The following is a 72,089-nucleotide window of genomic DNA, read 5'->3' as shown; positions in this document are numbered from 1 at the left end:
TGAGAAGATCTGGCAGGGGACAAAGAGCTGCACAGCTGAATGTGGCCATGACTGTCGGTCACCTGGGTACCAGTGTTACAACAGAAGGTATGCATGGTATGCTTCTTGGTGCAAATATTGAAACAGCATCAACTGCCAATAGAACTGCAACAAAGTGGTTAAAATTATTGCCAATATATGAAGAAAATAAGGCCGAACATTCAAGGACTCAATGTAAAATGTGGCCTACTTGATACCCTCCCCCATAAGAGTGTAAGTATATGCTCGGTACATTAATGTCACCTTTAAAGCCATTGGATAAATCAAATTCCAAGCTGCCATCCAAGTGACTTGTACCTTCCGTGAAAATGTAACTCAGAGGAAAAATGTTGAAAGTATTCTGTCGGAATACACAATCCAAACAAGAGGCCCATGGGCCACATGCTCATGAGCACCAAGGGCATAGGAAAAAAACTAAGGGTAGGAATCAAAGTTTGAAAGTACCATGGGAGTTGAACATTGTTAATCTGAAAGATCTCAAGGGAAGTATCATAACAGTTTCATGCTGTTAGATACCCAAGGCAGCTAGAACTGATTTGTTAGAACAACACGCATTTCAAAAATTTTCATTGCATAATCCAAGATATGGGCCTGCTGTTAAATTAGCTGAACCCCTGAGCCTGGGAAAAAACACAGACCGAGAGCTACAGTGCATCCATTGAAAAAACTGTTGATTTATTGCAAGGAGCAGTTAAGTTTAAAGTTCTGGATTTTTCACTATATTCTTATCAACAATTTGACCAAACCAAACAAACAACCTCCACCACAAAAAAAAAAAAATTTCCCAAACTCGAAAATACTATTTTGGGCTCATCATAGGTTTCAAACTTCTTTCATACCATTTCTTACTCAAACTTTTCAAAGAACAATATTTCTATAGCATTTGAATCAAAACACCCCTACTCTCTTAAAATGTGTACAAGATATTTGGTCCCAAGAAACAAACAAACAACACTAATATTTATTTACCATCACTAGACACTAGATTGATTTTTCTTCCTCATTAAAATAAGTATTTGTTATTCTCTTTTGGGTGTGAATGTTTCTTTTCGGACATAATAATTAATTTTTATAAAACACTCTTGCTTATCTATTTTATCAAATGTATCTTTTAATTAACTTAATCATCAAGTTTTGTTATTCATGTATTTTAAATTTCATTTCAAGTAATTTCTATATAGAACCCCTAAGTGGAAAACTTAACATTTTGTTTGTTTTGCGTTCGAAATTTTTCACATATTTTACCACTTGTCGATGGAGCTAGCTACATGTAAGTCTACAAATTTTTACCTATACACGGCACTCAAAACCATTGAGTAGTGAGGGATCGTTTTGTGCAAGCACATACTGCGACATGGGATTTCAGTTTATTGGTATTTAGAGTTTATCCCAAATGCATCCCACAGGATTTTCAAACCTGCATGTAATTTACACCTTATTTGAATCTCTAGAGCAAACTCTTTTAACAACTGCGCCACGCGGGTGAAACTTAAAGTTTGTGATTTTGATTTGATTCAAATGTAATTAAAAATCTTATAGTTTATTTACTACAAGAAAAAAAACAGATTGCAATCATGAGAAACGATTTTCTCACATATCGATCATTGGGATTATTATACCATTGTGTCCCATACGCATGTATTCATTAATTTTAATTTTTTAATTATATAATAAAATCAAATGATACATTTAATAAGGTAATACTGCAATGCAATATAACATACACGATTTTTCAAAAATTCACAATTTTGTGTTGTACACGTGACCAACTGAATGCTGATAAACTCATGAAATAAAGGATGTAAATTTAATGTCATTTGAAATTGTGAGATTAGAATATCAACAAACTTTAATGCTATTATTGTTTTCCCTTTACCCAAACGTAAAAAAATGACATTTTGGTGACAAACATTTTTCCAGTCTAACAGAAAATTTTACTTGTCAGAGCAAATAAATGTCCATCTCTAGTGATATTTTCCAAGTATTTTTTAAAAAAAAGTAATGTTGTTCTGTCTCTTTATTGCTGAAACAAATTGAAAGAAGTTCTGTTCGGTTAAACCTTAGCGTTCCTTTGACCTTACATCTTTGTTTACATCTCTATATTTAGACAATCGCGTCATTGTCAAACCAGTTTGACCAGTTGTTGTCCGTAAACAAAACAACATACTAGATAAACGTAACTGCAATAAAATATAAACAAAGGTAATGCAAGATAACCAGCACGAACACGGGACCATGAAATTCCACACCGATACCCCTGACAATAAATGCAGTGGCAGGTGTAACGAATGCGACGAGTATACCACAGTATTTTTATGTATCGTAAATAATGCTATCGAAAATGGCGTATGCCTATTTACGAGTCGTGTTTTTAATGTTCCTTAGGAATGGACCTGCTCCAAAAAATTTTATCTGGTCACTTATTTGGAAAATGTATGTCAGATCCAGCATCTGGAGCAAGTCTGGAAGTGTCCATCCCTAGATGCATCATCCATGCTAGTTTGTATCAACATGTGAAGTTTGATAACACCATCTTGAATGGTATGTTTAAAACCGAGCTAAACTCTAAGAAGTGGGGTCAAGGTCAAAGGAAAGATCAAGAAAAAAAATGTTGAATCAGATGCAGTTGCATAGCTCTCATCAATATCTATCAGCATATAAGTTTGATGAAAATATTTTGGATAGATTCTTTGAAACTTAGCTTTAAACAGAGCTAAATGTAAAGTATGACGGAAGGACGGAAGGACAGAAGGACGGAAGACGGATATGACAAACACTATATGCCCCAGCCATATTCATGGCGGGGCATAAATATGCATTTTATTATTAAACAGAATATTATTTTCAGGTTTTAAATAGGCTATTAATACCAATGTATTTAACCTTTGTTTAGTTTGATTATTAATTATTATAGAGAGAATACATTTAATTAATTTTGCCATGCTTTTGTGTAAAGGTTAATAGGCATATTAAACACTGTTATGCCTCATTAAATCATCTTTCCCAAGGGCATACACTAGATAGATTTTAACCATTTTTCGAATATAAATAAAGGATAATTTCCTTAACAGAAAGTACAAAGTATGCAGAAATAATTACTAGCTTGAATTTTTAATTTAAACTATTTATGAGGTAGGCCCTTATGATACTGACATTTGTTATTGACTTGCATTCAGTACACAAACTTTGCCTTTTTCATGTGACTGTTCATTGATAGGACGTACTAAACTTCATACAGTACAGAGTGGACTACATACTATGCGATTTCCATAAGTATTTAAGTTCTGTGCTAATAAAACAGCTTAATAAAAATAAATTCAGTTTTGAAAAGGCCCCGTGTTTTGCACATCTATTTCACGTTGATTTCTCTCCTTAACAGTGATACGATATGGAGATATCACATAATATTGTCTATGTATAGTTCCTATATAATCTATACAAGCACAAACAGTTCAAAACACTATGTATTCACTGGGTTTGACGCTGTATTCACTGGAGGGTCAGTGCGTGTGCAGCGGCATTGTGACATCACAATAAACATCACAGACAATGTTGTAAACAATGGTTGCAACAGCCTCATGCAGCCAGCTTATATATGAATCGTCGGAGGCCCTAAATTTGTTACGGTCCTAGAGTTGTGCACCTTTATTACTGCATATGTTAAGAATTTCAAAGAAAATATTTGATTTTTTTTTTTTACGTCTTATCTCAAGTGTATTGGTGTTACGGCACATGTTATTATTTATGTAAAGTTAACAATGCCATGGCACGCATTATTTATATAAAGTTAACAAAAGTCACATATGTCCGATTTGGAATTTTTGGGTCTGTATTATGTAATTTCCACTAAGGTCATGACCCTAGGACCTGTGTTTCAAAATGGCGTCAAGATCAGTACTTTGAACGAGATGTAAACAATCGATAAAGGCATGATTTTTTAAACAGGTCGAGACCACTACCTTATATGGAAGGCAATTATTTACACGTGACAATGTTTTTGTCACGCCCGTTCTCAATCAAATGAAAGAGTCCCAAAGCATGACAGTCTACTACGTGTTTACGATTCAATGGCGACATGTGGTTTCGTCTGTTTACTGCACAAAAGTTAACTTGTCACCGGAAAAACTGTAGAGCTTCTTTATCACTTTATTTGACAGAAATTGGAAGATTATATTCTAAAGACATTGCTCCATGCTCACATTTAATATTGGAGTAACTGTTGTTTTAGATGATTAATAGTTGCTTCGAATACTGTACAAACACTTTGACGTTAGCATGTACCTAAATCACTTTCTGATTATATTGAGGGGTTAAATATTAATTGCACACCTTCTCCTGTTGTATAAAACCAAGGACATATAAACTATCTGCTAAAACTATGTACATGTACATGTATATCACGTGAAAAAAAACAATGTTTTATTGACACGATGGCATTCACCTACGTCTCTTTGCTCGGAACAATAATGCCACCTTCAGTGCTATTGGGAAAACCCCATTCCAAGCTGCCACCCCAGTGACGTATACCAAAAGTGAACCCAGAGGAAGAATGTGGTAGCAGTTTTCTGTGGTAATAAACTATGTAAGAAAGGTGCACACCTATTAAGCAAAGGAAAGGAAGTTACCTGCCCAGGACATGAAGACTGCACTGCAACCATTCCTCCGGAGACCACCATTGGAGACGAGAGAGATGGGCCGCTAATTGTGTTGGTGAGTTACAAAGTGATGACCGGCCACTAGTCATATCCCATTTCATCAGTGATGGAGACAGTGCTGCTGCGTCTTGTGCATCTGAAAAACAAGGACATGTGATTGAAAACCTTAAAGACTTGCTTCACTTCTTTGACTCTCAAGAAAACAGACTGCTAAGGCTCCATTCAGCTGTCATATGTTTTCGGGAAAAACCAAGGCCATAAGAGAATCCATGCAGAGAAGATTTGCCTTGGACCTGAATCTTCGATGCAGGACAGAGTACGAGAATTGCTACAAACACTACTCCGGCAACTTAATTACCTTTGATGAAGCGTGCTATGTTTACTGCAGTTGGCTCCCTCATAAACTGCTACCAGGGACAGTGCGGGAAGTCCTGTCAACTCTTTTCCTTTTCCTGTCATGGACTGAAAAGCAATAAGTGGAAATCTTCAGTGTTGCCCAGTGACTTTGAATTAAATATGACAGAAAAAGACAAATGTTTGTTAAAAGACTGTATAAATTTGACTTTAGGACAAATTAATCTTGATAGAATCGAATATCATACTTGCACACAAAAATCTGAATCTGTAAATAGGGCATATTTAAAATCAAATCCAAAATGTATTACAAGTAGTAGAAATTTTGAAAGTAGAATACATAAAGTTGTGCACTCACTGAATAGGGGTCATGGAAACTCAACACTGGAACTTTGTGAATCTGTAGGGGCACCTGTTGTAAAAGGAAGTAGAGAGGTCCATCATCTAAAATAACAACAAAATAGACAAAATTATTTTAAAATGAAACAAAAACTGTTAAAATATAAATCTCAAAGAAAATACTACGTACACAGATCTAAAAGATATCACTGTACGATAAAAAAAATCTAAAGAAACTTACAGTAAATCATTGACAGATCCAAAATTAAAAAGGAAGTTGTAAGACTGTAAAGGGGGGGGATTGATGATATGTCGGGGTAATTACCCCAGTTTACCCTACATGCATTTCAAATGTTTAAAATTTGTATTTAAAATATATTTTGTGAACTATATTACATGTAATAATTGTTTTTCTGGTTCATTGTGCATTGATTATTTTCAACTGTGTAATAATAATTGGGGAAAATGTGAACATGTGAATAATGTATTACTGTAATGTGTAAAATGTGACATTTTCTTATATGAGGGAGTCTGTTCATGTAAAAATGTTATATCCTTTATTATTTAGCTCATCAAAATTATTTGAATGAAAAATCTTGTTTTTCTTACCTGTTTGATGAACACAGCAAAGGTTACAGAGGTGATTGGTAGAAATACGGGTAACACGGGTGTCAAAACTGTCTGTTGATGACCAGACTGCATGCCGTATTGTTTATCCGCCATTATTGATCTTTTCAAGGGGAGACAACTCCTGAAATCAGAGAAATTTGACTGAAAATGAGAGTTACCTGTCCCTCTTCAGGTTTAAAAACGTTTATCCATACGCACATCTATGACCTCTTGACATAGCCTCAACGAAGAATTTTGACATTTTCAGTTTTTTATTGATTGTTGTAGAGTTTTTCTTTCTCTTTCATTTGATGTATAACATGGCATATATTTTTGTATATAAATGTATAAAATATAGCATAACAAAGTCGGAATATTTACTTTGACGTACAGTGTACGCGTGCGTAACTGCATGAATTGTCATAACGTAAAATCGTAAAATACCGTGAAGCTATCTAATACATGTAATTTGATGATATTTATATTTTCAAACTTTTGATTTGATTCCCTTAAAAACATCAATAATTAAGATTTTTCATTGCTATAAAAATAAATATAACATTCTAAACTATTTTTGAAAAACGAAAAGGGGTGGGGGGGGGGGGCACCGAAATGATTGACGAGGGAAAAAGAACAAAACTCAAATCAAAAATCTTCTCCTCCTCTAAAAGATATTCCAATTTATGGCTTTTATAATCCAAAAAAATGGCAGAAATCTACATCACTGCAACAGTAAAAGGAAATAAGCAACATGTACATGAAAAAAAACCCTATTATGGTAGTAAAAACAATATTCAACAAGTTTGGCTTTCCAGAAAGCCTGAAATGTCATCTCTTTGGTATCAATAATGTCAAAGAAATAAAACAGAAAGGGAGATTTTTTAATGCAATGAATACTAGTATATGGATTATTACACCTGAAGTTCCCAAATGACTTATTCAGCAAACTCCACAGTAAAGTACGCAGTTTCTTTTGGCCGCAGTATATATATGGAAAGCATGGACGTCTGCGAGAGCATCCAAGGCGATTTTGGGTGAAATTTCATTCTAGCGGTCTTTGTGGTTCTTGGTGTTTACAATTTACTTAAATTCAAATACTTTCCTTGAACTATATTTTCTTAACACTATACGGTATCATCAGCAAAAATTATCATTCATTTAAAAGCAGCTAATCATTAAAGTTTGACAGGAATTAATTTAATAAATCCAATTTCAGACTAAAAAATTAACATAAAATTAGCATTGACCACTCTTCATTCATTTTTTGCAGAATCTAATTGTAGGCTTGTTCTTTTGTGCGAGAACCAGTTTTCCATTCCCGTCAACAAATCTATATATAGAACTCACGTCATTGTCAATTCTCCTTGTGTGGCTTACCCATTTAATAAGGCATAGTATTGAGGATGAATATATGTACGACACACCGAAACTATAGATATTAATAAGCATCGTACTTCTTTTCTAAATTTTCCTTGGCTTTCAAATAGGTCTAAACCGAAAGTAGATTACACACTCCTAAGCTAGTTCTTCTAAAAGAAAACCAGTTTACAGGCTACTTGGAACTCTGTAAAACATCAGACTCCCGAAAGATTAATGGAGGCTTACACTAGGACTTCACTTCCGGCATACAATCTTAATGTGTCATCTCCCGAGGGAGATGACAAATATGACATATGCTTGAAAAATGATAAATTTATGTATGTACCGGTATTTTTTTCTTTGATTCGCGGGATAGAAAGAATTGTTAATCGCTTAATCAACATGCCATAATCATCTTGCATATGCATGTACATGTACGTGTGCGCGCATGCAAAACGTTAAACAATATATCGTTGATAGTTGATATCATTGTAACTTTTATATTCTTAAATGAGATCCTGGGATATTTAGCATATTTATAAAAGGTCTTAGAGGAATAAGGCACGATAAAGGACATGGGGAGCGTTTGGGGAACATCTGTAACGGTCCCCGTTACAATTATCACTAGTTAAGGTCTTCCGTTTCCAACGGAAGACCTTATTGTTTTCGTTCGGTTTCTTTTTCCCTATTATTAGGGTCTTCCGTCTTCAGCGGAAGACCCTTCTATTATTCTTATGTTTCTTTTTCAATTTTCTTATTAGGGTCTTCCGTCTTCAGCGGAAGACCCTTCTATTATTCTTATGTTTCTTTTTCAATTTTCTTCTTCTTATTAGGGTCTTCCGTCTTCAGCGGAAGACCTTTCTATTATTCTTATGTTTCTTTTTCAATTTTTCTTATTATTAGGGTCTTCCGTCTTCAGCGGAAGACCCTTCTATTATTCTTATGTTTCTTTTTTACCTTTATTATTATTATTCTTTTTTCTTCTTACAAAATTTGCGCAGAAGATTTCTCGAAGATGGCTCGTTCGATTTGCTTCAAATTTTCACAGTCGATTGCGTTTTGCATATCTGAAGTTAATTCCGGCAATTTTTTTTTTGGAAATTCACTTCCGGTCGGAAGTTATCGCCCTTTGATTGAAATTTAGAGGACCTTCTTGTCTGTGATGGAACTCAAAAACGGCTCAAGCTAGAAAGCTGAAATTTTCAGTGATGATAGAGGACATGTTGCCATGTTGCACCTGGGTCAGGATATTTTCCGGAAGTGCCTAGTATGGAAGCTCGGTAGGGGTCAAAAATTAGGACACGAATCATGACTGATTTTTTGAGACATTTTGCATTGTATCTTTTAAAGTATAATTATTTTGTTAAAACATACTGAGCAATATTTGTGCAGAACTACAAGATCTTTCATATGATATCAAGAAAAAAGTGCTGACTCATCACATTAAGGGCTGAAAAGGGCCAAAACGTTTTATCCAATAACTTTTTAGCAGTCAATATTTTGTTATGCATTATTGTAGCAAAAATGTTTATCTCAACAATCTACAACTATATATTATGATTTTTATGTCGTATGGTACATAATTAGGGGCCACAAAGGGCCAGAATGCTAAATCTTCGATGCTAATATTGAACAAAAATTGTTCAAAATAATGTTCTAAACAATATGCAACATTTCATTTTTTGCTAAACGTCCCCATTAAGGAGTTGAAGGGTTGGCCCCTAAAAATTTCTTTTTCTAATATCTCAAAAACGAAAAAGAATTTCTGAACAATTGTTGAACAAAAAATGTTCAAAATCTTAAGATCTTTAAGATGAGATCCCGAAAAAGGGGCTGGGCACTCGAATTAGGGGCCAAGAGGGGCCAAAAGTCTTCAATCGATAACTCTTTATCGGTTAATATTTTGGAATACATTACTGAAGCAAAGATGTTTATCTCAACCATCTACAACTATATATTATGATTTCCATGTCGTATGGTACATAATTAGGGGCCACAAGGGGCCAGAATGCTAAATCTTTGATGCTTTATATCTCGAAAGGGAGAAATATTTTGATAAGCAATATTGAACAAAAGTTGTTCAAAATAATGTTCTAAACAATATGCAACCTTTCATTTTTTGCTAAACGTCCCCATTAAGGAGTTGAAGGGTTGGCCCCTAAAAATTTCTTTTTCTAATATCTCAAAAACGAAAAAGAATTTCTGAACAATTGTTGAACACAAAATGTTCAAAATCTTAAGATCTTTAAGATGAGATCCCGAAAAAGGGGCTGGGCACTCGAATTAGGGGCCAAGAGGGGCCAAAAGTCTTCAATCGATAACCCTTTATCGGTTAATATTTTGTAATACATTACTGAAGCAAAGATGTTCATCTCAACCATCTACAACTATGTATTATGATTTCCATGTCGTATGGTACATAATTAGGGGCCACAAGGGGCCAGAATGCTAAATCTTTGATGCTTTATACCTCGAAAGGAAAAAATATTTTGATAAGCAATATTGAACAAAAGTTGTTCAAAATAATGTTCTAAACAATATGCAACCTTTCATTTTTTGCTAAACGTCCCCATTAAGGAGTTGAAGGGTTGGCCCCTAAAAATTTCTTTTTCTAATATCTCAAAAACGAAAAAGAATTTCTGAACAATTGTTAAACACAAAATGTTCAAAATCTTAAGATCTTAAAGATGAGATCCCGAAAAAGGGGCTGGGCACTCGAATTAGGGGCCAAGAGGGGCCAAAAGTCTTCAATCGATAACTCTTTATCGGTTAATATTTTGTAATACATTACTGAAGCAAAGATGTTCATCTCAACCATCTACAACTATGTTTTATGATTTCCATGTCGTATAGTACATAATTAGGGGCCACAAGGGGCCAGAATGCTAAATCTTTGATGCTTTATATCTCGAAAGGGAGAAATATTTTGATAAGCAATATTGAACAAAAATTGTTCAAAATAATGTTCTAAACAATATGCAACATTTCATTTTTTGCTAAACGTCCCCATTAAGGAGTTGAAGGGTTGGCCCCTAAAAGTTTCTATTTCTAATATCTCAAAAACGAAAAAGAATTTCTGAACAATTGTTGAACACAAAATGTTCAAAAATCTTAAGATCTTTCAGATGAGATTCCGAAAAAGGGGCTGGGCACTCGAATTAGGGGCCAAGAGGGGCCAAAAGTCTTTAATCGATAACTCTTTATCGGTTAATATTTTGTAATACATTACTGAAGCAAAGATGTTCATCTCAACCATCTACAACTATATATTATGATTTCCATGTCGTATGGTACATAATTAGGGGCCACAAGGGGCCAGAATGCTAAATCTTTGATGCTTTATATCTCGAAAGGGAGAAATATTTTGATAAGCAATATTGAACAAAAGTTGTTCAAAATAATGTTCTAAACAATATGCAACCTTTCATTTTTTGCTAAACGTCCCCATTAAGGAGTTGAAGGGTTGGCCCCTAAAAGTTTCTATTTCTAATATCTCAAAAACGAAAAAGAATTTCTGAACAATTGTTAAACACAAAATGTTCAAAATCTTAAGATCTTTATATGATATGAAAAAAGAGGGCCGATTCCTAAAATTAGGGGCCGTTAGGGGCAAAAGGCCGATTTTTTTAAAGACTTTAATGTTCAATGTCTTTTTAGTTGTGGTAAATCATTTTTTTTTAGAATGAAAATCGCAATCAAAATCTTATCTCATCTCATCAAGAATTGGACGGAAGACCCACTCGTTGCTCGCAACGAGATCTCATCTAGTTTTTATTCTTTTTTCTTCTTACAAAATTTGTGCAGACAATTTCTCGAAGATGGCTCGTTCGATTTGCTTCAAATTTTCACAGTCGATGCGTTTTCATCTGAAGTTAATTCCGGCAAATTTTTTTTTTCGAAATTCACTTCCGGTCGGGAGTTATCGCCCTTTGATCGAAATTTGGAGGACCTCCTTGTCTGTGATGGAACTCAAAAACGGCTCAAGCTAGAAAGCTGAAATTTTTAGTGATGATAGAGGACATGTTGCCACGTTGCAACATGGTCAGGATATTTTCCGGAAGTGCCTAGTATGGAAGCTCGGTAGGGGTCAAAATTTAGGACACGTTTGATGAGTGATTTTTGGAGACATTTTGTATCATATCTTTTAAAATATAAATATTTTGTTAAAACATACTGAACAACATTTGTGCAAAATATCAAGATCTTTCATATGATATCAGGAAAAATGTGCTGACTCATCAAATTAAGGGCTGAAAGGGGCCAACAGTTTTTATTCAATAACTTTTTAAAAGTCAATATTTTGTAATACATCACTGAAGCAAAGATGTTCATCTCAACCATCTACAACTATGTATTATGATTTCCATGTCGTATGGTACATAATTAGGGGCCACAAGGGGCCAGAATGCTAAATCTTTGATGCTTTATATCTCGAAAGGGAGAACTATTTTGATAAGCAATATTGAACAAAAGTTGTTCAAAATAATGTTCTAAACAATATGCAACCTTTCATTTTTTGCTAAACGTCCCCATTAAGGAGTTGAAGGGTTGGCCCCTAAAAATTTCTTTTTCTAATATCTCAAAAACGAAAAAGAATTTCTGAACAATTGTTGAACACGAAATGTTCAAAATCTTAAGATCTTTAAGATGAGATCCCGAAAAAGGGGCTGGGCACTCGAATTAGGGGCCAAGAGGGACCAAAAGTCTCCAATCGATAACTCTTTATCGGTTAATATTTTGTAATACATTACTGAAGCAAAGATGATTATCTCAACCATCTACAACTATATATTATGATTTCCATGTCGTATGGTACATAATTAGGGGCCACAAGGGGCCAGAATGCTAAATCTTTGATGCTTTATATCTTGAAAGGGAGAAATATTTTGATAAGCAATATTGAACAAAAGTTGTTCAAAATAATGTTCTAAACAATATGCAACCTTTCATTTTTTGCTAAACGTCCCCATTAAGGAGTTGAAGGGTTGGCCCCTAAAAATTTCTTTTTCTAATATCTCAAAAACGAAAAAGAATTTCTGAACAATTGTTGAACACAAAATGTTCAAAATCTTAAGATCTTTAAGATGAGATCCCGAAAAAGGGGCTGGGCACTCGAATTAGGGGCCAAGAGGGGCCAAAAGTCTTCAATCGATAACCCTTTATCGGTTAATATTTTGTAATACATTACTGAAGCAAAGATGTTCATCTCAACCATCTACAACTATGTATTATGATTTCCATGTCGTATGGTACATAATTAGGGGCCACAAGGGGCCAGAATGCTAAATCTTTGATGCTTTATACCTCGAAAGGGAGAAATATTTTGATAAGCAATATTGAACAAAAGTTGTTCAAAATAATGTTCTAAACAATATGCAACCTTTCATTTTTTGCTAAACGTCCCCATTAAGGAGTTGAAGGGTTGGCCCCTAAAAATTTCTTTTTCTAATATCTCAAAAACGAAAAAGAATTTCTGAACAATTGTTGAACAAAAAATGTTCAAAATCTTAAGATCTTTAAGATGAGATCCCGAAAAAGGGGCTGGGCACTCGAATTAGGGGCCAAGAGGGACCAAAAGTCTTCAATCGATAACTCTTTATCGGTTAATATTTTGTAATACATTACTGAAGCAAAGATGTTTATCTCAACCATCTACAACTATATATTATGATTTCCATGTCGTATGGTACATAATTAGGGGCCACAAGGGGCCAGAATGCTAAATCTTTGATGCTTTACATCTCGAAAGGGAGAAATATTTTGATAAGCAATATTGAACAAAAGTTGTTCAAAATAATGTTCTAAACAATATGCAACCTTTCATTTTTTGCTAAACGTCCCCATTAAGGAGTTGAAGGGTTGGCCCCTAAAAATTTCTTTTTCTAATATCTCAAAAACGAAAAAGAATTTCTGAACAATTGTTGAACACAAAATGTTCAAAATCTTAAGATCTTTAAGATGAGATCCCGAAAAAGGGGCTGGGCACTCGAATTAGGGGCCAAGAGGGGCCAAAAGTCTTCAATCGATAACTCTTTATCGGTTAATATTTTGTAATACATTACTGAAGCAAAGATGATTATCTCAACCATCTACAACTATATATTATGATTTCCATGTCGTATGGTACATAATTAGGGGCCAAAAGGGGCCAGAATGATAAATCTTTGATGCTTTATATCTTGAAAGGGAGAAATATTTTGATAAGCAATATTGAACAAAAGTTGTTCAAAATAATGTTCTAAACAATATGCAACCTTTCATTTTTTGCTAAACGTCCCCATTAAGGAGTTGAAGGGTTGGCCCCTAAAAGTTTCTATTTCTAATATCTCAAAAACGAAAAAGAATTTCTGAACAATTGTTGAACACAAAATGTTCAAAATCTTAAGGTCTTTAAGTTGAGATCCCGAAAAAGGGGCTGGGCACTCGAATTAGGGGCCAAGATGGGCCAAAATTCTTCAATCGATAACTCTTTATCGGTTAATATTTTGGAATACATTACTGAAGCAAAGATGTTCATCTCAACCATCTACAACTATATATTATGATTTCCATGTCGTATGGTACATAATTAGGGGCCACAAGGGGCCAGAATGCTAAATCTTTGATGCTTTATATCTCGAAAGGGAGAAATATTTTGATAAGCAATATTGAACAAAAGATGTTCAAAATAATGTTCTAAACAATATGCAACCTTTCATTTTTTGCTAAACGTCCCCATTAAGGAGTTGAAGGGTTGGCCCCTAAAAATTTCTTTTTCTAATATCTCAAAAACGAAAAAGAATTTCTGAACAATTGTTGAACACAAAATGTTCAAAATCTTAAGATCTTTAAGATGAGATCCCGAAAAAGGGGCTGGGCACTCGAATTAGGGGCCAAGAGGGGCCAAAAATCTTCAATCGATAACTCTTTATCGGTTAATATTTTGTAATACATTACTGAAGCAAAGATGTTCATCTCAACCATCTACAACTATGTATTATGATTTCCATGTCGTATGGTACATAATTAGGGGCCACAAGGGGCCAGAATGCTAAATCTTTGATGCTTTATATCTCGAAAGGGAGAAATATTTTGATAAGCAATATTGAACAAAAGTTGTTCAAAATAATGTTCTAAACAATATGCAACCTTTCATTTTTTGCTAAACGTCCCCATTAAGGAGTTGAAAGGTTGGCCCCTAAAAGTTTCTATTTCTAATATCTCAAAAACGAAAAAGAATTTCTGAACAATTGTTGGAAAACAAAATGTTCAAAATCTTAAGATCTTTATATGATATGAAAAAAGAGGGCCGATTCCTAAAATTAGGGGCCGTTAGGGGCAAAAGGCCGATTTTTTAAAGACTTTAATGTTCAATGTCTTTTTACAGATTGTGGTAAATCATTTTTTTTAGAATGAAAATCGCAATCAAAATCTTATCTCATCTCATCAAGAATTGGACGGAAGACCCACTCGTTGCTCGCAACGAGATCTCATCTAGTTCTTCTTACAATTTTTGTGCAGAAGATTTCTCGGAGATGGCTCGTTCGATTGACTTGAAATTTTCAGGAAAGATTTGTCTTCATCCAAACCTGATCCATTTTTTTCATTTTTTTGAAATTCACTTCCGGTCGGAAGTTATCGCCCTTTGATCGAAATTTTGATGACCTCCTTGTCTGTGATGGAACTCAAAAACGGCTCAAGCTAGAAAGCTGAAATTTTCAGGGATGATAGAGGACATGTTGCCATGTTGCAACATGGTCAGGATATTTTTCAGAAGTGCCTAGTATGGAAGCTCGGTAGGGGTCAAAATTTAGGACACGAATCACGACTGATTTTTGGAGACATTTTGCATCATATCTTTTAAAGTATAATTATTTTGTTTAGACATACTGAGCAATATTTGTGCAAAATGACAAGATCTTTAATATAATATCAAGAAAAAAGTGCTGACTCATCACATTAGGGGCCAAGAGGGGCCAAAAGTCTTTATTCGATAACTCTGTAACAGTCAATATTTTGTCATACATTACTGAAGCAAAGTTGTTTATCTCTACAATCTATAACTGTATATTATAATTTTAATGTTGTATATTACATAATTAGGGGCCACAAGGGGCCAGAATGCTAAATCTTTGACGCTTTATATCTCGAAAGTGAGAAATATTTTGACAAGTAATATTGAACAAAAGATGTTCAAAATCATGTTCTAAACAATATGCAACCTTCAATTTTTCGCTAAACGTCCCCATTAGGGAGTTAAAGGGTTGGCCCCTAAATAGTTCTTTTGTGAATAACTCGAAAACGAAAAAGAATCTCTGAATAGTTGTTGAACAAAAAGTGTTCAAAATCCTAAGAGCTCCAAGATGAAATCTAGAAAAAGGGGCTTGGCGATCAAATTAGGGGCCAAAAGGGGCTTAAAGTCTTTTTTCGATAACTCTTTTACAGTCAATATTTTGTCATACATTACTGAAGCAAAAATGTTTAACTCGACAATCTACAACTGTATATTATGATTTTAATGTGGTATATTACATAATTAGGGGCCACAAGGGGCCAGAATGCTAAATCTTTTATGCTTTATATCTCGAAAGGGAGAAATATTTTGATAAGCAATATTGAACAAAAGATGTTCAAAATAATGTTATGAACAATATGCAACCTTTATTTTTCGATAAACGTCCCCATTAGGGAGTTCAAGGGTTGGCCCCTAAATATTTCTTTTGCAAATAACTGGAAAACGAAAATGAATCTCTGAATAGTTGTTGAACAAAAAGAGTTCAAAATCCTAAGAGCTCCAAAATGAAATCTAGAAAAAGGGGCTTGGCGATCAAATTAGGGGCCAAAAGGGGCTTAAAGTCTATTTTCGATAACTCTGTAACAGTCAATATTTTGTCATACATTACTGAAGCAAAGTTGTTTATCTCCACAATCTATAACTGTATATTATGATTTTAATGTCGTATATTACATAATTAGGGGCCACAAGGGGCCAGAATGCTAAATCTTTGACGCTTTATATCTCGAAAGTGAGAAATATTTTGACAAGTAATATTGAACAAAAGATGTTCGAAATCATGTTTTGAACAATATGCAACATTTCATTTTTCGCTAAACGCCAAATTAGGGAGTTGAAGGGCTGGTCCCTAAATATTTCTTTTGCGAATTACTCGAAAACGAAAAAGAATCATTGAATAGTTGTTGGACAAAAAGTGTTCATAATTCTGAGAGCTTTAAGATGATATGAAGAAAAAAGGGCTGATCCTTAATTTAAGGGGCCGTGAGGGGCCAAAAGTCGATTTTAGAAGTCTTTATTGTTCAATGTCTTTTTACAGATTATGAAAAAAAATCATTATTTTAGTATGAAAATCTCAATCAAAATCTAATCTCATCTCATCAAGAATCGAACGGAAGACCCACTCGTTGCTCGCAACGAGATCGTATCTAGTTATTATTATTATTCTTTTTTTCATTTTTATGGCGATATCTCAGCTGTGACTGTACAGATTTCAAAGATTTTTACAGGAAAGATGCACCAGGTTAATATCTCCAGACGTGTTTTTCATTTTTTCAAAATTTTCTTCCGTTCGCGATTTTTGGGGAAATTTGTATTTTTTAAATGGATTTTTGTACATTACTTTTCTCGAAAACGGCAGATGATATGACATTGAAACTTATGGACATGAAAGAACATCACATGCAGATGTGCCGAACGTCCTTCATTTTTTGTCGTTCCTACTTCCGGTCGCAAACGGAAGTGAATTCAAAAAGTCCAATTTTTCAACTTTTTTGTTTTTCAATATTTTTCTTTCGGATTCACAGGGTTTATAGAGCATCTTTAAAGATATCTATATATGTTTTCATTTTCTTCATGCGTGTGTTTTTTGCAAAGATATGACCGAACCAAACTTTGTCTTACTGTCGGCGGTTCGAATCCCACTCGGGGCGTTCCCCAATTTTTTTCTTTGTTTTTGTCTTTTTTCAGTTGCGAATTACTTTTCACTCTTTTTTAACATGTTTGGAACATTTTGCCTATTTTTAAAAGCTATATTTGGAGATATTTTGTGAAATACCTGGAACAATCACGATCTGTGTTGAGAAACTACAGTAAATAAACGTAAACGAAAAAATACATTCTAAAATCTATTTCATGGGATGACGCAGCATAGAACTCTCAAGAAAAGTCGGTCGGAAGACCTACTTGTTGCCCTAGCAACAAGAACGCATCTAGTTATTATTATTATTCTTTTTTTCATAGTTATGGCGATATCTCAGCTGTGTCTGTACGGATTTCAAATATTTTTACAGGAAAGATGCATCAGGTTAATATCTCCAGACGTGTTTTTCATTTTTTCAAAATTGTCTTCCGTTCGCGATTTTTGGGGAAATTTGTATTTTTTAAATTGATTTTTGTACACTACTTTTCTCGAAAACGGCTAAAGATATGACATTGAAACTTATGGACATGAAAGAGCATCACATGTAGATGTGCCGAACGTCCTTCATTTTTTGTCGTTCCTACTTCCGGTCGCACACGGAAGTGAATTCAAAAAGTCCAATTTTTCAACTTTTTTGTTTTTCAATATTTTTCCTTCAGATTTTCAGGGTTTATAAAGCGTCTTGAAAGATATCTATATATATTTTCATTTTTTTCATGCGTGCGTTTATTGCAAAGATATGACCGAACCAAACTTTGTCCCACTGTCGGGGGTTCGAATCCCGCTTGGAGCGTTTCAGAAATTTTTTCTTTGTTTTTGTCCTTTTTCGGTGAAAAATTACTTTTCTTTTTTTTTTAACATGTTTGAAATATTTTGCCGATTTTTAAAAGCTTTATAATGAGATATTCTGTAGCAAACATTCAATACTCAGACCTGTGTAATAGACTGTGGTATAAGAACATTTAGCGAAAAAAAAAACATTAGAAGATCGATGCAATCTACATGTACTCAATGGTAGTATCCCCCTTTTTTAATACATGTATTACTGTTGTGCAATCCATGTTACTGAAAAGAAGTCAGACTCACCTCTTTCAATAATTTCTAGCGTGGAGAGAGACGTCGTAAAGTTTTGTTATGAATTATTTCTTACATACCGTATATACTCGCCTATAAGTCGGTCCGCCTATAAGTCGGTTGTATTTAATAAGCTTATATATCAGAGGGACTGACCTCATGTAATATCATTCATCTTATAGCTCGCCTATAAGTCGGACATAGAGTTTTGGACCAAAAATTAACTCCCAAAAATCCGACTTATACGCGAGTATATACGTAAAATAGAGGTACAATACAAAGGAAATATGCTATACGTTCATGCAAGCGTGCACACATAAGCAAATAAACTTTCACACATTTTTAAAATATAATATATATGTGAAATCAATACACTGATATTTGTATGAGAGAGAGAGAGAGAGAGAGAGAGAGAGAGAGAGAGAGAGAGAGAGAGAGAGAGGAATTTGTTCAGAACGTATGCCTTATAATATTTATTTTTGTCTGTTTACTTGCAATATGTTTACTTATCCCATGACCGACAAATTTTTCTTTGATCTTCACAAGGGTGTATTTCTCATATCAACAAAAGTGTTGTGATATATTAAATATCACATATGTGATATAAAGCTAGTGATATCCAACCGTTATACCCTAGATGTAGGAAGAGCTATGCAAATGAGACAAAAATTCGTTTCTAGATTTTAATGAACTAACAGAAACAAGAAAAAAAAAACACACAATACAGATAGTTAACACAGTTTAAATCAAAATGCACAAATCTTTACAAAAAAAAAGACACTGACACGGTCTGGCGGAGCAATTCTCGAAGCGGATAGCTTCATCTCCCATGGGAATTCGCACAATCAATGGTAGTTTCCTTCCGGGCATCCTCTGAAAAGTTCATTTCATAAACACCTTGCTCTCATGCACAGTAGAATATCGGAACAGATTTGATATAAAGTCCTCGATCGGGGGTAGGGAAATCCGTATGCGCCCCTGGCTTCAATTACAGTGTACAAAACATGATATAGTGTTCGAAAGTTCTTGGTATATAAAAGTGAGTATTTCGGGAATTATTTTAAACTCACCAAGTTGTTGTTTCCCTGAGATTTCCAGTCGTTGAACACTTGAACCATGTTGACTGCCCATGAAGTGATGAAGTGTTACGGCGTGTGGTTTTACTTTCATGATTTTTTAAGCGCACTTATTTCACTGGCCGACACATGTTTTCTGAATCTGTATAGCTAGTATTTTCAGTCCATTCTGTAAAATTTTCCCATTTCAATTCCGGAAATGATCCCAAACATCAACACTGTAAATCGAAATTCATTAAAGTCCTGGCCACATGGGCCATTTTTAAATCCGATCGCCTGAGTTCATACAATCTGAACTGCTTGACTCGATTGAAAATGATCCTCGTCGTAGGCTTGCTGCAAAAACGGCGATTCTTTACGCTATAGACCCCTTCTACTACTTTCTCCAAATCCATAGAATACAAATGAATTGATTATCTCAAGAAAATGATCACGTGGTACAGTACTAAGGAAATTTACCAAATTTGTAAATCCGTTACTTGGATACCAAAAACCCTTCGCGTTAAGACTATCACGTGGTTCTGATTCAAAGTCTTTATTAGTTGATGCAAAGAAAATACCTAATATGGGAAGAGGTCAAATGAAGGGTCATGGGATAAATCAGTTACATGATTGACAGCTCGATGATGCATACAAAATATCGTTTCGTTATTGCAAACTCGGAGGCTAACGCCTCCTCGCGTGCAATAACTCAACGATATTTTGTATGCATCATCTCGTGTCATCATGTAACTATTACTTGCAATAGATAGTATGATAATAGAAACTAACAGTTAACTTTCAAAGCTTTTGTAAGAAGAAAATTAATCAAATATAAATTTTATTTTTCCCCTTGAAAATGAGCAAGTCAATTAAAATAATGTATTGCAGTGGCAGAATTTAATACTTTTTTTCTTTTACTCAAAATTAAATGAACTTCACAAGTTAATTGTTGAAGTTACATTTTTTTCTTCGTGTAATATTTAGCGCATACCTGTGCATCACCGTCACTGTATTGATAATTTTCATCGAGAGTAAGTGATACCTGCCATCTACCTATCATACATGAAATACTGAACAATACCTTGCAGCATTTGATAAACAATAAACTATTGTAAAGATGAAGAAAGTTTTATATTCCAAATAATTTTTTACGAAAAAAAATAGACCCGTGTTTCTGTACATTTTCCTAATTTTCTCCGTCAGCCATCATGTTATAATTTTCTGAATTATATAATTTAACATAACATCTAGTTATGATTCGGTCCATGTCTTTTTCGACAAGATGCTATTGTTAAATTATGAATTCCCGAATATTGTATCCGAAATATTTTGCGTACGAGTTGCAATTGAACGGAGTTACCAGCGGCACGTCATTACCCACACGGACCCAAATGGAAATACAAGTCGATTCAAATGGAAATCAAATAGAATATTTAAAAATATTTATTATCGTATTTTATTACTTATCAAAGTGATAAAAATAAATAAAGTTACAGTTACAAATGGATTGAGTTTTGAATTAATTATTAATTTCTAATATTGTATTTTGAGACATGATATAGAATTCTATACATCGGCAGAATTGTTTGGGGGTGGGATGGGGTGGGCTATCGCCCTCCCCCTTCTCCACTCCGTTCCTATGGCCATGGACACTATACTTCAGTTTTGTATTCAAATATGTGCAAAGATTATTAAATATAAATGTTTTTGGTGATATTTTAACTGTGATATTCGGTTTAAGAGCTCTACAGAGCTCATGTTTCTTGTTATGCAATGTATAAAATGCCGACTTTTAATAAAATTTACTTACTTAGAAAAAATAGTATTTTGAAAATACAATTTAAAAAATAATAACTTTGAAAAATTCTCTTTCTGTAAAGCTAAATTCTCTGGCATGTTAATGAGGTGTTCCTTTTATTTTAAAAAAAAAAGTTATACATGTACTTCATTTTGTTGTTTTTAATCGCGATTCTACGAAAAAATCGGTATCCTTTTTGGGTTTTCACGGTTTTCACATTTATAACAGAGTACTAGATTTACCGCTTTTTGGCAGGTGATAGAACTGGTTCAGTAATAAATAGTTAAATACACAAATTTGTTAAAGTTTTTACTTACTAATGAATTCATTTAAACATAGAAAATGTGTCTGAAAAGTTTGAATAGTTTCTGAGCACACTGAAAAGAGAAATCACACACACACACACACACACACACCTATACACACACACACACACACACACACACACACCTACGTGTGAAGGGTGTCAAACGGGGACAGGGGTTAAAGACTGTCAAAGTGGGGACTTCTTTATTTTTAACATTTCATTGGCTTTTGACCGAAAACATTAATCACTCTGTAATCCTGATGACAAATATAATAAGAACATATCAATATCTTTAATTTTAAGCGAAGCACATTTCACGGCACAAACGGGGACCTATTTTACACTCATTAATATTCACACACCAGTTCTTGTTATATTGTATCTAAACGGGGACATTTTCCAAAATGAACAAAACACCCTCTTTTGTGCCCTTTATTTACTTATTACCACCGGTTTTCATCACTGATTAAGACCCCCGTCTTCATTGGCACTTGAATGCTTAATATTTCAAATCAAATACGGAAATAATGAATAGTTATTGCATTGTGAAAATATATATTTAAATTTTCTTATATGGTTTTAAAATTAAGCTATCTGCGTTAAATTTATCAATTTGACATCACTGACCTTGTTGCTGAAGTGGCATTGGCATGATTGATGGCATTTCAGTATGGTGATTGCAATTAAGTTCACACCTGACGTTGATGTTTATGCATTTGCTTTCTTTTTTTTATTATTTATCAAATCTTTTGTTCAGTATTGAACAAGTACAATGATTGTCATTTGACATACTTGCAACTATAAAAATATAACACAATGTCTGAAGAGGGCAATGATAGTACCACTCCGCAAAATGACCCAATTAAAGAAGAAGAATCTAATTAAGCCTTATGATTATGGTCATGTTATTGAATATAATCGATAAACACTTTAAAATCATTTACATACATGTATACTCGTCATTATTACAGAAGCGGGGTTCGACGACTTCTTTAAAACATTTACATTTATACATTGCATCTTTGAGGCACTTTTATAAAAACATTACACATTAATTGACTAAGTTCGGACCCAAGAACCTAAAGAACCAAAAGGCCGTTAGGTTCGAGGGTCAACAAAACGCATTTTGCTCGAGAACATAGTCAATAAATGTTGTGATATACCTTTCATTTTTTAATTTTTTTGGACATACATGCATTTTGTACTGTCTTCCGTAATGTAACCTCAGATTCGTCACTGTTAAACACCAACGAATGAAAATGTGATTAAGCTCCGCCCATTCTGTGATGTAAGCGGTTCAACATCTCATAGACCGGTCCAACATCTCAGCGTCCAATATAGATTTTTTTTATGCTAGCTCAGTTAAGCATTTAAAATCTTTTTATCGTACAGACATGAACAATTATTTTAAGAAATGACAATAAATAAAAAAAAATCTTTCAAAGCAAAGACAGTTTAGAAAGGAATTAATTTATTTTATCTTTTAATTTCAAAACCTTCCAACAGTTAGCTATTTTTTGTTTCACACCGAAAACCGATGATCCGGAAGTATTACGTGTTTTTTGATTGCAACAAATCTTTATGACTATTATACATCTTATTAAATTCAAATCATTTTATTTAAGAAATATACAAATGAACTTAATTAACGTAAATTTAAAAAAAAAATCGGGAGTAAAATATGTTTTGCACAATCCTTGCTTAAATTATAAAAGAAAATTTACAAGACATTTCAGTAGCGACTGCTGCAAATAGGGTACTTTTAACAAACCTTTGGCTTGAGATATGAATACAAGCGAACACCCTCGTCTTCATTGTTTTAATATTTATCTGAAAAAAGTAGGCACTTGTGTTATAGATATGGATTTCCCCTAGAGTAGAATCCCTCCGCCTCCCCCAGGCGAAATCACACCAGAGCCAAATTACGCCTTCTCGCTTTCTTATGCAGAGTTATTATATATAGAGTCTATATAAACCACAGCTGCATTATTATAAAATAAACGACAAATAGATTTTTAAATGAAAAATGGGTGTAATTCAACCTGTGTACCGGTAGTTATAATTATATTTCAAATCATTGAGTTCCAACCCAAAAGTTTAGCTTTCAAAAGAAATGCAAATCTCCTCAGATTAGAAGGATTAGAAGTATTAATGGCTCAGGGCGTCTCCATTTGAGTGAAAAATCCCCGAGAGGGGCGTTAAACAACATACAATCAATCAATCGATCTAATGGCTCAGCGGTAGGTGTACATGTTAATGGACTAATCCCCAAAAGATTGACTGATCCCCGTGCGTTTAGTCCGGAAGCTAATCCCCCTTCATTCGTAATCCTGTATTTTTCTTTAATTATATAAATATAATAAAACAGTCAAAAAGTATATAATTGGTGAGCTAGCAACATTATAATTCCCCATGACCAGGACTATTTCCCGAGACGCAGCCACTTTTATCCGTTGACTAATGAAATCACGCCCTCATATATTTTGATTTTTCCAGAGCAAAACATGGATACTGCCATTATATTCAAATGAAAGGCGGGGGTATTATTTACGGAGCTCATTGCTACAGTACCCCTAATTGTAATATGTTTTCATAGAATATTAAGAATATTATAATGCATAAAGCATGAAGTTAAATGCTTCTTTGGAATTCTCACCCTTCAAAATCTTTGGCAACCTTGGCTGCACCTTAGTTGACAATGGTTTTCTTTGAGTGAAGCCCCGTGGGGATCTGGGTTAGAATAGGTCCTCAGTACCTCAGTAGCTTGTCGTGAAAGGTGACTAAACGGGGCGGTCCTTCTGATGAGACCGTTTAAACCGTGGCCTCGTGTCACAGCAGGTGTGGCACGATAAAGATCCCTTCCTGCTCAAAGGCCGTATATGCCTAAAATTGCAGCCATTCACATCTCCATATCAGTGAAATATTCTAAAGAGGGATGCTAAACAGTATCAATCAATCATCTTTGAGTGAAAATGATCCTTTAGCCGCGGGTTTGAAACCGTATAAACCGAAGTTCCGTGTCAAAGTAGGTGCTGGCACGAAAAAGATCCCTCACTGCTCAATGACCCTAGTTGCCGAGTGTAGGGCAAAGTTTGAAGCTCTCCACCGGAAAGCGGTGGTGTACGTCTACCTATGAGTGAAACGTTCTCCAGAGGAATCAATCAATCAATTTCATGCAGTATATAATAACAGATTCGTTATCATGTTAAGGACAGATGATACAAACAAAAACTGATCGAATAAATGGAATTCTTTTTTTTTGGATCTTTTTTGGTTGTAAATGATTAAAAAAATAGATTTTAAAAAACATATACTAAGAAATTTTAATTTACTAAGATGTTCCGATTTCCATCTTTCTGTAACTATCTTTAATTTTCTTCACACTTTTTTGTCACCTTAAATCCCATTAATTATCTTTCTAGTATATGATAATTGGCAAAAAATTTATTTAGCGTAGGGGCTAAGTAATGAAAAATTCTTAAGCTGCTCTGCTGCCAATAGTCTCTATTAATAGGAGACATATTTTGTGTATAATGATACACAATACAATAGGGGACATTTGTGTATAAAAAACTACAACACAATAGGGGACATATTTTGTGTATAATAATACACAATACAATAGGGGACATTTGTGTATAAAAAACTACAACACAATAGGGGACATATTTTGTGTATAAAAATTCACAATACAATAGGGGACATTGCGTATAAAAATCTACAACACAATAGGGGACATATTTTGTGTATAAAAATTCGCATTACAATAGGGGACATCACAATACAAAAGTGGACATTCCTGTATATAACATGCAAATACAAAATAAAATGTGAATGACGCATGTATATACTTCTACCTTCAAAATACAAGAAGTTTACGAGTTATTCTAAAACCTCAATGGAGGAGAATTGAGTAAAAATACGATATATATTTTAAGTTAACAATTTATAAAATTTATGATGCTGAAAAGATCTTCTCTGAAAACAATTGCTTTTGATTCTATTTTGTTCTGTTTGGATGAAAGCTTGAAACTGAGTTTGCATTTTGTTTAGGAATTAAATACGTTTAATGTGGAACTCCCATCCACACCTCATCAAATCTCCAAGCGCATAAATCAATTTTAAAGTGAAGTAATAATTACATCGAAAGTAGTGTGCTTATTCTTAAAAATATATGCATGAAACAATTTGAAAAGAAACAATATATTAAGCTGCATATTTACTTCCTTTAAATGACCATCCAACATGTTCCAAATTAACATAATACAGAATCCGTATATACCCCCCCCCCCCCCCCTCGGTCGAAATTACTAGATCTGCCTATGTAAGAGAACAAATTCACTTTCATGGTATATGTTGAAAATTTAAGATCTTGAAAGAAGATGATTATAAAAAAATATCTATAAAGAGTTAATATATGTTATAAAATTTATTTGAATGATTGGAAACTTTATTCGTAGCATGCGACGTCAAAATACGTTCTTACTGAATAACGACGATACCGATTTGAAACTTTGACCTAAAGGGCAACATACTTTGAACTTTATTGAGATCTTCCCTGGAGTTGAATTCTACTAGATGATGGATCTGTGTGCAATAATTAAACGTTTATATAATTATGGATTTGCATACCTCGTCTAAAACAAATTTTGAAAAAAAAATCTGTAAATTTTGTTTTGTAATTTTTGTAAACTTATCTTTGAATAATGCAAAAATTTTCGTAATTTGTTATCTTTCTAAAACCCTGGTAATGCATGCTGATTTTTTGTCTATAAATATCTTGAAAAATTATCAGCAGGTAAGATACCTTGCGTATGTCCTTAAGGACCCTTTTTTCATAAAAGCAGTCAAATTATTAAATATTTTTTCTTCATTATTCTTTACGCCTTCTTCCTTTCTCTCTCTCTCGACTATGATCAAACGTAAACATTGTACTACACGTATATGTCCATGCATAAGAACTTCCACGTACCGACATACCGGGAGTGGACTGCTACTTGTTCTGTGTATTATAAAAAATATGATTTTTTAAAAAAATAATTAGTAGGATATAATGGTTGTACGAATATTTAAATGGTTACTGGTTAATTATAGATAAAGGATCATTTTAATTAATCAGATTTATTGTAAATACTCTATATAAGCTAACTTTATGAATCGCACAGGTTTAATTAATATATAGGTTTTTTTCAATATCTCGTCTTCACGTACTTCGAATTCTAAGGGATATGATCAGATCTCTGTGGCATATAGACAGCATAAATTAAGGAATCCCTGTCTAGTTAGTATAGTATACCAGGGCATTAACAATAGTGGGGAACATGGGATAATTTTCATAATGGGCGAATCCCAATATGCATAAATTAAGCCTCCTTAGCTCCTGACCTATTGACCTGCCTAACTTACATTCCGGTATAATTACCAAGGAATTTACTCAAAGAGTTATCACAGAGAGAAAAATTAGAAATGGAAATATTACAGCATAACCACCCTTCCTTTTCTTCAACACCACATTAAACATTTCGTTCATTTTATTTATTGATATTTTTAGATTCCTTCCAGTATCTCTCCCCTTCAGAAATTTCAGACTGCCGAAGCTCAATTTTTAAATTTTATTGTTGTTAATAGCCCTCCTGTGATCATCAAAAATTTCAACTATTTATACTTTCAATTTGGATTGCAAGATAATATGGTCCAACACACTTTTTGCAGATGTCACCTTCATTTGTCCGAGAGTTTTTAAAGACATATCTTTTTTGCAGTTGAGGTAAAAAGAATTGTAAGAAAAAATTCAGAACTAAGCACTGCATTTTGTCCAGGCAATAAATATACTGTTTTCACAATGGATGGGACTGTAGCTCTCCAGTCTGTCAAAATATTATTTAGAGAACTACCCTTCTGTAGTTAGCATTTGCCACACTACTATTACACGGTACATTGTAGGAATCTCATGCATGTATATGGATATATATACCATCCATAGCTATGCAAATAAAAGCTTAGAAATAAAATGGTAAAACACTGTAAGCTTTAACTTTCTAACCCCAACCCCGCTCTTATCCCCCCTCCCCCACAAAAAAATGCATGACAACTTTCAATTCTGGTGAAATCTATATTTACAGGAAATTCTTTTAATAACTATGTGAAATATACTTAAGCATATTTATCTAAATGAGTATTATTTGTCACTAAATCAAGAATTATTTTAAAGCTCAAGAAAATCAAGCCTACTGCAAAATTCAAACATAATACATGTATAAACAATATCTTTTCGAATTATTGGCTTCAGTCCTCCACTTTTTTGCAAAGATATACATTATGTGGGCATTGAAAATAGGGTTTACGGTTTTATTGGGGATTAGCCTCATTTCAATATTATGTTTAAATTGCTTTTGACGCCTATGAATTTTGCTGAATGTATCGCGACTGCTTATCATCAAATTGCAATACTGCGTGGTTTGTAACGTGCAAACTGCCCCAAGTTATGTTAGAATGATCGAATTATTCGAATAACATAAGTTTAGATAACCTTCATTCCTTAAAAAATTATAGGCTCGATTAAGAAACTTAATTTAAGTCCATCGTACATCTATAATCCTGATGTTCCATATACACGAATGTTAGTCAGACTGGCTGAAGATCATAACCTAGTAACGTAACATAATAAATGTAACTTTAACATTTAAAAAAAAGTACGGACTTAATAATAAGAAAGGGAATATCTAAAGGTAATGTTTGTTTCAGAAAAGGTCACGTGACATGTTTTTCACTATACTACCGGGGACACGTGTGTAACCCCCAAGTACGAACCTTCGCTCATATGAAAAGTTCACACTAACACACATCTTTTAATCCTAACTAACCGGGGACATTTTTTCAACATGTTAAAAAATGGATTTTTTCGGCTTTTTGGGGTAATTAGACATCCCTGATTTCGAATTTGGCGCTATTTTTAATCGGAGACAACCGGGGACGTCCCCGGTTGGAAGGTCGTCCCCGGTTGGAAGGTGTGTAAACAAACAAATGTCCCCGTTTGATACCCTTCACGACAAGTGCAACGTAGAACTCCCAGAAGCGGTATTCCAGATCACAGCTTTTACAGGCCATAGATCCACCAGAAAAGTGTTAAGAAAGAAAAGCAAAGGTTCATCGTGCCTCAACAGTCATTTCAGTGATTTTTCAGTGTAAGTAATGTTTTGAGATAAAGTATGTGTCGTGTTGTTTGTATGTTGCGCCATCTTCAGATCTTGAAAAAAACTTAGAGCTTTAACAGGTTGGGACCAATCTCCCAAATGGGATATAATAGTCCGTTTTGGATATATGGGATTATATAATAAATTTACAGTGCAAAAATTGAAAATTTTTTATTTTGGCAATAAATATCATAAATCCGCATCAGGACACTTGAAAAGGAAAAACTTTTGGTTGACAAGTTTTCCTGTATGCCCATTGTTTAGGGGATTGATCCCTCGGAAGTTCCGTAACTTCTTGGGGATCAATCTAACAAACTTTTTGGAATATTATATGATTTATATCCCAAACGGACTATTATATCCCATTTGGGCGATTGGTCCCAACCTGCTTAACGTTACGCTTATAATATCAGAGACCTGTATACTAGCTTATCCCTGCTTTGTGTCTGGAAAGTTTACTATTTACATCAATAGTTTTCGTTCGGAAACACATCCCTGGTGAGTAGAATTGAAGTAGCGATTCGGGATTTCTTCTTGACCATGATCACTGATGATTATGCTTTCAGTTTCATTCCTCATGTTGTGTTAATGCAGTTTCCACACATCTCTTGATTAATTAAGCTATATTGCATGAATTTTAGCTATCTTGGCAAACTGTAATCTCTTGATTTATTCCAAACTTAAAAAATTATGAAAAATAAGACTCATAAGAAGGTCCAGTCTAAAGACTATTATTTCTATACCAATAGCGACGACGGAAATATTTAATCCTACCCAAAGTAGCTATTTTTTCCTACTTTGTGCTTTATTTGCATTTTGTGGCTAAACGCAGGAACGGCGCACCACGGTGAGCACTTAAGAGTGAAAAAATACCTGTCATTTAATTTTTTTCATATTTTGTATATATCTTATTTAGTATGTACCACATACATGACATACTTTAAAGCAGACATATCAATAGGTTTCTAGAATTATTTCTGAGATATTGAGTGACAAATGCCATACGCCACAGTGTCTTTATTCTCCGTGTTTCTGGATCCATTACTCGGTCGATAATTGAATTTTTTCAGCTTCGATAAAAAATATACCTGCGGAAATGTATCTTTTAAAATATTTCAGAGTATGAATAGGATTAAAAATTTGAAAAAGCAAGATTCTTTTGTAACACCACATCTAGAGACGGAAATTTACGTACTTTATACATGTTGTTTGTCAACTTAAACAATAAAAAAATTAATTAGCAAAAAGTCCTACCATTCAATATTTTAAAATTTACGTCAAAGTGCCAGTTCGTCATTGTATTGATTAACTGTAAAAATATCGATTGGTGAAGCTGAGCTCAATAGTGCACGGGGCAAAGTTAAACGAGACATGTTCATGAGAAAAACGTGTCATGTTTACATTTCTCGAGTAAGGGAAAACCCAACTATGACGTTACACATTTCTGAAATAAGCGAAATATTTTTTATAAAACATATCCACAGAACATTTCCGTCAGCAACCATGTAAAAATATTTTTTGCGTTCTGAAATTCACAAAATACCCGACCATGTACAGATTATAGCCCGTTTTGATGATTGTTTACTACCCGGTTTTACCATGTATGATCTTACTGTACTAAGAGATCCACTATGACGTCAACAACGCACCGGACGCGCAGTGTAGGGAAACGGAAGAGTGGATTAATCTATTCCGTAATTTGATAACATTTGCAGGAAATTTTAAATGTTTTCAGATACATGTGTATTAATAGCGAATTATGGATGTTTCGGGGGACGTGGCAACATGTTTGGGGACTTGGGTTAATACGTTTCGGGACTTAAGCTAACACGTTTGTGATTTCTAAATATTTTGTTACGGAAATGAAATAAAACTTGTTTACTTGTGTTTTTGTGTTTATATATGTATAATTTCTTAGTTTGATACAGAATTCATAATTTAATTAAAGCACAGATTGGAGATTTTATTCGTTTTATTTTAATGTTTGCATACGGCATGGAGTACGTCTGCCGAGAAAATTAAACGCTCGCAGTGTTGTCTCTCTAATTTCTTTGATATTTATTCAATAAAATTTTGTATAAAAAAAAAATATTCATATCATTAAAAGAAAAAAATTGTTTGATCCATCAATTAATTGTATAAATTCCCAGGTAAACTTTTTACATTTTTGACTTTTTAAGAACCACGGTGCAAATTTTAACCAAACTTGCTACAAAGCATCCTTGAGTGAAGGGGATTCAAATTTGTTCAAATGATGGACTGCGACCGCTTTCAAGGGAGATAACTTACAATGAGTAAAAAAACATATTTTAAAAATCTTAAGAGCCACTGATGCAAGAAAGTTGAAACTTATGTGGTAACATCTTCAGGTAGTGAATATTCAAGTTTGTTCAAATCATGACCCAAGGGGGTAGGGTGGATCCTTCAAAGACAGATCAATTTTTTATTTAGAAATGTATAGAAAAATTCTTTTAAAAATCTTCTTCCCAAGAACAGCAATGCCATGATTGGTCATGGTTAAATGTAGATTCAAGTTTGTTCAAATCATGACCCCAAGGGGGATAGGACAGGACCACAATGGCTAATCAAAGTTTTACATAGAAATATTTAGGAAAATTCTTAAAAATCTTCTTAAGAACAGCAAAGCCATGATTGTTCATAATTATATGGAAGCATCCTCAGGTAGTGTTAATTCCAGGTTGTTTAAGTCATGACCACTGGGAGTAGGGGGGGGGGGGGCACAATGGCTGATCAAAGATTTTACATAGAAATACAGAAAAATTCTATAAAATTCATCTTCTTTTAAAGAACAGCAAAGCTACAATTGATCATATTTAAATGGAAGGATCCTCAGGTAGTGTAGATTCAAGTTTGTTCAAGTCATGACCCCCCTGGATAGTGCAGGGTCACAATGGACATTCAAAGTTTTATATAGAAATATATAGGAAAATGCTTTAAAAATCTTCTTTTCAAGAATAGCAAATCCATGATTGGTCATATTTATATGGAAACATCCTCAGGTAGTGTAAATTCAATTTTGTTCAAATCATGACCCCTGGGGATTCTAAAGGTGGGGACACAAATCCAAGTTTTACATTGAAATATATAGAAAAATTATTAAAAAATAAAAATTATTAAAAAATCTTCTCAAGAACAGCAAAATCATGATCAGTCATATTTATATGAGAACATCCTCAGGTAGTGTTGTTTTAAGTTTGACCAAATCATGACCCCTGGGGTGAGTGGGGCCACTGTAGAAGACCACACTTTTACAAATGAATATATAGTTTTTTTTTTGGAAGACAGCAAAGACATGATTTGTCATATTTTAGTTTAGGCAGGGTTGGGGGCACAATGTTAAGTTCAAATGTAAAGGGCAATATATCCACGGGCAGTCAAAGGAATATGCAAGCATCCTTAGTTAGTGTAGATTCAAGTTTGTTCAAATCATACCCTCTTCCCAGACCTTTTAAGGATTGGATGTAACCACTTCTTGGTTAAAACTTTTCAATAGTTAACTGATTTCTGCTTTTTTCTTACCCATGTGCTCATGTGAGCAATGTGGCCCATGGGCCTCTTGTTGCACATGCTGAAAAAAATGGCACATTTAAAAAGAAAAAAATGATTAATTTTGAGAGTTTTTGTATGGATCCAGTACTTTGAGTGTTCTTAAGATAAAATTCCATCTTTTTTTTTATTTTCTGTAACAAGCTTCCTCCATGTGTTCGGGTGTCAGGATTTGAGTTTCAATTGAAAACTTCAAATAAGAACTAGAAGCATTATTGTGATATTGATTTCAGTTCACAGTGATAAGACATTGACATTGGTGTGGCATGTACCAACTTCGTTATCATGATAGTAAATTTGTATGTAGAAGGAAGAAAGATGCAGTGGTATATTTAGCATATGCAAGTACTGTTGAATCCTAAATATATGCAAGGAATTAATTATCGCGTAACTTGAGCAATGAGGGGTCTTTTTCATCCAAGCATCTACTGTGTCACACGACCTCACGATATATATCTCATCCGAATGACCAGTCTCCACGTTTCACAATGAGATTCAAACCTGCGACTTAAGGAAAAACTCCTTACTTCACGAATCTAGAGCTGAGCAGATGCTTTAATCACTGCTCCAAAGTGATGGGACATCGCTTAATTTGAATAATGGATCATCGGTTGGAATCGGTTACTGCTTCCGATGCGATTTTACCGACAATAATCGGATGTCATAATTTTTAGCTCACCTGAGCCGAAGGCTCAAGTGAGCTTTTCTGATCACATTTTGTCCGGCGTCCGTCTGTCTGTCTGTGTGTTTGTCTGTCTGTAAACTTTTCACATTTTTGACTTCTTCTCAAGAACCGCTGGGCCAATTTCAACCAAACTTGCCACAAAGTATCCTTGGGTGAAGGGGATTCAAGTTTTTTCAAATGAAGGGCCACGCCTTCATTCAAGGGGAGATAATTGGAAATTAATGAAAATTTAGTGGCATATTTTAAAAATCTTCTTCTCAAGAACCACTGTGCCAGGAAAGATGAAACTTATGGGGAAACATTCTCAGGTAGTGTAGATTCAAGTTTGTTCAAATCATGACCCCTGGGATTAGGGCGGGGCTGACCAAACTTTTACATAGAAATATATAGGAAAAATCTTTAAAAATCAGCCTCTCAAGAATGACAAAGCCATAATTCATCATATATATATATATATATAGGGAAGCATGCTCAGGTAGTGTAGTTTCAAGTTTGTTTAAATCATGACCCCCCGGGGGTAGGCGGGGCCAAAATGGCCGACCAAAGTTTTACATAGAAATATATAGGAAAATTCTTAAAAAATCTTCTTCCCAAGAATGACAAAGCCATAATTCATCATATTTATATGGAAGCATGCTCAGGTATTGTAGATTCAAGTTTGTTCAAATCATGACCCCCAGGGGTAGGGCGGGGCCAAAATGGCCAACCAAAGTTTTACATAGAAATATGTAGGAAAATTCTTTAAAATTTTCTTCTCAAGAATGACAAAGCCATAATTCATAATATATATATATATAGGGAAGCATGCTCAGGTAGTGTAGTTTCAATTTTTTTCAAATCATGACCCCCGGGGGTAGGGTGGGGCCAAAATGGCCGACCAAAGTTTTTTAAAGATATATATATAGGAAAATTCTTTAAAAATCATTTTCTAAATTATAGCAAATCCATAATTGGTCATGCGACTACTTTTGGATTTAAACTTTACAATAAAAAGCCATTTTCTACTTTTTCATATCCTTAGTGCTCAGGTGAGCGATGTGGCCCATGGGTCTCTTGTGTATATGAAAGCAGACTATAACAAAGAATTCATATTATTTCTTAATCACAGATATGTATTTATGTAATATTTTGTTTTCTTTGTTTTTTATCTTCTTTTCCACTTTCTATATATGCATCTTTTGGTTCTTAATCACCTCGGCTTTGTGCTAGTTTTGCTTTGTAACAAATAAGAATGGAGAATGGTGTGATACATGTCCATATGAATCATTAACCAGGAGTGTTAGCATTAAAATAACCTGGAGATTCCAACTAATATATAATAATAAGTTAGAAACCAAGAAAAAAGATTTACTTGTATAATTTGTTGATAAATGATAATTAACACATGATATATTATAAGCTCTTCTGAACCAAAGGCTCAAAGAGCTCATGCTATGGCCATTTGTGCGGTGTGCGTCGTGCGGTGTGCGGTGTGCGTTAACTTTTTAGAATATGGGCCATAACTCAAGAACCCCTTGGCCAATCATTGTCAAATTGTCACAGGGTATCCTTGGCCCAAGGGCTACCTTTTATACTAAAACTAGGGTTGTGACCCTAAAACAAGGGGAGATAATCAGGAAAATAAAACCAAAAGTACTGGTTCCTAAAAGAACCACTGGGCAGATTTTCACCAAACTTATATACAAGGGTCAGGATATGTTGAAAATTAAAAATTGTTCAAGGCATGACCCTGGGGCAAAGGGCGTGGTCTCAAGGTCACTTCAAAGTTAATCAAAATTTACACTTAATAAAAACGGTGATATTTTGCTTATTATAAAGACTAGGATCATCAAATCTTGTAAGTTGATGCATCTTAGGACTTCACATCATGTTAACTTAAAAGTAGGTCACGGTGACCTACTTTTTAAATTTAACGACTTTTGCTTTCAAATTGATTTGGAGGCATATATTGGACACTTTAAGGCCTATGATCATCAAACTTTGTCAGTTGATGCATCTAAGATCCTTAAACAAGGTCAACATAAAAGTAGGTCACCGTGACCTACTTTTTGAATTTTATGGCTCATCTTTTGTAAAACATTTAATCCCATTATTTCAGATACTCAGAGGTTTAGAATCACCAAATCTTGTAAGTTGATGCATCTTAGGGCCTTAAAACATATTTATGAAAAAGTAGGTCACTGTGTCCCACTTTTTGTATTTTGCATGCATTTGTTTTCAAATTGTTTAAAAAGCATATTTTGAATACTTTCAGACCTATGATCATCAAACTTTGTCAGTTGATGCATCTTGGGTCTTCGGAAAATGTCAACCAAAAAGTAGGTCACGGTGACCTAGTTTTGACCTTTTATGGCTATATTTCAGTATCTTAGGTACTTTTTGGCTTAGAATCATCAAACTTTGTCAGTTGATACAACTTGGGTTTTCGGAGAATGTTGACCAAGAAGAAGGTCACTGTGACCTAGTTTTGACATTTTATGGCTATATTTCAGTATCTCTTAAGTACTTTTTGGCTTAGAATCATCAAACTTTGTCAGTTGATGCAACTTGGGTTTTCAGAACATGTCGACCAAAAAGTAGGTCACTGTGACCTAAGTTTGAATTTTATGGCTATATTTAAGTATCTTAGGTACTTTTTGGCTTAGAATCATCAAATATTGTCAGTTGAGGCATGTTGGGTTTTCGAAGAATATTGACCAAAAAGTAGGTTGAAATGACCTACTTTGGATTATCTCAGGTACGTATTGGCTTAGAATCATCAAACTTTGTCAGTTGATGCAACTTGGGTTTTTGGAGAATGTCAACCATAAGAAGGTCACAGTGACCTACTTCTGAATATATGAGGTACTTATTGGCTTAGAACCATCAGTGACGAGTCAATTAATGCATCTTGAGTCCTCAGAAAGTTTCAAATCAAAAAGGAGGTTACCGTGACATACTTTTGGTATTTTATAGCTATACTGATTTCAGATATATCTTCAGTCCTAACTGGCTAAGAATCATCAAACTTTGTCAGTTCATGCATCTTAGGATTCTTAGAGTTAGAGGCTTCAAATAGAAGTGATAGACTGTACAATTTATGAGAAGAGCGATTGAAGGCCTCTTGTATTAATTAGTACGTTTCCGATGATCGATTATGAAAAACAATAATCAATCATCCGAATCGGTAGCATTTTTTCGTCGACAATCTATGTTTTCCGATTATCGGTACAATACAACTGCGCCACGCGCGCAACTGCACACTTTTTAAGTTTTATGAATTTAAACAAAATCTAAAGTATTTTCTATTTAGTATTTTTAGCTCACCTCAACGAAGTTGGGGGGAGCTTATGTGATACCCTCGGCGTCGGTGTCGGCGTCGGCGTCCCAGGTTAAGGTTAAGTTTTTTGGGGCAGTTTTCTTTTAAAGTACTTCTATGTCCTATATTGATTAGACATGCATGGAAGATGCTTTAGTGTCTTTCATTGTACCAGTCCAAGATTCAGATGCTGCAGTTTAAACAAAGAAATGACCAGATTAATGTTTTTTGGAGCAGGTTAACATTTTTGGTGCAGTTTTTGGTGTAGGTTTCATTTCCAAGTAACTATAAGCCCTATGTCGACCAAACTTGCATGGATGATACATCTAAGGATGCATACTACCGGGCTTGCTTCAGATGCTGAATCTGACCTACATTTTCCGGTTGAGTGAACAGGTTAAAGTTTTGGTCAGGTTTTATTTCCAATTAACTATAAGTCTTATGTTAACCAAACTTGCATGGATGATACATCAAAGGATGCATACTACCAGGCTTGCTTTGGATGCTGAATTTGACCTACATTTTCCGGTTGAGTGAACAGGATAAAGTTTTTGTGCAGGTTTCATTTCCAAGTATCTATAAGTCCTATGTTGACTAAACTTGCATGGATGATACATCTAAGGATGGATACTACCAGGCTTGCTTTGGATGCTGAATCTGACTTACATTTCCGGTTGAGTGAACAGGTAAAAGTTTTTGGTGCAGGTTTCATTTCCAAGTAACTATAAGCCCTATGTTGACCAAACTTGCATGGATGATACATCTAAGGATGCATACTACCGGGCTTGCTTCGGATGCTGAATCTGACCTACATTTTCCGGTTGAGTGAACAGGTTAAAGTTTTTGGTGCAGGTTTCATTTCTAAGTAACTATAAGCCTATGTTGACCAAACTTGCATGGATGATACATCTAAGGATGCATACTACCGGGCTTGCTTTGGATGCTGAATCTGACGTACATTTTCTGGTTGAGTGAACAGGTGAAATTTTTTTGTGCAGGTTTCATTTGCAAGTAACTTTAAGCCCTATGTTGACCAAACTTGCATAGATGATTCATCTAAGGATGCACACTACAGGGCTTGCTTCAGATGCTGAATCTGACCTACATTTTCTGCTTGAGTGAACAGGTTAAAGTTTTTGGTGCAGGTTTCATTTCCAAGTAACTATGAGTTCTTTAATGACCAATCTTGCATGGATGATACATCTAAGGATGCATACTACCAGGCTTGCTTCGGATGCTGAATCTGACCTCCTTTTTGTGGATGAGTGAAAATGTTAGTTTTTGATGCATGTTTCATTTCCAATTAACTATGAGCCCTCTAATGAGCAAACTTGCATGGACGATACATCTTAGGATGCACACTAATGAATTTGCTTCGGATGCTGAATTTGACGTACATTTTTCAGATAATAGACCAGGTAAAAGTTATGGTTGCAGGTCTATTTCTAAAAAACTATAAGGCTTATATAACATTGTATAAACCAAACTTGCACAAATGTTGCATCAAGAGATGAAAACTCTCAAATTTGCTTCAGATGCTGGATTTTGATTACATTTTCACGAAGAAGAACTAGATTAAATTTTTTATGTAGGTCTATTTCAAAGTATCAGATCAAAATTGCTTAAATATTTTCATTTTTGGAATGTACACTTTTTGTTGGTTAATTGTGTGACTTTGCCTTACTTAAAGACAACATTCGTTGAGGTGAGCTCTGTAATCTCTGATTACCTATGTTTGAGTATAAATGTAGATCCAAGTATTATTAGCTCACCTGAGCTGAAAGCCCAAGTAAGCTTTTCTGATCACTGATTGTCTGTTGTCCATCCGTCTAGCTGTAAACTTTTCACAACCTTAACTTCTTCTCAAGAACCACAGGACTGATTTCATTCAGACTTGACACAAAGCATCCTTGGGTGATAGGGAGTTTAAATTATTTAAATGAAGGTCCAAGTCCCCTTACAAGGGTAATTTAAATTAAGAAAAGACAAAAATAGAGTGGGATCAATAAAAAATCTTTTTTCTTAAGAACCACTGGGCAAGGAAAACTGAAACTTATGTGAAAGCATGCTGGGATAGTGTAGATTCTAAGTTATTAAAATCATGACCCTCTGGGGTGGAGCAGATACACAATAGGGAATCAATTTGAAATTTATAGGAAAATTCTTTAAAAAAAACTTCTTCATTTAAAATTATTTTTTGAAAAAGATTCCAGACTCGCTAAAATGGAATTCTCTGTGGATTGAAAGGGTAGGCTATTAACAAAATCAATACTAAGTAAGATACTTCCTTTCTAGTGCCGATCGATATTCGAGGAAAACCAATACGTATTTTAAAAAAAATTACATTAATCTTGTTTCAGTTTTATTAATAGAAACTGATAGAAATTGTCAATTAAAAAGGCAAAACGTTGCGAATTTGTGATGGCATCTCTCTCCATTTTTCATGTTTCGTCGTTTAGTGATACCAAGCAAAATGTCATTTAGCAGAGAATTAGACGGCGGTGTTTGTTATATTATTTTTTATTTTATAAAGATTCAGATTAATTTGTTTTGTTCATCATTTAATAAAAGGTTGAATTATAGAAATAAAATATATTTAACACATTTTAGATCATAACATTGAAAGTTTTTAGCTCACCTCAACGAAGTGGGGGGAGCTTATGTAATACCCTCGGCGTCGGCGTCGGTGTCGGTGTCGGCGTCGGTGTCGGCGTCGGCGTCCCAGGTTAAGGTTAAGTTTTTTGGAGCAGTTTTCTTTTTAAGTACTTCTATGTCCTATATTGGTTAGACATGCATGGAAGATGGTTCTAGTGTGTTTCATTGTACCAGTCAAAGTTTCAGATGCTGCAATTTCAGCAAAGGAATGACCAGGTTAATGTTTTGGAGCAGGTTAACATTTTTGGTGCAGTTTTTGGTGTAGGTTTCATTTCCAAGTAACTATAAGCCCTATGTTGACCAAACTTGCATGGATGATACATCTAAGGATGCATACTACCGGGCTTGCTTCGGATGCTGATTCTGACCTACATTTTCCGGTTGAGTGAACAGGTTAAAGTTTTTGTTGCAGGTTTCATTTCCAAGTAACTATAAGCCCTATTTTGACCTAACTTGCATGGATGATACATCTAAGGATGCATACTACAGGGCTTGCTTGGGATGCTGAATGTGACGTACATTTTCCGGTTGAGTGAACAGGTTAAAGTTTTTAGTGCAGGTTTCATTTGCAAGTAACTTTAAGCCCTATGTTGACCAAACTTGCATGGATGATACATCTAAGGATGCATACTATAGAGTTTGCTTCGGAAGCTGAATCTGACCTACATTTTCCGGTTGAGTGAACAGGTTAAAATTTTTTATGCAAGTTTCATTTCCAAGTAACTATAAGACCTAGGTTGACCAAACTTGCATGGATGATACTTCTAAGGATGCATACTACCGGGCATGCTTCGGATGCTGAATGTGACGTACATTTTCCGGTTGAGTGAACAGGTTAAAGTTTTTAATGCAGGTTTCATTTGCAAGTAACTTTAAGCCCTATGTTGACCAAACTTGCATGGATCATACATCTAAGGATGCACACTACCGGGCTTGCTCGGATGCTGAATCTGACCTACATTTTCTGGCTGAGTGAACAGGTAAAAGTTGTTGGTGCAGGTTTCATTTCCAAGTAACTATGAGTTCTTTAATGACAAATCTTGCATGGATGATACATCTAAGGATGCATACTACCAGGCTTGCTTCGGATGCTGAATCTGACCTACTTTTTGTGGATGAGTGAAAATGTTAGTTTTTGATGCAGGTTTCATTTCCAATTAACTATGAGCCCATTAATGAGCAAACTTGCATGGACGATACATCTTAGGATACACACTAATGGACTTGCTTCGGATGCTGAATTCGACATACATTTTTCAGATAATAGACCAGGTAAAAGTTATGGGTGCAGGTCTATTACCAAAAAACTATAAGGCTTATATAACATTGTATAAACCAAACTTGCACAAATGTTGCATCAAGAGATGAAAACTCTCAAATTTGCTTCAGATGCTGGATTTTGATTACATTTTCATGAAGAAGAACTAGTTTAATTTTTTTTTGTAGGTCTATTGCAAAGTATCAGATCAAAATTGCTTAAATATTTTCATATTTGGAATGTACACTTTTTGTTGGTTAATTGTGTGACTTTGCCTTACTTAAAGACAACATTCGTTGAGGTGAGCTCTGTAATCTCTGATTATCTATGTTTTTATAAGCGGTGATAATTGAAAGCACATTTGTCATTAAAATAAACCCGTATTCTCATTCATCAAGGTATAGTACCGTACCGTTAAAAATACCGTATCATTTCAAAAATACCGGTATGGCATCATACCGTTTCATCCTTAACGGTATCCAACCCTACCTTTAAGGCCCGTGGGCCTCTTGTCTAAATAGATAAAGGATACTCAGAGGCTTCAAATAGAAGTGATACTTTGTATAATTTATCAGAAAAGTGAATCAAGGTCCTTTGGCCTCTTGTACAGATGAGTGACTAGTTTGAAGTTTTTGGATAAGTCTATTCCCAGGTAACTGCAAGCCCTATCAGATCAAAATTGCATACATGATACATCTTGGGATGTACACTACTAGATTATTAGTTTATATGATGTCGACTTTGCGTTACTAAAACCTAAAGACATCTCACTGAGGTGAGCTCTGAAATCTCTGATTACTCATGTTTAATATTGCTTTGTTGACATAATTACTCCAAGGGAAAGAATGGCGCCTCTGTTATGAACAACAGCAAAGTTAGTAAGGCGAGTTTTGTGGCCCGTATGATTCTTGTTACATTACATGTATGTGGTTATACATGATTCAATAGGACTGGATACTTTAGATGAGATGTTTCAGCAACTTAGTTTCCAATATCTGGCAAAAGAATATGTTATAGAGAGTTTCCAGTCAATTAAGTATTGCCTATGAGTCTTTCTTGATAAATCATAATGTGTCTCTTGCTTTATGTTTTACAGATGCCAAAAAGAAAGAGTCTTACTGGCCGAGACAAACATATGAAGGCCAAACTGAGAAAAAGGGAGGAGAGACAAAAGGCATCCCAGTCTTTATCTGATGTGTCTTTAGATAAGAACTCAGATGCCACTCCCAGTCACTGTGTAGAAGATGAGACAGCTTCACCCAAAACTCTTTTGGGGCAAGGTTTTATAGGGTTACCTCCTCTTGAGGAAAAACCCTTGGCCAGGGTGCAGGCCTCACCTCGAGTGAAAATGCACTCAAATGCCCCGAGGTTGCCATCTCCTCGGGGAAGTCGTCTGTTTGTCCGCAACAACAACAAGGACAAGGCACCGTCCCCTGACTCCCCACCGTGGGTTTGTACTCCACCGAGGGTACCTGGGCATGATGATGGCTTTAAGCCTAGTCCAGCAGGTCAGGCGCAGCTGGATACCTCCAGGGCGGAGGAGACCAGTAGGGTACTAAAAAAAGATGAGGGCTGCTTGACTGAATTTAAAACTGAGTTTCAAACGAATACCAAAGAAATTTTGAACGAATATCAGGAGAAACTAGAGAATGAATATGATTACCAAGATCAAGATCAAAATAAGCAAAGACATGAAATTGAGATACTTGAGGAAGTTGAAAATAAAAGATATAAAATTCAGAAACAAAAGAGTGAGATACATGAAAATATGAAAAAAGAGAATGAAAATCAGACACAAGAACATATAGAACATGGAAATCAAACTCGAGAAAATTTGAAACATGAAAACCAAAGAAAACAAAATGAGAATCAGTGTATCAAAAAGAAGTATTTAAATTGTGAACATATGTTTGAGAGTCATGTAAATCAAAAATGTCAGCATATTGACCATGACAGAAATGATGAGGAAGAGGAAAATATCAGTTATGAAAATGAACAAATTTCGAGCAGCTTTAGTGTAGTTCAAGGTTCATTTCACCAGGGAGAAATGATTTTTGGTGAAAATGCAGGAACACAGTGTGTTGCAAATTGTTTATCTGGTATTGCATATCACAACATTAAAAATGCAAAGTACTGGCAAAGAGCAGACATAAACAAAGTTTTAGCAACAGGAGATGAGTTATACACCTACTTGCAACGCAGTTCTACAATCAAAAGCAGGTATCTGTTAGTTAGTGAGCTGCCTCAGTATTTTGAGTGTTTTGGTAGAATGTTTGAATTTGAAGCAAATGAATCAATTGCAAGTGTAATAAATCTATCAAATGCAGAAGTATGCTATGATGATTTCTCTGCTTATTCACTTAGAGATGCATTGCAGCTATCACTTGGAGATACCAATGGGTGTATTGTGTGTTTTGGTGGAAATGCTTTTCTAGTTGGGAAAACTGACAATGGATTCTTCACATTTGATCCACACTCAAGATCTTCACAAGGACTTTTGAGTGTAACTGGAAAAAGCACAAGGTTGCTTTATCAGACATTTCAAGAAATTTATGAACACATTTGGTCATTAGCATTGTCAATGGGTTACTCAGCTGTTGTTGATTGTGAGATTACCGGTGTGCATTGTTCATTAAAACAGATTATTGTTAACAAATGTGATTCTACAACAAAGGAAGCACTGTCGCCAAGTGATAAATGTGAAGTTGATCTGCCTGTTCTGGATGTAGAGAAGAAATTGCCACAGTGTGGTGGGAAAGATGGTAGCAATGCAGATGAGTTATGTTACCTGTATACTGAAAATGAGAACATAGGGAATGAACTTCCTCCTCTTTCTGCAGCAGTTGATATGGAGATTAAGAAGAATATTTGTCATAAACTTGGTATCGAATTTTCAGAGATTGAAGCTAAATATTATGCTGATTTGATAGCTGAACAATCTGTTCTTGTGAAAGATATTGCTCCAGGGCAATTTCTTACTGAATTGCTTTTTCAGTAATTCGGCTTTCATTTAAGAGATTTCTCTTTAAGGGCTTTCAAAGAGACAGTAGGCAGACAATAAGTTCCTATCTTGAAATGTCAAAAATGTCTGAAAATGGAAGATGGGCATCTGAATTAGAACTTATAGCCACTGCTCACATGCTGCAAATTGACGTCTACACATTTTCCTAAGGAAGATGGTTACGATACTCAGGAGAACAAGTAGAATCAGGATGCCATGTTAACAGAGGCTCATTCTATTTGCACCACATTAATGAAAATCATTATAATGTAGTTGTATCACAGCAGGAGAAAACACCCTTTTCAGATTCTCCTAGTTTAAGCAGCTTTTCAACTCCACTGTCATATGCTAAAAAAAGGGAAGTGAAGAAGAACAAATACAGAGAATATCTTGAGAAAAAGAAGTGGAAATACAAAAAATGTTCTGAAGAAAGAAAGAAGGCTTTAGGAAGAAATAGGATGAGATATAAAGATAACCCAATCTTCAGGAAGACAGTTATTCATCACGCAAAGCAAAACTATGAAAAATATAGAGACTCTCTGCAATTTAAAGAAAACGTGAAAACGAGAAGTAAGAAAATCAACAAAAAGATGTATTCTTACAATCCAAAATACCAGTTAAAGAAAAAGTTTGAAAGCATTCAAAGATATAAAACTTGTGCATCTCATCAACAAAAGGTAAAAGAAGCAAGTAAACAGAAATACAAAATGAACCCTGGACATAAAGAAACAGTGAAAAAAGCTAGTGTTCACAAGTACAAAACTAACCCTGAACATAGAGAAACTGTAAAAGAGGCTAGCATACACAAGTACAAAACAAACCCTGAACATAGAGAAACTGTGAAAGAGGCTAGCATACACAAGTACAAAACAAACCCTGAACATAAGCAGCATGTTATGGAGAGAAGCACTGAGAAATATAAAATAAATGTGATGCACAGAGAGAATGTGAAAGCCACTAGTGCTAAACGATACAAAAATCTTCAGTTTAAGGGGGCTTTTCTGAAGAATTGTAGGGTAAAATACAAAAGTGACAAAAATTTCAGAGAAAGAAAAAAGATCAAGTAAAAGAAAGAAAGAGGGAAGCTTTTCTGAAGCTGCAAAATGAAATTGAAGTTATTAACAAGTTTAAACAAAATTCATGTGAAAGTCCAGAGTATGTTTGTTGCTGTTGTCAACGCACATTATTTCAAAATCAGGTGCGTATTTTTGAAAGCAAATCGTATGAGAGCAGAGACTGTGCAAAAGAATTGATCAAAATGTGTGTACAAGAGGATTATTTACATGACTGCACGATGAATTGTCATCAAGGATGCACAAGATCATCCCTATGGATTTGCAGAACGTGTCATCATAAAGTACTCTCAGGGAAAATTTCTGCAGAAGCAGCTGTAAACAGAATGAAGGTACCACCAGTACCCATGGAACTCAAAACTTTAAATAGTTTAGAAAAGCAATTAATCTCCATACACATACCATTCATGAAGGTCATGAACTTACCTCAAGGAAGACAAAAGAATGTGCATGGTCCAGTTGTCTGTGTACCATCAGATTTAAACAAAGCATCCAGCTTACCACGAACAGCAGATGCTACCATGCTTCTGAGAGTAAAATTGAAAAGAAAGCTGTCATTTAAAGGATATCAAGAATATCAGTTTGTGAATCCACACCACGTGATCAAAGCATTGAACTTCCTAATGGAGAACAACATCTGGTACAAGGACATACAATTAAATATGAACTGGGAAGTGTCAGCAGAGGATGACTGTTTGATAGAAGCAGACAAATCACAGCCAATGTCTGAAACTGAAGATACTGATGATCAGGATCCACCTGCAGCTTCCATTGCATTAGACACCTGCTTACAACCTATAGATGTGGTTCAGGAAGTGTTAGATCATTATTTTGATGATGTGTTCAATCTAGCTCCAGGGGAAGGAAAAAATCCAGTAAGAATGTTACAGGATGAAGGAAATGAAGCTAAGACATTTCCATATCTATTTCCAACAGGAGAAAATTCATGGAATGAGAATAGGGATATTAAAATCACTCTCAGTAGATACTTCCACAATAGGCTGATGAATGCCGACAACAGATATGCAAAGGATTCAAATTATGTATTTTTCTGCCAGTACATGTCTGAACTCAATCAAGTAATAGAGAAAACTCAAATATCTGTCAGAAAATCTTCAGCTAAAACTACATCAGGACAAAAGATAACCTCAGAAATATTACAAGATGTTTATAAATTGGCAAAATTGTTGAGAAATGATGATGCATTGCGATTTATGCAGCCTATAAGGGGAACACCCTCATACTGGCAAGCAGCACAAAAGGATCTCTTTGCCATGTTACGACAAATAGGTATTCCAACTTGGTTCTGTTCTTTTTCTGCTGCTGAGTTCAGATGGAATACAACAATAGATGCAATTTTACGCCAACAGTGCGATGACAGACATGCAGAAGACCTAGACTGGACAGAGAAAAGTGAAGTTTTAAGAAGTAATCCTGTGACAGTGGCACGTATGTTTGAACATAGATTTCATGTTTTTCTACATGATGTAATTATGTCACCATCAGAACCCATTGGAAAAGTGATTGATTATTTCCAGAGAGTAGAGTTTCAGCAAAGAGGCTCACCCCACATGCATTGTTTGTTTTGGATAGAGGGAGCACCTAAATTGGACGAAGATGGTGAAGATGCTGTATGTGAGTTCATTGATAGATATGTCACATGTGAAATACCCTCTGAGAGTGAAGATGCAGAACTGCGTAAAATTGTCCAAGATGTGCAACAACACAGTAAAAAACATTCACAATCCTGCAGGAAGAAAGGTACTGATTGTCGATTTAATTTCCCTAGGCCACCATCCAAAAAAACTTTCTTAGCCAAGCCTAGAAATTTTGAAGAGGACACAGAAAATGAAAGCAATGGAAACTTGGTATTAAAAAGAAATGATGCAAAGGCAATCTTGCAAAAAGTATGGGAAAACATTCAAGATCCAACTCAAAACTTATCTTCAACAGAGATATTTTACAAACTTGGAATCTCTCAAGAATTATTTGAAGACGCATACAGCATTATAACCTCAAAGCAGACCATTGTTTTACAAAGAGAACCTTCTGAAGCATGGACTAATCAGTACAACCCTTGTCTCTTAAAATCCTGGGATGCTAATCTAGACATTCAGTATGTGTTGGACCCATTCAGTTGCATTGTGTACATTATTTCATACATCTCAAAGTCAGAACGAGAAATGGGCATGCTATTAAAGCAGACAAAGAATGAAGCAGAGGAAGGAAATCTTAGTGCACGACAAACAATGAAAAAAATTGGATCTGCATACTTGCATCATAGAGAAGTAAGCGCACAAGAGGCAGTCTATCGAGTGTGTAATCTCAAAATGAAGGAATGCTCTAGGAAGGTTACATTTATTCCTGTCGGAGAAAATCCAACAAGACTTAGTAAACCCTTACATCAAATGAACAAAAGCAAAGAAATGGCTGGCGATGATGATGATGATGAAGATGATATTTGGATGACCAATATTGTAGAAAGATATGAAAACCGTCCTAAATTGCAGGAATTTGCTGATATGTGCCTTGCAACAATCTGCGCTGATTACAGAGTCCTAGCAAAATCACAAGTTCCTTCGAACCTTCGAGAGGGAATCTTTGAATTGCAAAATGGAAAAGGTTATATTCAAAAAAGAACAAGGACAAAGCCAGCTATTATTAGATTTCCTAGATTCAACAAAGAGAAAATGCCTGAAAAATTTTACCAATCAATACTTCAGCTTTTTCTTCCTTATTGGAAAGAAGACCAACTTAAACCACCTAAGTATGAATTGTTTCAGACTTTTTATGAAAGTGGATGTGTACGTTTGAAATCAGATAAAAAAGTGAAAATGGTGAGGGAAATTGTTGATATGAACAAGCAGATCTACTGCAAGAATGAAGATGTACTTGACCAAGCACAAGAAACTTATGAGATTATAGGAGAACCTGAAGACGCCTGGGCTTTACTTTGTCCTCAGACTGAAGAGAGCAGAGAGAACTGCATGAAAAGAAAGTCTCAGGAGCTGCAAAACCAAGGGGAAGCAGAAGATATTCCAGATTTGCAAGATATTGATCATAATGCAGATCTTTTGTACCAGATCCAGAATGCAGCTCATTCACGCCAAAAAATGTTGCCATTGCTCCGTAATTTAAATGCAACTCAGAGTGAGATATTCTATTTTGTACGAGAATGGTGCCTACAGAAATGCCATGGAGAAAACCTAATTCATTTCATATATTTGTAACAGGAGGTGCTGGAACAGGGAAAAGTCACTTGATTAATACTGTTCTGTATGAAGCAAGCAGATTATTTTCAAGAACTTTAACCAACCCTGAAAGTATCTCAGTTCTCTTAACTGCATTGACTGGTACTGCGGCATTTAATATAGGAGGAACCACACTGCATCATGCATTTGCCCTCACAAAGTACTTGCCAATTCCTTATGAACCTCTACAAGAACAACGCCTTAGTTCCATCAGAGTGAAGTTGGAAGATTTGCAAATATTAATCATTGATGAAATATCAATGGTGTACAAACGTTTACTGTATTATGTTCATGAACGTCTTGTACAAATTAAAAAATGCAAACTCCCATTTGGAGGTGTGTCAGTTATTGCTGTAGGAGATTTCTATCAGCTACCTCCTGTCAAACAGAAAAAAACTGAGCGACTGTACAATGACTGTTCAACTTATCCTGTAGATTACTGGAAGGAGCTATTCAAAGTTGTTGAATTACATGAAATTATGCGACAACGTGAAGATGCCACTTTTGCAGAAGCTTTGAATAGTTTAAGGGTGAGAACAAGCAAAGAGAATTTAGAACCAAATGTGGCAGAAATGTTATTAGAGAGTGTCAGTGAAGGGTCAGAAGATGCACTTCATGTGTATGCAACCAATGAAGAAGTAAACAAGTACAACCTTTCAATGCTAACCACAAAATGTCTGGAGCTTGTTGAAATAAATGCAAAGGATTATCAAAAAGATCAAACTTCAGGAAAATTAAACCTGCGAGAGAATCCCATTGCAAAGAAAAAAGCAGAAGGACTACCAATGTCAATAATTTTAGCACATAATGCACGTGTTATGCTGACTCGAAATATTGACGTAGATGATGGCCTTGTAAATGGGGTAATGGGATTCATATCTGAGATCCAATATGCAAACAGAGCACAGAAAGAAGTTAGCAGTATTGGAGTTATTTTTGATAACAAAGATGTTGGGAAAAAAATTGGAAGGAAAATTAACTCTGACAGTGTCATGGTGCTTATTGAAAGAGTAGATGAAGAGATAAATGAAAAGCATGTTAAAAGTGTTGTGAGACATCAGTTTCCCTTGCAATTATCATGGGCGTGCACAGCACACAAAGTGCAAGGTATGACAACAAATGAAATTGTTGTGAATCTAGACAAAGTATTTTCACCAGGACAAGCATATGTAGCTCTTAGTCGGGTAACATCAAAACAAGGATTGCATATTGAAACATCCCAAGGTGACATACAAAATTTACTTCGGAGAAAAATATATGCAGACCCAGATGTTAAAAATGCAGTTTGTAAGATGCAAAAACTTGAAATTACCACAAACTTGGCTGAATCTGACTGCAAGAGAATTGTATTGCACAATATTCAAGGCTTACCAGCAAATTTCAAGGAGATGAAATCAGATACACGATTTCAAAAAGCAAATGTTATTTGTTTGACAGAGACCTGGTTGCAAGAACAGTCATCAGTTCAGTTCTCACTGCAAGGCTTTAGATTCATGCACACATTGAGGAAGAATTCATATGACAAATCTAAGGAGCTTTATTCCAAGATTCAAAACTCGAATGGAGGGGGAGTTGGCACATATATCCATGATGGTGAAGAAGCAAGACAAATTGATATTTCTGTCCCAAATATTGAAGTTGTTGCTTTTGTTTTTCAAGAAAACATCTCAGTTTTTACAGTATATAGACCCAGCTCTTTGATAAAAGACTTCTTCATATCATCACTTGAGCAGCTCACAAATTTCATCAAACGAGAATGCGAAAATTGTATTATACTGGGGGACTTTAATGAAAATGCTGTAGATGACACTGGAACAATTCAAAAATTCTTGAATGATCATGGATTTAAACAACTTGTTACTTTCCCAACAACAGAGGGAAGGACAATCATTGATCATGTTTATGTGTATGGCCTTCAAGAGTATCATATTGATGTGTCACTACTTCCAACTTATTACAGTTATCATGAGGCAATTATTGTAAAATTATTTAAGAAATAAATAATAAGTTGATAGTAAGAACAATACAGTACCCAAATAACAGATATTCAATTGACACTTATGCCTAGGTCACATTAAAGCCGATGGTCGATCGACTAAATTTTTCTGGTCTTGTCAGCTGAAAGAACATGATTGGCCGATACAGCATCGGGTTACACGGAGCAGTCACATTATTTCCTAGGGACACCAATGACTTGCATAAATAACACAAAATATCTTTTTTCAGTAGAATTCAGCAATATTTGTCCATAGATCTATATTCAGATAGGTGACGTGAGTATTGTTTGCAAGGCAAAGTGGCAGAATCTTTTAAATTGTGACTCAGTGTTGAAAATGTGTGCAACATTTTTTATGGAATTGCATAAAAACGACAAATGGTGTTTATCTAAGCAGCAAAGTAAACTTTAGATTTCTTTATATCTTACGGATTAATTGTTCTTGTTATTTCCGTTCAAGAGCTTTATATCAATCCATGCATTAAAATTTTGTTTGTGTTATATATCCTTACTAGTTTAAATATTCACAAGCCAGCCAATTGTTGTGCGATCATCGAGCTCTGTGCTACAGTTTGATTTTAAGTATTGGCCAAAATTTTAAACACCCTTATTGTCCAACGACAGATGACCAACTTGATAAACTAACCGCCAATGGTCAGACGATGATCAAAGGTTGGATAACTTAAATTGAAAGAATCAGCCACTGACACATAAAAAATTATAACTTGGACCGATGGACACAAAATTGGTCGGCCGACAAAAAAAGAGGTCAAAATTGGCCAAGACAACGGCTGATGAGCTAACGACTGTCAGTCGAAGAATCCCATTTTTGCTTCAAAACCCGTCGGCTGTTGGTCGTTTTTGGAAATGTGACTGGGGTTTTACAGCAAAGTGATTTTCGTTCTTTGTGACTTTTTCGTCCACCCCTGACGTTTGTAATAAGCATAGAGATGGAAAGTCTAGATGAACATGAATTCAAAAGTGCAATGCTATTGTGTGCAAAAGCTAAACAGTTTATCTCTAAACCTAAAAAAAAGATTAAGACTCATATAAAAGAGTGAAGTAATAATTATATTTGAACTTCAGTATCATAGAACACCAACCTCAAAAACCATGAATATAGAAGTAAGATAAAGGTCTAAAACTTCTCTTTCTCTCTGTTTCAGAGTCAATTTTTTTACTTGGCCCCATAGTATTCCACATAATGAGGTTTGACTATATTACTTTAAAATGATAGCAGGATCAAAGTAGTACCTGTTAATGAAGCTTTGCATGTACAATTGTTTCTTTCAAGGAAATTTTCATTTGTATCATGAGTGTAATTTACCCATAATTATTCATATATTGTGACGTGATTTGCAAATGATGTAATAATAGCCTTACTAATGCCTGACTGTAGAAGTAGAATTTTAATTCACATTAGATTACTTCACTATGAATGCAATTTCATTCGCATTAAGTTACTTTGCATTGATTTAGGTACTACGAATTAAACTTGTCATGTGAACAGGGCAAAGGTCTCATTTTTCTTCTCAGTATACTAAATTAAATTTCTTGATTCTGTTCTCTTGCTCCTCCAAAATGGTGACATTATTCAAATATCTAAGATGAAACTTATGTGGAAACATCATCAGGTAGTGTAGATTTAAGTTTGTTGAAAACATGACCCCGAAGGCACGGTGGGGCCACGATTGGAGATCAAAGTTTAATGTAATATATGTGAAATAAATTATCCTTCATAATTATGTTTCAATTATATTTATAGATTGCTGATTCAGAAGTTGAATTCATGAAGTTGAGGATGGAGAATACTTTGAAAAGTATGTCTTATTTCCTATAATTATATAAATACATGTACTAATACAAATATGCAATACATAAAGGTTATTATTTTTAAACCCTGTTATTCAGAATAGTTTCAGTGTTGATAAATTGTAAATGGTTTCTATATACCGGTATGCAATTAAACAGAGAAGTTTGGACAAAGTTTTTCTATTTTTTACAGTTTTCTATAATTTTATGCTATAATCATAGCTTCATTATCAAAATAATGTGAATGAACAATATTCATTAGATTATGATGGAATGTACAGGTGTACAATGTAATGTGCTGGTGTATATTAAATGTACCACAACTGTGAATGTCCCCTTTAAAAAAAATCTTTTTTAGGAATAATCCAAACAATTATCATGAACAACTCCTTTAGTGTTGAAATGCCCAAATCAAAGCCTTTTCTCAGGAAATACTTTCACAGGAGGGAAAATCATCAAGGAAACTAAAAAGGGAACAGTTGTGACATCAGGGTAAGTAACAGTAATGCCTCATACGATAATATTGCATGATCTTTACGATAGGGATTTTGATGATATATTACAACATTCTGAATGTAAGCAATTTTTTATATCACTCAATACTCAGTATAAATTAACTGAAATATATCAGAGTTTGGTTATTGTACTCTTGATCTCAGCCAGCTAACCTCTCCTCTGGTATTTTATATTTTTTTTCAGACAAGGAAACTTGCCCTAATCATGTCAAAGCTATCTTGGATTGTGAAAGAGCACTGTTATTACAGTAACATTGAACCACGAAAAATAGGTGATCAGAAAAGATCATTTCAGAATTTATTAAAGATGTGTATTATTGTTCTCAATTGCACTAACACTGATTCAAGTGTTGACCCTGCTCTTCTACCAGGAATCTTGGTGCCATCAACAACTGATCTATTAGGGAATATCAATCGCATCCATGACATCATTTCATCAACGAAAGACCACAGAGGAAAACAATGGCATACAGGACATCACCTGGAACTCAAACCATCTGTTTATGTATTTAGATAGCGTTGACCTTTGTGAGAAAAGAAATTTTAAAAGGTATTTTCAATATGACTAATGCAGACATGCCAACATCAGAAAGTTGATCAGTCTCTTGATGAAGTATATCAATGGTATAGTGTTTTACTGATATGCATTAACTTGATTAACGTCATTAATATTGTCCATATTTAACCTATAAACCCCAAGTTTTCTCAAGGGTGTTAATGTTTATTTACTACTTGTATTTTTAGCTCACCTGAGCCAAACGATAAAGTGAGCTTTTCTGAATCAAAATTTGTCTGTTGTCGTCGTCATTGTTGTCGTTGTAAACTTTTCACATTTTCGTCTTCTTCTCAAGAACCACTGGGCCAATTTCAACCAAACTTGCTACAAAGTATCCTTGGGGAAAGAGGATTTAAGTTTCTTCAAATGGAGGGCCAGGCACTTTTCCAAGGGGAGATAATTATGAATAAGAGAAAAATTAATGATATTTTTAAAAAAATCTTCTTCTCAAGAACCACTGGGCCATGAAAGATGAAACTCAGGTGGAATCACCCTCAGGTAGTGTAGATTCAACTTTGTTCAAGTCATTACCCCTAGGGTTAGGGTGGGGCGAAAATGGCTGATCAAAGTTTTACATAGGAATATATGGGAAAAATCTTTTAAAATCTTCTTCTCGAGAACCATTAAGACAGGAAAGATGAAACTCGTGTGAAATCATCCTCATGTAGTGTAGATTCAGATTTGTTCAAATCATGACCCCGGGGTTAGGGTGGGGTCAAAATGGCCAACCAAAGTTTTACAAAGGAATATATAGGGAAACCTTTTAAAATCTTCTTTTCACGTACTTCAAAGCCATAATTAGTAATATTTATATGGAATCATACTCATGTAGTGTTGATTCTACTTCGTTCAAATCATGATCCCCTGGGGTGTTAAAAGTTAAAATTCAAGCCCCCCCCCTTTAGTAAACTTTCAGTTCTGATCTGATATTGCTTTTTCCTAGCCGATTTGCTCAGGTGAGCACTGTGGCCTCAGGCCTCTTGTCTTATATCCTATATGTTTTTAATTTACTAGTTGTGCACAGTTATTTCTTTGTTTGTGTGTTACAAACGTGTACCTCCAAATGTCATGGAGATAAATTATCTATTTTAACATACGGTACATGCAAGTCTGTTGACAGTCCCCATGATCCAATGTGTTTTTTATTATAAGCATTGTAACTATAACATTGTTGAGTTTATTTTTATCAAACTACAATATATTGCTAAATATTTCTATTGGTTTTCTCTGTGATCAGTGATAACTCTAAAAGTTAGTCAAGTTGATTATTTGATCATTCAACCGGAATCTTAATTTCACCAAGCAATAGGTCAGGAGCTTAGGAAGGCTTAATGCATGTAAATGTTGTGCTTCTGTCTTTAATTTTGATGTCAGTTGACAGGGACTATTGAAATTAATATAAGAGACCTTGTGTAATTTATTATTCTGCATTTTCTAATAATTTTAGGATAAATAGCACAGACAAACTTTTTTCAGAAATCAGCATTATTTCTCATAGATTTTCATTTAAATTGACAACCTGAATAATTTTGTCATAAAGTTAAAAAAATGTGCAAAATTTTGTATGGAATTATATAGAAGGCAAAATAAAATCTCAAATCCAAGCACCAAGGAAAACCTACGATTTCTTTATATTTCAGGGATTTATTATTTTTGTCATTGCAAATCAAAATTAGTCAAAAAATATATATCAACCCGCGCATCCATTTTTTGTTTGTGGTAAGTACCCTTAAATTGACCATTTCATTTTACAATGAATTGTAAATATAAGGAATTACTCTACTAACTAGACAGTGATTATGGTGTACACATATTATGGTTTTGATATTTATGACCTGAATATATTGTCGTACATATTTATATAATGACAGACAATGTACATCATTGAAAAGAACATGTATGAGTCTTAAAATCCAGAAAGAAAGAGCTGCAATGCAAGAAATTCCCTTGCTCAGAGACAATATTTTCTCAATTTTTAACGTTTATGGAAAAGTATGTTCTACATATGTAAAATCGTCTTTTCAGTAATGATATCTTTAACAGAGATGATTCATTAATTCTATTAAATTACTTATTTGTTGATATTTATTTTTAAAGTTATCTAATAAAGCATACTTAAGAGCAAAAAGATTTTGTTTTGGCAAAAAGAAGTGATTTTTATGCACGGCCAGGAATATTGCAGGCAACATAGTGTTTGTCATGTCTGTCTGCTGTATTTCTGTCACACTTTGCATTTAGCTCAGTTCAAATCTCAGTTTCAAAGAAACTCTCTATGATACATATGCTGATAGATATTAACGAGAGCTATGCAATTTTGTCAACATATTTTGACATTGACCCCATTTCTCTTAAATTAATGGTTAGCTCAGTTTTAAGCATACTATTCAAGATGGTGTTATCAAACTTCACTCTTTATTAAAAACTTCACTCTTTATTAAATACTGATGAGAGCCATTTAACTACATCACCATTTTTGACCTTGACCTTTTTGACCTTTACCTTACTTTTCATAAAGTAGTGTTTTGCTAAGTTTAAAAGATACCATAAAAGCAAAATTAGATGTTGAGCACTAAAACCAAATAAATGGTTTGTCTCATGATTTATTCAATCCGAGAAGTTGATTGCTCTGCTCGCTGGAGAAAAGTCGGTCGGAAGACCTACTCGTTGCTTGCAACGAGATCTCATCTAGTTATTTTTCTTCTTCCTGGGAAAATCTAGTCCACGAGTGATCTTGTAAACTTCACATCCGACTTAGGTAAAACCTTTTAAGGGTCAGTAGGGATGTTATGTAGATTTGCCGAACGAAGGTCCTTTTGCGCGCACGTGCTTTCAAGAGCGAGCACGTGCAACACGTTAAACAACCAATATAATGTATATTAACTTAACTTAAGCACTAGTTTTTCTTTTGTTACGGAGAAGCAAAGAAAAACAAATCATCAATTCTTAGGACATACAAAGATAAATGTGAAAGAAAAACAGTTTGTGTATCTCTCACTGCTGCCACAAAAGTTGAAATCTGTATTCAGAAGTCGGATCCCGACATGCATTCACGGAAAGACGCTTCACTTTTCTACCACACACCATGCACATGTTCAAATGTTTTATATTTTAACTTTTTATTACTAGTCATTTTCAACTTATTCTGTTTTGTTTTGTTACATACACTTTTATATACTAACAAACAATATAGAACATCCATATGTATTAATTGGAAAATCAATATTGCCCCCATAAGGGCAGAACGGATGTTGTATTTTTATTTTAAAAAACCCTATAATTGTCATGATTAAAATGACTTTGAATATATACTTTGTCAGAAAACTTTTCATGTATTGCAATATTAGGCATATTAAATGAAAATGATAAAAAAGAATAAAGGAAAAAAAAATCGCAGAAATCATAAGTTTTGCAAACTGAGAGTATAAAACAAAATAAACTGAAGAATGGTGTTCCATTTCAATCAAATGTAAGTAACTTACTGCGATATCATGAAATAGGTTATCCATTATTATGCATAGATGACTAAGAAAACTGCCTTTCCTGTATTGAAAAAATCCCAATAAGGACAAAATCAATAATTCATTGCAGTAATAATTCGAACTACTTATGTCGCAGTTAAATATTTTATGTATATTCATGTAAAATGGTACTCCACACTGTTTTGTATAAATTAGCCTATTCTTCTGAGTACTTTGTAACAAAAAGCTAAGACAAGTATCAGCATAACGTGTTATCAAAATTGTTAATGTCACCTCCACAGATAGGTGATTTTAAACAATGCAAAAGTGCTTTCTCCTTTTTTATAATTTTATGTGCATATTCTAAGTTTGATACCCTGAATTAATGCATTAACTCTTCTAAAATATTGATTTTTTTTTACCGAAACACTGTTCAAAACAAGTGTCTCATTTATGTCACAGTTTAGGTTGTTATCTTTTTCTACTAAACTGTGCACAATAAAAGGTAATCTGATTCACGGACGTCTGTACTCAAGAATTTACTTGTGAGTCCGCCATATTAGTTTTCGTTTATAAAGGCTTGCCTTTAGTTTTTGGGATTTTTGATTTTTTTAAAAGCTTTTTAGCGACAAAGACTGATCACAAATGTGGATCAAGACATTAGACAAGACAAATGTCCATCATGTCCATGGCACGTACCTCGATGTATGTTTATTTCTGGATTTTGATGACAACACTAAAACACTGGGTGGTAAAATGTGTAAGTTTATATTATGGATACTTTATTTGAAAGTTACTTATGTCTACAAGTAAAACATGCTTAGTTGAAGCTTTACGCAAACAATACGACCTAGTTTATATATTGGTACAGTCAATCTGTAAACATTAAAATGAGAATCTGTGAGTGTTGTACCATATTTTTGAAATTCGAGGGAGGGTAAAGAGTTTGGGTCGGGTTCTAAGGGATCATATAGAAAAAAATTATCAGCAAGAATGCTTCTTTCAAAATTGTGAAATTATAGAAAAAAATAAATTGCCAATCACCAAGGTTGGCACAATAGGTCAAAGACCTTATCAAAAAGAGCGTCTATAAAGAAGATTTTCCTGTTATATATTTCATTGCAAATCTTCGATTCCCTTTAATGGTCTCACTCTACTCTCAGGGAACATGATTTAAACAATTTAGATTCTACACTATCCCAATATGCCTCCACATGAGTTTTAACTCTTCTGGTCCAGTTTTTCTTGAGGAGATTCCATTGTAAAACTTTGACTCCCTTTTGTGCCAGCCTCTACATACACTACTGAAGGTAGCAACCAACAAGTTTTAGGTGTTCTGGCACAGTGGTTCTTGAGAAGAAATTTTTTTAATGTCACCATACTATTTTCTATTCTTGTAATTTCTTGATTATCTTCTAAATCTTTTACTAAATCACGAAATCTAAATCTCTTTATCTTTTACCCTTGTTTTAACAAACTAATGATAAGGTAAAAGATTGGAAGAAATGTACTATGCAGTTTAAAGGAGTTTGATACATTCAACCCAATTTCTACTCCAAAGGATAAGCTGGAAGGCTATTCATTCCCCGTGTACAACACAACGTCATGTCCCAGGAACCAATCAGAATGGAGAAATAGGTCATCTGACCTAAACTGTACAGAGAGTAATGGATACATGTGTATACCAAACGAGAACATTACACAACTGGTGGAGTTTTGTTACAGATATCCAAGGATTCCAATTGAAAAGAGTAAAAAAAATACTGGCAATTTAATCTTAAGCTTATTTAGGAGAAGCTTGGTTTGTAAATGGGGAAATGTAAATACTACACATGGCTGGAAACTTTATTTAAACAATAAAATACTTTCTTTGTTTGTTGTTACTGGAATGAACGGAAGCAGCTGTTGCAGAAAAAATACATAACCCGCGTAAGCGGGTTATGTTAATTTTTTCTGCAATAGCTGCGACCGTTCATTCCAGTAACAACAAACAAAGAAAGCATTTTATTGTTTATATTTATATCTGTTTAAATAATCAATAAAAGTAGGATTAAAAAGATTAATTATTGTATTAATGATGCGAACGTCTTTATATACGTTTCATTGATGGAACAGCCACTGATTAAGAAATCTGTACAGGCGACCTGCCTACTGTAGTTTATGCAGTGATGAACGCAATGGGGTTTCTTAAGAAATAAAGGAGAAAATATTCAGTGGATGTAAATATATCAAAATAAAATGATATTTAATATCTAAAGTTCAGCAAGTCATATAAATAATTTTAATATGATTTATAGACAACTTTAAAATATATTTTTCTTTTGTCTTTTGTCTCATGCCATTGAGTAAATCCATATAACTTATTATAATAACATGAGTATATGGAATTCAATATAGATTTAAACTTTTGTATAGGTATATGTCTGATACTGAAGAAAACAACGTCTCTTGTTGAAGCCTACAGCTGTAAACAATTTAGAAATGGGTGTCCAGATAAGCTGTACTGGAGCAATGAAGTATTCAAATGTACGTGCATTGTATAATCTAAAATTAATTTTTCTTAAATCAAAATGTATCATAATACAATTTGTAAATAAAAAGTATATCAATTAATATTGCCCATAAGATTAACTTATCTCGATAAATTATCATTGATTTCCTTTCCTTTAAAATAACATCATTTATTTAAAACATTTCTACACAGGCATATAAAAAAATTCTTGAGTTTTAATCAAAGGAGAGAAAATTATATAATAAAAATGTGCAAATTTCTGAGGGAAAAACACGTGTACAAAATTTCGTTAAGACATATATTTATAACAGAATACAGATTTTGTCAAGACGTTTCATCTTGAAAACTGCATATGTAAAAAATTAGTGCTACATGTATTTCAATACAGTTTAGAAACAGGCCTAGAACTGCCCCATCCCGCTCCAATCTAATAACAATACAGAATTCCATATGATCTTGAACACTCAGCTATGTGTGTCTCAAATTAACATATTTGAATCCCATGTGATCTTGAACACTCAGCCATGTTTGTCTCAAATTACGTATTTTTCAAAATCTAATTGACTTACCCATTGAAGACGAAAATTTCTGATTTATGAGACAATGAGAAAACATTTAATTGAAGGCTATGTATCTGTTCATTCATTTTCAGATCAAAGCTGTCTATCTATTGGAAATGGATGCTTTCTTGCTGAGCCTCCGTGTAATGAACAGGGGTATGTGATTAGTTTACTTACCCAAGAAGGTTACATAAACTTCTCTTTTCAAAAAATGCCCGATGTTTATGGGGGACCAATTTTTGTGGATTTCATGGGTCACCCTTATCCATGAATTTACATCCCCCAAAACATTTATTTTATAAACATATTTATTTATTGAATCCTCTGTATATATGAGTTACCCACGAAATCACATCCCCACAAACCAACAAAATTTTGCTTACCTATGAACATTGACCCAAATGTATTAAAACTAGAGGTACAACAATGAGCTCACTAAATAATACCCCGCCTCCCATATGAATATTATGGCAGTATCCATGTTTTGCTCTGGAAAATTTAAAAATATATGTCAGATGAAAAAGTAAAATAGTATGTGCACAATGGCATTATGTAATAAAGATTCTGTGAACGTTTCATTAAATTTCCTTCAGTGGTATGAGAGGAGTAGCGTAACAGACGGATTGACGTACAGACAGACAGACGGGCGTACAGAAATAATAGAAATGATTACTATATACCCTCCACTTTTCAAGCGGGGGTATAAGGAATTTGCAGTAGATATATTTGTCTTTGGTTGTTTGTTAACTCTAAATAAGTTTTTATAACACAAGATCTATCTTATTGTCCCTTAAGTGAGGATTATGACAAGCATTTTGTACACCTTATGATTAATTTATCGATTAATGGGCGAGAAGTTCCGACGACATGAAAAAAAAATTCATCATTACAAAAAAAAAAAAAAAACAAAAAAAAAACAACAACAACAACAAAAATAGTCATCTTTTAGAGGAAATAACCCCAAAAGTGTGATTATCATCCTATTATTTGTCTCAAAAATTTCTAATTCACTTTTCTAGACATTTCAAACCTTATTTTTCTTCTTTTAATGCTAAATGTCATATCGACTAAAAATAGTTCATATAAATGAAGATCTTGTATATTATGAAGATTTAAATTTCTTCCAATCTTGACCTAATTTGAGTAATAAGCAGTGAAAATTCAAAGGTTTTTTGTTATAAAAATAAAATTTACAGACTCCAGATTAACTGTAAAATTTGAAATTTTTTTGTATACAAGGAAAATATTGTAAAATTCCACAGAATTTCTATCTCTTTTTTTTTAAATCTTATTTAAAAAACAGTTGAATTTTAATATAAATAATTCAGTTTCACCAACCTCAAAACATTCTTTGTCATGTAATGAATATTAAGACAGTCTCAAATATCCAGAGTTGACTGATTTATGATTCATTTCTGCTCTTATAAAGAAAATGATATGTTTGCTTTTAAATAGAATTACAACAATTGGACCAACAGAAACCAAGAGTACCGCCGTGACAGGGGATATCGATGAAAACAATACATGGGTTTGGGTCCTAGTAATGGGCGTATTTATGTTATTTTTTCTCATTGCTGCCTGTGTGCCAGTAATCATTATCAGAAGAGGAAAACAAAAGACTTTCGTCGGTATGAAAATAATGTATATACGAAAAAAATAGGACATTGAAAGCCTTCAACAAAACGACTCTCATTCATCTCTACTAGATGTACCTTTATTAAAATCTTAATGTAATTTTTCATCATAATACATTTTTTGTCTGAATTTGTCTTCTATTCAATGCATCTAAGAAAAAAAATAAATCTCTAGTTTAAATACTTATATACTTTATAATCAAACGGATAAATATTTGTTACACAATGTTATTAATCTACTATTTAGCATATTGTTTTTTTTTAATTCAGTGGCTAAGCTTCACAAGAGGAAGGATGACATCCAAACTAGTTCACATAGCTTAAAAGAAAGAGAACTGAATGCCATGGGTAAATATTCCCCTATCATGTCTTATACTTTATAAAACCACGAAAGTGAAATTACAGCGACATGTGTATGAGGGGCATTAATCACGGACCCATGAAAGCTCCTTAAGTCTCAGGTGTTATAGAGGAGTAATAAACAACTCTTGACTGGTTATCCTGCCTTTTATATAATTGCTCAAGGGGAGGGAACATTCCGTAATTAATTTTAGTTTGAAAACAAAGCTTGTAAATTTGAATGAAAAATTCAAAATCAACCAAAATACATCCAATAACTAACAAGGCCTTTATAATCGCAACAGAATTTACTAAATTTTTAATTTAACCGAGGCTACTGGCATTCCTTAATATCAATACTTCTCTGTTAGTCGATTGTCTCCGTTGAAAAATGATAATAATTTGAAAAAAAAATAATTTGATGAATGTAATGTCCTTTTTTATGAAAAGAGAATCTGATTTGTAATAGAAGTAATGTGAAATCATATTTATTTGCAGAAAGAATTCCTTTCATAGAATTTGAAGGTGAAAGACGGGAATGTGAAGAAACCCAAGGTATTGATGCTGAAATTTTATTTTTAACGGCAGATACAGAAACCTTGGTCAAAGAACATATTTTTGGTGAAATATATATCAGTTTGTATCTTTCCAATTCATAGAGAAAATACAAACTTTAATGACATTTTAATTGGAAGATTATATTTAATAAGGAGAGTCAGAGAAAAGAAAACATGTTGAGCAAAAAAAAAAAAAATGGCATGTAGCCACAGAGAAGCAAAATCTAAAAGGGAATATGTTTGTGGTGGAATGATATTTCAAAATTTTATACAATGACAGAATTTTTTGCAAATCTGCACATGCAGTTATTAAATTTAAAATCGTAGAATCTACCTACTTAAATACTATTACTCGGGGAATATTTCCGTTCTGATATACTTCAACTTTTCAATAAAGGTCTCAAAATATACACCGGGTATTTTTAGCAAATTTTACACCTTCCCTAAACAAACTTTGTCTAGAAATTAAGATAGAAATTGAGATATGTTACAGAAGTAATGATAATATTTACACAGTTTTTTTTTTACCTGTGATTCACATATTTTTACCAATATTTCAAAATTAACATCAGTGACCTCAATTTTTTTTCTTTCATTATTTTAAACTACTCGATACTTTTGACTGATCAGCATTTAAGTCATAAAAAAGTTTTATACCGAAAATATTCTATTCTATTGCCTTTTTAGATTTTAAATACCACACACATGCCCCTTTTTAGTGCAAAATGCCACACAATAACACGCATTAACGCAATAATTTGCAAAAGGACAAGATAGGGTAAGAGCCTAATCTGGCCCCCTATTTGATATAAAAAACAGAACACTGGTAAAATTGTGATAGCGTGTAGTTAAAACGTAAAAATTATGCTTACTTTAAGACAAGCACTAAATTTTGATTCAAAGCTTACACGAAAGCCACTAGAGGGTGCAGAAATAGGACATTTTTCCGAATTTCCTCAATTTTGGTGGAATTTCATCATATTTGAGATACACTTCTCTTCGGTAAACATAGCACACGCTTGCCTATCTGAGATTTTTACACATATACTGCATCTGATATCAGAGTATAAAATATACACTGTATAAATTTGGTAGATAGGCAAGCGTGTGCTCTATGTTTTCCGAAAGAAAATATGCTGTAAAATTAATGAAAATTTAAATAAAAATGAGAAATTCCGAAAATTGACTGATTTCCAGAGCTCATTGTGACCCCTGTATTTTTTTAATCTTAAAACCAAAACTCATTTTGTGGCAGGGCTGAAAACAGGTTTACATGGATAAACTGTTGGATCATTCTGAAAGACACCCAAAATAGGGGGCCAAATAATGGTCTTACCCTATCTTGTCCTATGTTCAAAGTAAATATCATTCAAACTATTTAATGTAAAATACGATTCTATTTTTGCCATCGTTACATCTGATGAAATAATATCTAAAAAGGTTATAATAATTAACTAAAGAGTTAAAGGTCAAGTGCAAAAAGTCAACTTAATTGTACCGTAGATCAGTAAGAGACAAACTGACCCACTGTTTTTTCCGCGCTTGTGAGTCATATTATGTGAGTACTCATCCAAGATATACTTCTAAAAAAATCCTTAATTTAACAAATGTAACCAGTGACATACCTTAAATGTTGATATGAATTATATAAATATAATTTCAATATGGAAAATGATAAATACATTTCACCACATATCATATTATATTATAATAACTGGATATTCTTATCAATTGCTCTAAAAGTCTTTTACAAATGTTATACATGCATATTTACAAGCCTAAAAACTTATTTATACATCTGAATCAGCTTATGTTTATATGACAAACCTGGAAACATATCAAAGTCTTCCTAAATTGAAGACGTTTTTTCTTTAGGCGAAAAGGACAGAGAACAAAAAAAGCTTGGGGAAGAGAAGTCTGATGATAATGCCTTGTCAGATTGTATAATGGATGAACAGGATGACACACTAGGCCTAAGCATAGATGAAACCAGCAAGATGGCAGACTCCTCATTGGAAGATATTAGCAAAGAAGAATATTCCTCATTGAACAAAGACGTTTCGAGCGGGATAAACAGTTATCTAAAACAGCAGGGAGACGGTGATAGAATCAGTTCAGAAAAGCATGAGATAGGTGAGATTGAACGTTGTTTGAGATTACAATACTGGAATTTCATATTACATTTCCTTGAATTTTACTTAAAAGGACAATGCGGCTGCAAATCGTTTGCTTTTTCATTCAAATTTACGCAAAATATCATTAAGAAATAAGGTAAAAAGTTGAAGTAAGCAGTTTGAGAAAAATAGATATTCTCTCTTCATACTTAATGACATAATTAAAATCTGCCGGAAAATCAATTGTCGTACAATTTAGATCTTTTTACTTGTACCACGTGAATTCTAAAATGACACGTGCATACAACATAGGGTTTACAAATACATGTACGAGGGTTTTTCTATATATATTGTGTATTGTACGATATCTCAAAAGCATTCGATTGAAAAAGTCAAATGGACATTTCATTCCTTCGAAGTATTCTCCGTGATTTGAAATACACAATTTTTTTATCTCTAAATCCATTTATGAAATGCGTCACGGAACGCTGATTTAGGTTTACCTATGAGGTATGTGATGGAGCATTATCATGAAGAAGGTGGACATACCTAAATCCCGACACAAGACGTCGTTTCTGATAATATTTCTTGAGCTTTTTCAGTACATCTCGGTAATACCGACCTGTAACACTTTTGCCCTTCGGCACCGGAATTTGTACGGCTGAAATATCTCCAGAGAAGAATATGCAATAACCCAGCAGGCATTTCAACGTTGATTCAACGTTGAATCAACGTTGAATTTTGGTTGCATATGAAAGTTGAGGCAACGTTGAGATATAACGTTGTTTCACCGTCAATTTTCACCGTTGAATAAACGTTGAAAACGGGTTGAAGTTTTGGTTGATTTATGGTTGATTTTCAATTGAAAATGAAAGTTGAGGCAACGTTGAAGCTGTTTCAACGTCAAATATCAACATTGAACAAAAGTGAACATTGGTTGAAATAAGGTTGAGATTTGGTTGAAATTTTTCTGTTGTACAAACTTTGATATTTGGTTGAAATCACGTTGAATTAATATTACATTTTGCTTATATTAACAAATACATTTCAAATTCTAAGCAAAAAAATTATTCAAGTTGCGTAATATTTATATAAGTTGTAATCCAGTATTATGACTGTGAGAGAATTTATTTTACATGTATTTTTAAGACAAACATAATTTCGGAATCAATCATTGAATCACAAAAATCTCTGCTTGACTAAAATTTATATTCCTAGTGAAAAGTGGGTCACAGTAATCACATCCAGGTCTTTCAAAGTACGCGTCTGCCTTACACTACTAAGTTCGATAAAGTGGCGGATCCCTTGATTTTAATCACGCATACAGTTAAGTCCCACGAATGAAAGAAATGAACAGCTCAGAGAATCCATCCTCTAAAGCAAAAGCCTATTGATAAAAAAAATAAAGATGTTAAAGCCATTTGTTTGATAAAATGTACGTAACACTTTATTTCAAGCGATAAAAATACATATACATGAATGTTTTTAAAAAATCAGACAAAGGAATATATTCCGATCCGCTACTTGGATTTAATTAACATGATTAAAAGAATTAAAGTTGACTTCATGTTAAAATTCGTATGAGTATGCTTGTAAATAATAATAACCGAAGAAAAATGTTATAGACATACATATACATAGTGTACTTACAAAATGTTGCACTCCTTTGAATAATTTTCACGGGCGAAGAATCTGATGCAATCAAGGCTGACTATACAATCAATTCCCTGCACCACTGCTTGATTGAACCTTACGACGAACTACAATTAGTTAAATTGTATAATATTTCAGTATACTGGCTTATATTTCATAATCAAATGAATATCAACAAAACACATAATACACGAACCAAGGATGTGCATTTCACGCAGATTTCAAATATACTTATAAAACAAGAATTAATTGATGAACAGATACTTAAAAAAGCTTAATTTCTTAAATTCATTAAGAGGAATTAATACCTACTGAGCAGAAATTGATATTCCAGCCGTAATCCTTTGTGTATATAGCTTGAAAACACATTAAATATGATCAGCAAGGAGACGCGCACTTCTTGTCCATCAGTTGAATTCAAATTTTGACCTAGATAAGCTGCAAACAGCTATACTCTGCACAGCAAGAAAATTGCATAACAAGGTTATCCTGACACCCAAACTGACCAACTAAGCGAGAGGCACTCCTTATCTAATATCTGTAAGGTTTTTGGGAGTGGATCTTAAGTAATGCAACTTGATTAGGGTTAATTGTCAGTGGGAACATTCTTATGTAATTATAATAATTTCTTTTATATTTTTTGAAAAGAAAGATTATAAAATTAATTTAATGCACACAACAAAAGCACAATCTAATAAAATAAAACTTCTTAAATTCGCTCTGTACATATGATCTGTGCAATAGTATACGGCACGGATCTATATCAGTCTAATTTTAAGAACATTAATTCGGAATAATTATTTTTTTTAATTCTATAGTAACATGGAGTTACAGTGTGATGTTGGATAAAGATATTATTATTTATTAAAAGCTTATATTTAACATATTTTATAAATATGTAAAAAAGAATAGCATTCACAATTTGTTAAAAAGATAATAACATTTTTTGAAATATAATTATAATGAAGTGTTAAATGTAGATGCCATGAATCGTGTAAATTCATATCTAAAATTTTATACGAGATGGTATTAGCTATTTGCACAACTCTTTTGAGTAAATCAATTATTAATGCATGCGTTTCATTTATTAAGTATAATAATTATTATATATAATATTTTCTTACAATGCATACAGTTGTGTGTGTATTGAGGAAAATCACATGGATTAGAAGTTAAAGACACCTTTATATTTTAAACTTAAAAACTAAAGTGCTCAATACTCGTTGTTTCAACGTAAAATTTTCCTAACTTTCCTAAAGTTGAAAAAATGTTGCATCTTCCACGTTGTTTCAACGTTGAAATCAAGAGATAGTCAACTTTGCAATTTTAATCCTTGTTTTAACTCTACAATATCAGAAAATACTCAAAGTTGAAAAATGCTGAACCTTCAACGTTGTTTCAACGTTAAATATCGACGAGCATTCAACGTTGAAAATATGTTGCAGCTTCAACTTTGTTTCAACGTTGAAATATCGATAAACATTCAACGTTGAAAATATGTTGCAGCCTCAACGTTGTTTCAACGTTGAAATATCGACGGACATTTAACGTTGAAAATATGTTGCAGCTTCAACGTTGTTTCAACATTGAAAAAAGGTTGAGGATTCAACGTTGAAACCTTAACGTTGAAACAACGTTCAAATATAGTTGATCAACGTTGCAACCTATATTCCACCTCCTTTCAACGTTGAAACAACGTTGCGTGTCTGCTGGGAAAGGACATTCTTTGTACTCATTGTCCTTTTGACAACTACAGGCCCTCTACCGTGTTAGGTTAGCCATAATTTGTTTCAAACTTTTCTTACTGGTTCGAAAAAGTGAACCCATGTTTCGTCACCAGTAACTATGTTTGCAAATTTACTTTAATTAAAGTTTGGAAACATTTTTAGCAGTCGCTTAGCGGTTTGTATTCGTACCTTTTTTGTAATCTGTTTATATATGGGGTATTCATCTGGCAGAAATCTTTCGTACTTTCAAAATATGCTTCAAAATGAAATGCACCCGCGATAGGGATATGCTAACAGCTTTGGCAATATCACGAATCGTGTACCTGCCATCACTTTCAATTATTTCCTTGACTTTTGAGACATTTGTCTTGCCTGATACATTCACAGGTCGACCCCATTTTGCTGCATCTTTGACGGACTTTGTGCCAGTCAGAAATTTCTGTCTCCACCTACGAACTGTCTCATAATATACCTTATCAGACCCATAAACTTACCCCAATTCAGTAAAAAATCTTCTTTACCGAATTACAGACTTTTGTGCGAACTTTTATATAAGCTCTAATTTCTTTAATATTCTCGGCCCGTTTCCCGGCCATTTTTACAAAAGTGGTCAACAACTGGCTTCATTGAAATGACGATTATTTTATAACCATGTGTAGTTGAAGTCTCGTGTTTATACTGTTTGCAAGGCATTGAATATAGTTATCCAGGCGTATAAATATCGACTAAATCGTGCAAGGTGTTATCGCGCTGTGGTACAATACACATATATATCGAACAACCCTCGTATAATGGAGTATTAGGTTAAAGCAATTCTCAGAATCAAAATATCATAACTCACCTGTAAATGAATAATACTTTACCTTTTAATGTCCATTCAGATGAATTTAACGTGATTAAGTTCAAATGTTGACGATTTGTGCATTGGGGTGCAAGAAAAAAGAATCCATCAAATCATACGTCATCACAGTAATATGTCCCAAAAATATCTTCTGCGGTTCCAATACAATTTCCGCCTCAAATGGCAATAATTTTCATATGTTATAAAAGCATTTTTATGTTGAGTGAACACTGATTTCTTTTTTGAAAGAGATACGAGAATTAAAGCACATATTATAAAAAAACAAGAGGCCCATGGGCCACATCGCTCACCTGAGCACTAAGGGTAGGAAAAGGTAGAAAATGGCTTTTTATTGTAAAGTTTAAATCCAAAAGTAGTCCCATGACCAATCATGGATTTGCTATTTTTAGAAAATGATTTTTAAAGAATTTTCCTATATATATCTTTAAACACTTTGGTCGGCCATTTTGGCCCTGCCCTACTCCTGGGGATCAAGATTTGAACAAAATTGAATCTACACTACCTGAACATGCTTCCATATAAATATGATGAATTATGGCTTTGTCATTCTTGAGAAGAAGATTTTTAAAGAATTTTCCTATATATTTCTATGTAAAACTTTGGTCGGCCATTTTGGCCCCGCTCTCCCCGGGGGCCATGATTTGAACAAACTTGAATAAACACTACCTGAACATGCTTCAATATAAATATAATAATTATGGCTTTGTCATTCTTGAGAAGAAGATTTTTAAAGAATTTTCCTATATATTTCTATGTAAAACTTTGGTCGGCCATTTTGGCCCCGCCCTCCCCGGGGGGTCAAGATTAGAACAAAATTGAATGTACACTACCTGAGCATGCTTCCATATAAATATGATGAATTATGGCTTTGTCATTCTTGAGAAGAAGATTTTTAAAGAATTTTCCTTTATATTTCTATGTAAAACTTAAGTCGGCGATTTTGGCCCCGCCCTACCCCCGGGGGTCATGATTTGAACAAAATTGAATCTACACTACCTGAACATGCTTCCATATAAATATGATGAATTATGGCTTTGTCATTCTTGAGAAGAAGATTTTTAAAGAATTTTCCTATATATTTCTATGTAAAACTTTGGTCGGCCATTTTGGCCCCGCCCCCCCCCAGGGGGTCAAGATTTGAACAAAATTGAATGTACACTACCTGAGCATGCTTCCATATAAATATGATGAATTATGGCTTTGTCATTCTTGAGAAGAAGATTTTTAAAGAATTTTCCTATATATATTTCTATGTAAAACTTTGGTCGGGCATTTTGGCCCCGCCCTACCCCCGGAGGTCATGATTTGAACAAAATTGAATCTACAGTACCTGAGCATGCTTCCATATAAATATGATGAATTATGGCTTTGTCATTCTTGAGAAGAAGATTTTTAAAGAATTTTCCTATATATTTCTATGTAAAACTTAGGTCGGCGATTTTGGCCCCGCCCTACCCCCGGGGGTCATGATTTGAACAAACTTGAATCTACACTACCTGAGGATGTTTCCCTATAAGTTTCATCTTTCCTGGCACAGTGGTTCTTGAGAAGAAGATTTTTAAAATATGCCACCAAATTTTCATTAATTCCCAATTATCTCCCTTTGAAACAGGGCGTGGCCTTTCATTTGAACAAACTTGAATCCCCTTCACCCAAGGATGCTTTGTGGGAAGTTTGGTTGAAATTGGCCCAGCGGTTCTTGAGAAGAAGTCGAAAATGTGAAAAGTTTACAGACAGACGGACAGACGGACAGACAGACAGACGGACAGACAGACGGACGCCGGACAAAATGTGATCAGAAAGTCTCACTTGAGCTTTCAGCTCAGGTGAGCTAAAAACCTGTAATGTAGAACCTCAACGAGTTTTACATTCACGTGAATGTCGCTGAGATCCCGTTTCTTCTTCATCTAATGATTATATTAATCTCCCAAATAAATTTTTGTAAGGAAAGTTTTGATTTTAGGGGACGAGGATGTATGGTCACATGACTCAGTTTATTTACGTCATAATCTCTGATAAAATATGTAAAAAAAAAAAAAAAACGAGATTGAAATCACAGTACTTGTATAATTTTTTGACCGTTTGTTTGCGTTCACTATCTTGTATAAAAATATCTGAAAACATTCAAAATTTCTTGCAATATTATCAAATTACGTAAATAGACTAATCTACTCTTCTGTTTCCCTACACTGCGCGTCCAGCGCGTCGTTGACATCATAGTGGATCTCTCAGTACAGTAAGATTAAACAGGGTGAAAACGGGTAGTATAAAATATTTAAAACGGGGCATGATTTGTACACGGTCGGGTATTTTGTGAATTACAGAGGGCAAAAAATATTTTTACATGGTTGTTGAGGGAAATATTCTGTAGGTATGTCTTATTTAGCTTATTTTAGAAATGTGTGACGTCATAGTTGAGTTTTCCGTACTCGAGAAATGTAAACATAACACGTTTTTCTCATGGTCTTGTCTCGTTTAACTATGCTCCGTGTAATATTGAGCTCAGCTTCACCAATCGATATTTTTACAGTTAATTAATACCTTGACGAAATTGCATTTCAACCTAAATGTTCAAATATTAAATGATAGAATTTTTGGAAAATATTTTTTTTATTGTTTAAGTTGTCTTAAAAAGTACGTAATTTTTCATCTTTATATACGGTGTGACAAAATAATCTTGCTTTTTCAAAATTTTTTAACCCTATTCATACTACTTAATATTTCAAAAAACACATATTCGCAGACATATTTTTAATTGTGTTGAAAAAATTCCGTTATGGATCGAGCAAAGGACCCAAAAATATGGAGAATCAAATGTTCACTCAGACGTCGTGGAGCATAGTATTTGTAACTCAATCTCTCAAAAATAAGTCTAGAAACTTTTTGATAAATCTGCTTTTATGTATGTGGGACATACTAAATTAGGGATATACAAAATATGAAAAAATTGAACGACAGTTTTTTTTCAGCTAAAGGACCTTCTTTCTGTATGTTTGGTTTCGATATTCGTTTTGTTCGACTTTGTCAATGTAGCAGGCCTACCGGTCTTCCCTCTCTTAACATGCTGTTTTGTTTATGAAAACTCAGCATGCATATATAGCATGGAATGTGGAACCTCGAACACGTTGCGATGTATATATTTATTTACCATCAATGATTATTAATTTAAATAAAAATAATCAGAATTCCTTACTTATAAAACTAGTAATTTTAAATGTATACATTTATTAATTTAAAAAATACCAAATCCTATAGGAAAATTTTAACAAGTCTGTTTTTTCAGAGATGCGCCGTACTGTAGCTTTGTTGCGTTTTGTTATATGAAATACGTAACAAAGCTTGTGTTTTGCGTCGCTCTAATATGACGTCACAATTTGAAAGTCTATATTCGCGAATTAACATGACTAGCTTTCGACCGAGGGATAGCTCAAAAAACTAACACTCGGGGATAAGACGATTCACAGCTATTTCTGGGGAATTGTTCAGATCTAATCACTTAAAGTATAATTTTATATAGGGAAGAATCAGTAGAGGTTTAATCATATATACTAGCGTTGAAGATTATTGTTAAGTAGTGATTCCTGGAAATATGAACTTAATATAATTATAATTGAAACTGCATGTTATATTATCCTCAAAACAACATTTAACTGGACAATTGCGAGGAGAGATTCAATGACATGAATATTTTTTAAAGCAATCGTATAACAGGGAAATAGCGATCGTAAATCGCACAAAAAGAAATTGGCAAACTTCTGAGAAAATTCTTTTCAAAGTTTTTTAATGCATCTCGATATATAATGTACAGTTTACTTTAAAATAAAGCAGTCCTTGTTATATTTCTACTTTTAAATTGACCTAGATTAATATCAGGAGTTGCCAACATATGTTAAGGAGAAACTGAAGAACACAATTTTGATGGCTCTCAAAAATGTAGAAATTGAATTTTACCTCAATTTCTTAACAGTTTTATTATGCATATGATTTCAACAAAAAGAATCTATTTAGGAACAGAGAATTGTTTTTTTTTAAAGTGGGGATTGGTTGTTAGCTCAATTTCCCCAAAACACAAATTACTGTAGAAAGTTTGACAAACAAAATAAAAATTATGAATAAGGAAGAATATTGAGATAACGAATAGTATTCAATATCAAAGTCCATAAAACGTAGAGGGAAAAATTACGAAACTTAATTTCAGAAATTTGTTCGTGTGAGGTAAAGGGAGGCATTGCTAAGATTTAAGTTCATTGGAAACCAAATTTTATTCATAAGTTATCAGCTGGAGATTTCCCCGATTAACTACATTG

General features: G+C 34.0%; 2 protein-coding genes and 3 long non-coding RNA genes across 5 annotated transcripts; 3 read left to right on the top strand and 2 right to left on the bottom strand.

Annotated features, from left to right (window-relative positions):
- Positions 1–5,052: 5,052 nt before the first annotated feature.
- Positions 5,053–6,131, bottom strand: LOC134270874 (uncharacterized). Its single transcript, XR_009992906.1, has 3 exons — positions 5,997–6,131; positions 5,407–5,492; positions 5,053–5,156 (listed from the first exon to the last, which is right to left on the bottom strand). It is a non-coding gene; the product is annotated as an uncharacterized LOC134270874 (long non-coding RNA).
- Positions 6,132–41,231: 35,100 nt separating this feature from the next.
- On the top strand, positions 41,232–49,487 carry LOC134270887 (uncharacterized). The gene is made up of 5 exons (XM_062753139.1): positions 41,232–41,714; positions 41,955–43,044; positions 43,437–44,174; positions 44,531–47,386; positions 47,470–49,487. Exons 1-5 carry the CDS (start codon positions 41,232–41,234, stop codon positions 49,485–49,487), a joined length of 7,185 nt encoding a protein of 2,394 aa, XP_062609123.1.
- Positions 49,488–51,248: 1,761 nt separating this feature from the next.
- Positions 51,249–52,241, top strand: LOC134270867 (uncharacterized). The gene is made up of 3 exons (XR_009992904.1): positions 51,249–51,303; positions 51,654–51,787; positions 51,995–52,241. It is a non-coding gene; the product is annotated as an uncharacterized LOC134270867 (long non-coding RNA).
- A 4,142-nt stretch (positions 52,242–56,383) lies between these two features.
- On the top strand, positions 56,384–64,093 carry LOC134270853 (uncharacterized). Its single transcript, XM_062753102.1, has 9 exons — positions 56,384–56,584; positions 57,386–57,575; positions 58,240–58,350; positions 58,989–59,052; positions 60,352–60,524; positions 60,801–60,878; positions 61,368–61,424; positions 63,302–63,559; positions 64,038–64,093. Exons 1-9 carry the CDS (start codon positions 56,498–56,500, stop codon positions 64,091–64,093), a joined length of 1,074 nt encoding a protein of 357 aa, XP_062609086.1. The 5' UTR covers positions 56,384–56,497.
- A 529-nt stretch (positions 64,094–64,622) lies between these two features.
- Positions 64,623–65,671, bottom strand: LOC134270863 (uncharacterized). The gene is made up of 3 exons (XR_009992902.1): positions 65,506–65,671; positions 65,191–65,300; positions 64,623–64,927 (listed from the first exon to the last, which is right to left on the bottom strand). It is a non-coding gene; the product is annotated as an uncharacterized LOC134270863 (long non-coding RNA).
- Between the last annotated feature and the right edge of the window lie 6,418 nt (positions 65,672–72,089).

The sequence above is a fragment of the Saccostrea cucullata genome, unplaced genomic scaffold (assembly GCF_032062105.1).
Source record: "Saccostrea cucullata isolate Sc308-1 unplaced genomic scaffold, CSIRO_AGI_Scuc_v1 ctg1414, whole genome shotgun sequence".
NCBI classification, from domain to species: domain Eukaryota; kingdom Metazoa; phylum Mollusca; class Bivalvia; order Ostreida; family Ostreidae; genus Saccostrea; species Saccostrea cuccullata.
Note: the sequence above shows the minus strand (reverse complement) of the source record. Positions and strands in the feature narration are given on the sequence as shown.

Bases quoted from the DNA above. Each gene is read 5' to 3' on its own strand.
- LOC134270887 (XM_062753139.1), top strand. From the start codon at position 41,232: ATGTGTCTCTTGCTTTATGTTTTACAGATGCCAAAAAGAAAGAGTCTT. The intron at 44,175-44,530 runs GTAGGGTAAAAT...AAGTACTCTCAG, and splicing joins GGGGGCTTTTCTGAAGAATT to GGAAAATTTCTGCAGAAGCA. The intron at 47,387-47,469 runs GTGAGATATTCT...TATTTGTAACAG, and splicing joins TAATTTAAATGCAACTCAGA to GAGGTGCTGGAACAGGGAAA.
- LOC134270853 (XM_062753102.1), top strand. From the start codon at position 56,498: ATGTCCATCATGTCCATGGCACGTACCTCGATGTATGTTTATTTCTGG. The intron at 60,525-60,800 runs GTATGAAAATAA...TTTTTAATTCAG, and splicing joins AAAACAAAAGACTTTCGTCG to TGGCTAAGCTTCACAAGAGG. The intron at 61,425-63,301 runs GTATTGATGCTG...TTTTTTCTTTAG, and splicing joins GGAATGTGAAGAAACCCAAG to GCGAAAAGGACAGAGAACAA.